The sequence below is a fragment of the Myxocyprinus asiaticus genome, chromosome 26 (assembly GCF_019703515.2).
Source record: "Myxocyprinus asiaticus isolate MX2 ecotype Aquarium Trade chromosome 26, UBuf_Myxa_2, whole genome shotgun sequence".
Classification (NCBI taxonomy): Eukaryota; Metazoa; Chordata; class Actinopteri; order Cypriniformes; family Catostomidae; genus Myxocyprinus; species Myxocyprinus asiaticus.
The window spans coordinates 26,717,435-26,789,523 of NC_059369.1; the positions used below are offsets into that span (position 1 = coordinate 26,717,435).

The following is a 72,089-nucleotide window of genomic DNA, read 5'->3' on the forward strand; positions in this document are numbered from 1 at the left end:
TGCAATCTCAATTTATTAATACAGGTGCTCAAAAGGAGTATTTGAGGAGTGGTCATGTGAAATGTATCTTAACATTATAAATGTTTGTTTTATTCCGTTTTCCCACTAATCACTAGAATGGTCATAACTTTTAAACAATAGATTATATTTCTAATCTGTCTGCTATTCTACATTGTCTAATCTGTCTGCTTTTCTACATTTCCCACAAAATTATGTATATTTCATACACTCTAAGTTTCCCTCTAGCTTGTAATTAAAATGGTTGAAAATTGTTGCAGTTGTCTGATGAAGTATGGTGGCCAGAGAAGATTTTTGTAAAACTTGCTATGTGAAATCTTATTGATAAAGGATGATTAGCCTTAAATAATCATACATATATTCACATCATTTGAAAGCCCTAGTGCTTCTCTTCAATATTGTATATACAGTTCAGGTGTGTGATGTTATATGAATATGAATGTAATATGAATATGGATATGAATATCATATTCCGGCACAGAATGGAATTTTCGGAATTTTGGACTCAGGCTTTAAAGGGTTAATAATAACAGTGATCTCACAGTGTTTTTAATTCGTTACAGTGGTGTGTAGTAATATACCCAGCCAGAAGTGCTATTCAGCTGAACTCATTGGTGAAGCAGCTCAGACTATGAGCCCAGGGGCTGTTCAAAAAATGGAGCACAAAAGAATGGAAGAGAACACGAGGATCTCGAGACATATTTCCAAATTGAACTCCTTTCCTGACAAAGCATTTTAAAAACCCATTGCTTCATCTGATATGAGAGCAAAACGATACGGCCAAAGACCTCTACTCAATGTCTTTTGTTTCGCCGCATTTTGTTGTTTATTCAGCGTCTCGTGCAGGAGCGCTGTTTTTTAGATGCCGTGTCAAGTTAAAAAGAACTTCTTCAACCTTTAAAATGTGTCTCAAGACACCTGTTAAACTGTATTTGTGGTGCTGCATCTAGCCTTTTTTAGCACACGAATGTGATCGGTCTTAAGTCCTTGTCAATGCTTGCTTTCTTAAATTCGACGAATATTCAAATTTTTATTCGACTACCATGCTGCTTGTCCAATGAAATTAGAGAGGAACAAACTGTTGTATAAGTTGTTTTGTACATTTGTTTCATGGTCTATTTGAATACTTTATTCTGATTGGCTGCAGTGCATACGTTAAAATCGTTTAATGCACAGGTATTCAGTTTTATTCACTCTTCGATATTAATGTGACTGCTTTGCTGTCCTCCGTAATGAGACATAGCGAGAGTTTTATGCCTCATAACAAACTACCCCCTGACGCAAATATAGTGTAGCAAGTCTGATGAGTCTCAGTTGTGGCATTAACCGTCACATCACAAAACACTACACCATCAAGTCATGTCTATCAACTGTAAAGCACTACAGAAAAGAAAAAAAAAAGCAGAAAAGACAGCAGTGTTCATCAGCCAAAAGAGTCTGACCTGGAGATATATAGGAATGCACCAGCAATTTCAAGCATTGCTGACTGAAGCGCTGAATGCAGTGTGTTTTATAAAACACAGCCTTTTGCAGTTTAGTAATCACACATGGCCATATCGCTTCCTCCACTTCGCATAGGGGTCCTGATCATCCTGTCTGGTTTATTTTGCGATAATAGCCAGCTGACTGTACATTATCCCTTATTTATTTTTTCTTGTTACAGCAAGATAACTTGTCTGTGACCCCTGTCTCAAGTTTAAATGCACAAGGATTACAAAGATTCGACCTTCAGTTATTATCAAAGTAGTACTATCCTTTTGTAGGCTACTACATTTTGAAGTCTAGATTCCTGTGTTTTTCTGTTTCCATGGATACGGACAACAGATAGTTAAAAAGCAATTATTAGGGAAGAGGGAGATAAATTTACCTCTTTGTCAGGATTTCATAACAGATGTAGATGTACTTTAATAACACAGTCCACCACGCTAATGTGAAAATTTTGAATGAATCTGCTTCATGCGATGGCATGTGTATCTGCTCTGCCTCTCTGAGGACAATATACTCTCAAGGGTCTATTATAATTTTTCTCAGTTAAAATGCACTTCCCTTGCTCTAATATTATTCCAAAGTTATAAACAGCCTGCTATTATTTTATGTTAAGTAGAAAATACAGCATACCCAATTGCTCCCAACTGATCCCATCAAATCTAATGTGCATCCAAACTGAAGCAAACTAGGAGAGCACTTCACTCTCCCTCTGTAAAGTAAACCCACCCCCAAAACAACCATCCAACCAGGCCCAGTTCCAGATCAAAATCACTGAGGGTGCTTCTGAAAATAGTGGGGGTGCTCTGTATAAAGTGGAGATGTATCATAATTAAAAAAAAACAATTAATAGATTAAATCATGTTTAAATGCTATTTAAACAACATAAAGAAAAGTTTTTTTTTTTTTTTTTTTTTTTTTTTAAATGTTCAAAACATTTATTGCTTCTGGGTTTTTTTCCCCCATGATCTGGTGCTGAAAATGACAGCAAAATTCTGTGCCTGCAGATTAGGACATACTGATTTGCAAAATCATACACGTTTATAAGTTTTGATGCAGCATTTTGTGCATTCACAAAATGCAAGGATTTTTGTGTGTTTGCTGGTATTCAAGAAAATCTGCTTGCCAATTTACAGTATTAGTTTACATATTCAATCGAGCAGGGGTGTGCAATTATTTTGGTATAGGGGCCACATCAGCCGTAAAGTAGAACATGGAACAGAGAAGATAAAAATTTCTGCATAGTTTTATCTTTTAAGCCCAGATATTCACTCAATGAATGATGCACAATTTTCTGAAGTGTATACTGATTGGACCATTCTGCGATTGCTTGAAGTTTTGCTGCTATACATTCTATCATGTGTTAGTAAAACTGAATAAAGGCTGAATAAAATTATTAACTGATTATATTACCATTTTATTCAATGCAATGTTAATTTAGCATTCAATATAACACTCTATATCAGGAGTCTGGTTTAAAAGTAAAATAAAATATTCGGGAAAGAGATTCTAAAAGCTTATTTTAATGTTGGCCGCAAAGTGGACCCGTTTACTTGTTTTATTCTCAGAACAGTATCAACCAGTTTACACGCTCATGGGTCATGATGTGGGTCTTGTCAATGTTTGGCACCCCATTCAGCACACCACTGAATAAAACAGGCTGCATGACACTGATAAATGATTACTGCCAGAGTAACATTCACATACATGTGTGAGGGACTTCAGCATTTTACAAATAACACAAAGAATAAATATATTCCTCTCTCACATGGTTTTACTCACGTGTCCCCTCCGTGCACTATTGAGCACTAAGTTGTTGTTTGTTTGTTTGTTTTTTTGCGGCGAGAAAGCGCGTGCACTCGCATGTATGGTTGCCAGATTGCATAAATTAAGTATGACATAAGGCAAAATATTTCCAATTTGTGCAAGTATAAATCTCTGATTGGGGTGTTGCATATATTATCTGGCAACCCTTAGCATATTAAAAGCTTGTGGATGTGCGATAGGTCCAAAAGCCAGAAAAATGAAAGATCTAATAAAAAAACGTTCATGATAAATTGACCCGCGGGCAGTAGTTTGCCCTGGTCTGCAATTGAGGGCGCTCTAAGTTTCGTTTGAGGGTGCTTAGAACCATCAAGCACCCCCGTAGAACCGGGACTGCATCCAAACCTCCAAAATTCTCTCTAAATGACAATTTTTTGGGGTGAGGAGGGTCATTTTTGTTATAAACAACCTTTTGAGCTCTATTTTGGTAAATTAATATGTTTGTTTTGTTAATATTCTAAGGGTAAAGCAGACTTTTACAAATATGCTGGTTAAGCTAAGGCACCTAAACTTCATAAATTATAATGTTTACTAGTGCTGCCGATTTAACGTGTTAATTCAGTGCAATAAATTATATTTAAAAAATAACGCGTTAAAAACAATAACACAATTAATCATGTCCTGGGACCGTAATATGGAATATTCCTTCCATCTAAGTAATTCAATCTTGAAGTACCATCTGTTTTCGGCAGGGGGCAGAAGGTGAAACTTCAGTTGTATAGGCCAGTGGTTCTGTAGTCCTGGAGGTCCCCCAGCACTGCACATTTTTCATGTCGCTCTTTTCTGACACACCCAATTTAAGTCTTGGAGTCTCCACTAACGAGCTGATCAGTTGAATCAGGTGTGTTTGATTGAGGAGATATCCAAAATGTGTAGTGTTGAGGGGCCTCCAGGACAGGTTTCAGAACCACTGGTATAGGCATTGCACAGCTGTACCAGAGATTCTTTTATACTGAGTTATCAACCTCCACAGCTTTACCATAGGAGGGAGAAAAAAGGTCAACTTGGAAGTCAATTATTTAATGGCCCTGACGTCAATGAACCGCATTCAGAGGGTTTCGACAGTAAATCACCGTTTGCGGATACCGTACTGTCACGTCATTCCTATGTTTTCCCCCAAGAGACTCTTAGTTTTAAGTTTTTCCTCTGTTATGCCCTTGTGTGTATATATGTCCTCTTGTTCCTTGGTCGGTTCTTGTTTGTATGTAGAGCATTGTAAGCTAGCATACTGCTGTTGAGTTTATGTTTACCTTCTTCATTGAGTTATCTCCTTCTCTTTGTTGATCATTAAAAGAGATGCATTTGGATCCTCTCTCTCGCCTCAACCCTACACAAACCCTAACACATACAAATGAAAGGGTTAAGCCGTAAACTGACACCTACCTGTCACAAAATCTTCCATGATTTTTCTTTAAAAACAGCAATTTTATTGTAGTAAACTTCAGATATAGTTCACTCCAAAAGGATTGTTTAGTGTAAAACATGTTGAAGATTAGCAGATTGCAATTAAAGCAGTATACTTTATTTTCCACTTCCTAAAACTTCACTTTCTGTGTAATAATTAATTAAAAAATAAATTTCCAGGAGGTACAATCTCGACTCGACTGCACAGAAACTAATTGTATGAAGCAGTGCTCGCTTATTCATTACCCATGATGCATGTCCCGGGGATAATAAACACGGGAGCGGATTTACTGTACAGAGAATGGAGACTTGAGCTCAACTTGTTTTGAATCTGGAATATTCCATTAAAGACCATTAGGCTCATTATCAATAAAAACAATATCCCCCCCCCCCCCCTCAACAAACTGTTTTAAACATTAGAATTAGAGGAAAAAAAAAAAAAAACACACATGGAAAATGTCTAAATAAATTGCTATTTGTTTGTTTGTTTTTATGTTTGTGCATAACACCAGGGGACACTGCAAAAATGGCAACAACCACTCCAACCAAAATAGTGACACTTGAATTAAAATTCACTCATAAGTTCACTTAACTGCGCGTTTCCATCTTTAAAACTGTGTACTGTATAGTAGAAATGACCCAGCTGAGGTACTGTTGCCTGTTTGTTGAGCAGTACGCAGGCCTTTGCAGTGGGTCTACCCTCCTCCAGCTCTTTTAAAGACCGCATCTGAATGCTGTGAACCCTACCTCAGAGTGGCAGTCACATTAAAATGTTATTAAAGTGTGAAATAGGAACAAGGCGTGAAGGAAGTTTTAACCCCAAGCCACTTCTGAGCTCCCTCGGCTTATTTGGAGAAGAACATAAGGTATTCTTGTTGTTGCTTTTCTTCTTCTTCTTTTTTACAGGTTTCTTTTGTTCTGTTTGCACAAGGCCAGTGGAAATATTTGTGTTCGGGGTGGGTTTTGTGGGGGCTGATGAAAGAGTGGCAGGGTTAGGGTGTGAGTGCATTAAACGGGCATGTCTACTTCTATTCTGAAATTACTCTATTTTCTATCTGTCTTTTAGCAAGTTCACCTCTCACTCCACACAGGCATGTCTAAGCAATGGGGGATGACACCGACGTGCACGTGAGCACGCTGTAAAAATACACAGTGTGCGTACGTGCCAGTGTCTACAGTACAAAAGAGCCAGAACAAAGACGGTGATATCTAGAATTGTCCTCTGCTCATGGCAACAACAATAGTGATCAGTCATAGATAACAACAATAAAATGACCTTTAGTCTGCCGTATCTAGCTAAAACACTCATTCTTAAAAATGTACTCTTATTTATATATTTAGTTTTGATGTATTGATTGCATTTCAGCACTAAAAAGCACTGTTGGTTTAGCTAAGGGTCCCAAGCTGTGCTCTTTCAAGGGGGAAAGGCACAGTGAACTAGAGTGAGGCCATGGCTTGTGTCAAGTCAATGAGACTGAACACATTAAAACTGATGAGAGCGTACTTAGACAGGTTAGGGCTCACCAAGCATTTACTGCCTGGATGCACTAAATCAATCAATACAGCTGCACAAATTTACAAAAACAAACAAGCCTGAAACTCATATTTACTGGAATAATTTATATTGAACACATAATGCAACAAAAGTGCAATAGTAAAAGACCACAAAATAATAGCTTTTACCACACTAAATGAAAGAGTGAAAGGTTTAAACATTTAAATATATATATTTTATTTGTGTGTTTCTTCAACTTCAGGCATGTTTAGGCAAATTCTATCACATTTCAAATTCTGTATTGTTTTATAGACTTCTGTTGTGGAAATGACCATGATGGAAATTACATTTTTCTGACTCCTTTGTCTGGATATAGTTAATTTCATAATAAACATATCCTAAATACAAATAATTAAATAATATTTTTACAAAATTTTGTATAATTTGGCAAAATATCAGCATGACTAGAAATGACACACAATGTAAATATTCTTTTCACAAATGATACTTAGCTTAATTTCTCTTTGTTTTCTTCAAACTTCACTTGTCTCATATTTCATCTCAAGCATGCTCTTCACTGACACTTTGTCAACTTGATTAACAAGTAGCTTACACTAACTTTTAAAAGAACTTCATTAGGGGCTAAATTATTTGGTGTAGTGGAAATGACACCACAATTGTGGGACAGTCGTAATTTTGGAAAATTGATAGAAATCATTTTCACACAAATAGTATTGAAGTAGTTTATGTTTATTTCACTTTTTGTTTAGATTATCGTAATTTTAAACATTTAATAATTTTTATTTTTATAATGGATTTTCATTGTGAAAGTCTGGGACAAGACTAAAACAATCAAATCTATAGACAAAAGGCATTCGAAAAGTACCAAAAATAAATGCTTTTATCATCTGGTAAAAAAAAAGTCTCTAAGACAGTTTTACTGTGACCTTCATATAACAAAAAGAAAAATAGTTTAAATTAACTTGGGACTTGATGGGACATGAAATTGCCAGAAGTTGAAGAAACACCCATATATTAAACTATGGGCTAATAATATTTCCTGAAAAAGCCAGCTGGAAAATTGAACTTGTAGATTTATGTCAATGAAATTGCCCACAATGTAAGAATTAATTAACTTGAAATGTACAATCCAAATCCAAAATCAAAAGGTAAAATCCAAAGAAAAACAGAAAAGCCAAGTATTTCCAATGGGGTGAGCAAACATCTTGACTAAAGTGTTCTAGGTTTGAGAATCAGTACTGCATGTTAGTTATTTCTTGCTTGTTTGGTAAATTAAGCTGTACTCTTCTTGCAGTGTTTTTGAACAGATTGTGGATTGAAAGTCTGGACAACAAAACACATGCTAAGACACGTAAATGTTACTTTAATTTTGTTCACTTTTACATTTTAATTTATTCTGTGATAGATTAAAATAAAAGCTTTCCAGACACTTTCTCTAAAACATTCACTTTAATGTGGAGAGGACGTTGATACCAAACCATTTAAACACCCCCCTCTACCCTCCTCAACCACCCAAGTAAGTTAGATTTTGTGTGTGTGTGTGTGTGTGTGTGTGTGTGTGTGTGTGTGTGTGTGTGTGTCAGTCTGTCTATGGGGGGGATATAAGAATTTCCTAATTAATTCCTCTGCCCCATGTAACCCTCAGACTATTCGTAATCCAGAAGAGAACATCTTTATTGATCTTGGGAATGCTTGAGTAGACTCCCAATGCTTATCTCAGCATAAAAAGCATCTCTTGTGATGAGCCACAATTTAATTAGATGACAATCACTGTTAACAATGCACTGCCAACATCAAGAAATTTGCACACTGGCGCTGGCAGTGATAAATTTCAGCTGCTCGGACAGGGACAAATCACATCCTTGAATTAACTCTTTCCATATGAACAGGAATTTCAAAAAGCACTGCAGAAATTACTAACAACAAAATGAACACACAATTGTGTTCTGTACACAATCTGTCAAAGCATTGTGGAAGCTGTTATTAAAGTTTACACAGCTGTTGATCGCAGGCTAGACCCTGTTTACTGTATTAATGTGGGCTGCACATATCCAAAGTATAAAGGGGCACTATATTGATATTTTCTGCAATTTGAGAACACATCCACAAGAGGGCAGTTCACATGATTTTCTCTAACAAAGATATCTGAAAAAAAAAAGGTATTTTCAAAAATACATTTATAAACAAAATGACTAAAAATGACACAATTTTTTGTCTAAATATGTATATTCAGATACTGTATGTACATCTTGTATTTCTGTCAGCAAACACTGCACTGAGGTTTTAACTATCTCTGATGTTAGAAACAAACTGATAATTAAAACATTTTTAACTTTAAAATGTTGCTTCCGGCCAGCTCTGGATTGCTGTTTGAAATGACCTAACTCTCTCGTGACGTTCGTTCCTCTGTTGTAAACAAAGCGCGCGCTTCTGACTTCTCGCGTGAAAACGCCATTGCCCTTCCGTCACATGGCGGTGACGTGATGCGTCAACTGCTGGCAGGAAGCAATTTTTAAAAGTTAATAAAGTTTTAATTATCAATTTATTTTTACACAAATGCATCGATTTGGTTCAGAAGACATTAATTGATCGATTGGAGTCATGTGGATTACTTGTATGCTGCCTAAATATGCCTTTTGGACCGTCAAACAGCCAGCAGCCTAATGGCACCTGTTTACTTGCATTGTATGGACAGTATAAACAGAGCTGAAATGGGTTTATAAAAATCTTCATATCGGTTCTGCTGAAGAAGGAAAGTCATACACATCCGGGATGGCTTAAAGGTAAGTAAATCATGACAGGATTTTGATTTTTTGCGAACTAACCCTTTTAGGTGAATTTTAGATGGAGATTTTAGATGAAGTAAAACGTACCTCCCTACCTAACCAATAGTGTCCAAAAAGATAAAGGAAAGTTTAACAAAACAGAATTCCTTACCCTTAACCAACACCTAACCCTAACCGATAGTGTTTTAAAATGCAAATTCGAAATAAAAGAAAAGAAAACACTCATTAACTGAAGCAACCACATCTTTTTGTGTCGCTTCTATGCCACTTTCACTTTTATGCGTCTTTGGCTGGACTCTATCAGGTGAGTTACCAAGCAAGCTAATGACATAGGAATACGTGTGTATATGTAGGTGGGTCTGTAATACAAGTGTTAAAATATTTATTTTTTCAAATTATGCATTAAATTAAAAGTGTTTTGATATCATAACATGGGGGGGGGGGGGGGGGGGGTGAGTAATAGAGTAAAAAAATACATTTATATAAAATCAAAATCAGCTATTTTACTTGTGATTTCTGTGACACTGAATAAAACACACAGTTATTGTGGTGCCTCTAGTGTTGCCTCTAGCATCGTAAGCCTAAGTAGACTGTAGAAACCATTAGTGCCAATGGTCAACTTAAGCTTGCAATGCTTTTGGGAAGCACAGCCCAGGTGGATTTAACCACTGGAGTCGTATGGTTTACTTTTATGCTGCATTTATGTGCTTTTTGGAACTTCAAAGTTCTTGCTATCATTCACTTGCACTGTATGGATCTACAGAGCTGAAATATTCTTCTAAAAATCTTTGTGTTCAGCAGAAGAAAGAGAGTCACATGTCTGGGATTACATGAGAGTGAAAAAATTATAAGAACTTCATATTTGGATGAAATATTTCCTTGTTTTATTTTTTTATTTAGTACCGTTCTTCCTTCTTTTTATCTTTATTTCCCTGAATGGCTAATAATGTCTTTGGGCGGAAATGCCATAACTGCAATAATTTCAACAATGTTAGGTGTTTACATTTTCACTTTTATAATTGTTAATCACCCTGAACACATTGTAAAGTTAAACATAGTAGGAGACAAAATTGTCGAGTACAAGGACACTTAGCCTATTAAATATAATAAACATAATGATAACAATAGTTGTTATAAACAACCTCCCAACACCTCATATTATTAACTCATGCAAATGTGGGCACACAATCTTTTATCTGTAGTGAAAGAACATTTTGGGAAAAGTGATTCATATTCTTCTGAACACACATTACAAATTCATAGCCCCCAATGGCTGTCACTAAACAAGCCACTTTCAAAAAACAAAAACAAAAAAATTGTCGAACCATGGTACAGTATTTTTATTTTTATTTTATTTTTTTGGAAAGGGGGGCATAGGTGAAGGCCAGGGGCTAATGGCAATGAGGGATTTGTCAGTCATCCTAACATTTAATAATCCCTGGATCTCCATTTTCTGCTGTTTGTTTATATTAACCTCTGGTTGAACCCACTTTAGAGGCAGCCTCTGTGCCAGAAAGTTCACTGAACATTCAGCATGGAAGCGGAGAACATGTCATCTCGAATCTATTAGCCCACAGGGGAGACTGCAGCAGTCCATGCACCACACACACACAACTCGCATACACTAGGTAAGCTGCAAACCCTCACATTTTCTGTTCTGATGGCGTCTGTAACTGAGATTATTGCATGCAATAACCACATTCTCACCTTGCTTTTTTTGCTCATGCCGAATAATCCTATCAAACAATGCAGTACATCTTACCGTAACTGCTTTCTACCACATTCTGTATAGCACTCCTGTCACTGTGCCCTCACCAGTGATGGTGATGACAGTTATGCTTTCTTTGCATTTGTTGCCTTTAATTATACAATCTCAAATACACATAAGAACACGTTTTGATTTAGACCTGGAAACAAACATTTGGATATGTAGCTGGAAATATGTTTTCCAGTCTGCATTAGATGATTTATGAAAGGATGGTTTTTATTATGCTTGGCTGTATTTCTAAGATTAGAGAGAAATTCTAAGAGTTTGTGTGTATTGACCATCACCGGTTAAACATTTTATTTTTAGAGAGTATATTGCTTTATTAAGTTATACATTATTGAAACTAAAATGCACCAAACATAGTGTCCTGTTGGTTTGCATACTAACCATTGGGTGGTGACAAAGAGAGGTCACATCGGCAGGGTGGGATGTTCACTGATCCATTATACAGTAAACATGATTGGTGAGATGGTCTTCAGAGATTCTAAAACAAACACCTTATCCTATCAATACATAAATGAGTGTTATTTAACAGTTATGCATCTCTATTTGCAAGCTTTTTAGCCATTTCTGTCCTGCTTTGCGGTACATTTTAATGGCTCCATTTTTTATGTCTTAAAGATGCACTCAGTAACTTTTGTCTTTGTGTCATCTTGGACTTACACTGACACCTAGAGGCTTGGATGCAGCATCATTTAAAATCAATAGTTTTCAGTTTCAGATGCCATTGTGGAAATTTAGCATTCACAGTCTGCCATGACTAATTTAATCATTGAGTGTCAAATAACAGGACGGTTATTGAGATTAAGTGAGTAGTATTCTGCTGGTCACGTGATTCTAACATGGCAGCCCCCATGTGCAGACCCTCTCCATGTAGAATAAAACAGCTTTTAAAAGGTTACTGATATGACTGGAGTCTTCATTTGAATGTGAGTGCTCATGATTTCCTACAAATATTGCAAAATTACAATTCATGTTTTTAGAAGTTAAACTTTTTTGATGAGGAAAAAATTACTGAGTGTACCTTTAATATTGACCTGTTTCAGTGATGTCACTTTTCCCCACAGCCGCCATATTTGTGACCATCAGCGGGAGGAAACAGTCTTGGTGAAAAAAGAAACACCCGTGAAACGAGATCAATAAAAACATCAAAAATTACTTTTGGTCCATGCCCAGTCCCAAGAAGTGTTCATACAGATCTGAAGACAGCACAAATATTGGCAAATTGAACTTTCATGGACATTTAAAAATATTTTATCCACGATTAATCTCTGTACACTGGTAAGTCTAATGTGTGACCGTTTTGTGTTATAATTTGTGTTATTTTCTGGTCTGATTTAGTAACAGTATTTAAAATCATCTGTGATGATCCCGACTGTATGAATGTAGGAGCTGCTTTTAACTCCTGAAGAAGGTTTTTGTCGCATCCCACAGCGCAGCACATTGAAGGTATATGGAATACTGGTCACAAACATGGCGGCGATATGGGTTACAGTGAGGCAATGGAGCCAATGGGGCCAATCCTTAAACAGTAAAATGCTCACTGTTTCAAAAGTATAGCCATAAGTCATAAACAAAATGCGTGTAAACATGATTTTAGCGTGATAAAATCGCTTACTAATCTTTTCTGTGTAAAGTTATATCCAAATTTACAACTTTGTTGCCATGACGATATAACACTGTAAACCCAAAAATTTCTGTAAAAACAAATATTTAAACAACTTAACAGCTCAAATAATACACATTTTTTAACAGAAGAATTAATGCAAGTGCTTTTATAAAATTATAAGCTTCACATTTCTGACTTTGTACTCTCCAAAAACTGGCCCCATTCACTTCCACTGTAAACTGAAACCTCTTTTTTTATTTTAAAGTAAGGGAGGAACTGGTAGAAATGCATTTTTGTGGTATTCAAAAATATGCCACAATAGCAGTTGATTGAGTTTAACTATTGATCCCGGAATATACCTTTAAATAATTTCTCTACTTTGGTTTGAGCAGATTTTTTAGCCATATTTGCCATGTCCTTGGGGGATATGCATAACTGAATAACTTATATAAAAAAATAAAAAAATAAAAATAAAATAAAAAAATAAATTGTATTTATTTTCTTTTTTTCTTTCCTCTAAGTCTAATTGAAAACTCTGATTAGAAATATTTGCTTACTGTGGTAAAGAATCAAGTTATAATTAACAAAGTGCCTGGGCTTGACCAGAGCATATTTGTAATACTGCAGTCTGGTATTAAGCCTCCCCTTTAATAGAAATACTTAAAAATACAACATGCAAATTACAAGCAACAAGCACATTCATTTAAAAAATAAAAATAAATAAATATATATTATATATATATATATATATATATATATATATATATATATATATATATATATATATATATATATATATATATATAAAAAAATAATAATTGCAGCATAACAGAAATGTCCCATTTAATTAATAGCCAGTGTCACTAAAGACTAACTTTGTCCAATTGTTCACTTGTGTGCATCAATGTTAAACAGTAGCTGGCAACTCTTAATTTATTTTAGTTTATGTGTAACTAGAAAAAAAGTAAACCAGTGCACTTATATCTAGAAATGGCAAGCCAGTGCACAGAAATACTTGCATAACAACAAGATATCTGTTCATATGTGATGAAAGCCTATTTAGCAAGTGCCGCATATCAGTAAAACGTTATACAGTTTAGTGTTCATGTAGACACTGAACAATGTAACAAAATTAATACCTTCCTGACTCTCATTTTTTGATATGGGACAAGTGGAAGCACATTGACCTCTCTTCAATTCTTTGAATTGTGTTTCTAGAAACCTCTTTTAAATCAATATAACAGATGTTCCTTCAGGGATAGACGAGACGAGGTAGCGGCTTCACGTACGCTAAAAGCAGGCGAAGATATGATAGGCCAAGAGTCACAGGTCGACCAATCACAACACTGTACACGCGGTGTTGCTGGCGTTCTATAGTCCTTTTTCACTCTCTGGGTTTTGGAACGCGGAAGTAAAAGTTTGCAGGATAAACTTCGACAGCGGATTCACCGGGAGTGAATATTTTCACTTACCTTGCTCTAAGACCAAAAGAAAAAATCCACTATTACGTTTGAATTACTTTCCAGAAAAGGAAAAAAAAAAAATAAAGAGCGGTGAATTAAGACAATCAGATGGGAGAAGATGCCAAATTTACTGTCGCTCTCTCAGCAGCTGTAACAGAAACCCCCTCGCAGCTGTGGTAACTCGTTTTTTAAAATTAATTCCAGGGTAATATAACACAAATCAAAATGTTATAAATGTACACTCAATATTAAAAAAATATATAATATAAAAAAAATGCGAGATTTACGCTGATAAATAAGGCGGAAACGCGTCGTCACAGTCTGTGAAAAAGATCTATTGGTTAACAGCGGCAGGCACATTAGTAATTAGTTCATTTCATATGCATATGCTCGAGCTAGAAGTACAAGGGGACAGTACCTGACATACATGTACATAAGCCAATCAGCGCCTGAAAATTAACACTGGGCGTGGTTTTGAAGCCAGAGACTGTGCATGAAGAGCGTTAAATTCAACTGTAAAATGAGTAGTTCTTCAAAAGTTAATGCAATGTTGCGTCTATTTACTTATTTACCGCCTTTTAAACATTGCTAGAATTGTTCATGTATCTCGATAAACATGCGTAGATATTGACAAACATAGTAATTTAGTGTCACATTTGTTTCAACCGATGTATGAACTATCAGAATCAGAATGAGCTTTACTGCCAAGTATGCTGCCACATACAAGGATTTTTTCTTGGTGACAGAACCTTCCAGTGCACAAACAATACAACAAAAAGAAAAATCTATCTGTTCTGATAAACAACAACAGGTAAGAGGTAACAAAATATTGGACACGCGTTTAGATAAGACTTTCTATAAGCGATAAGCGTTTCATTGTTTACAGCAGTGTCAAAATATTGGGGCAAAGTTAAAATATTAGCCAACACGTAAGGATTACCTGACAGAGCAATATCCACGATTGCAACAAAATCTAAATGTTTTTTTTTTTTTGGTTTTTTTTTTTTTTGATGAAATTTGCTCCATATTTACTTTACAGAAACCAAGATGGCACATGGTGAACTGAAAAAAATGGCTGTGATTTATGACAACGAACAGAGGAACGGTTACTGCTCTGGTGAAGTTGTGTCTGGACAAGTTTTACTTCAACTCTCAGAATCCACCAAAGTCAAAGATATACACATATTAGTCAAAGGATATGCTCAGGTGTGTTGGAATGATAGACTGTCTAACTGCTCAGAAGAGAGGAAACATCTGTCCTTATCCAAGACACTTTTAGCGGCAACAGGTAGGCCAACGAGACATTAAACATGTTTTTCTCTTAAGGAATAGTTCACTCAAAAATGACAATTCCCTCATCATTTACTCACCTTCATGCCATCCCAGATGTGTATGACTTTTTATTTTTACTGCTGAACACAAATGAAGATTTTTTTATAAGAATAGCTCCGCTCTGTAGGTTCATTTAATGCAACTGAATGGTGGCCAGAACTTTGAAGCTCAAGACCTTCAAGCTTCTGGCCACCATTCACTAGCTTTGAATAGACCTGCAGGGTGGAGGTATTCTTCTAAAAAAAACTGTGAGAAGAAAGAAAGTCACACACATCTGGCATGACATGAGGGTGAGTAAATTATGGTAAATTATCATTTCTGGGTGAACTATACCTCTACAGTTTGAGACATTAATCATGAATATTTCTGATGATAAAAGTGTTGCATTGTCTGTTAAATCACTAATGTGGTATAGTTAAATGTAATAACATCTGATTAGGTACTCAAGACCTCATCCTTGATTGTGGTACCCATGTGATCCCTTTTCAACTGGAGCTACCTCAAAGGTAAGTGCAAAGTGTTTCATTTTTGTTGTGTTAAGGAAATCTATTACTTTTGGAATAGACAGAAATCTGTTCTATTACAACATCAGTTGCAACAAAGGTTTCGGATTGAGAATGAGATTGTGTTTTCAAACATATAGAGCGAATGCAATATACAGCAAAGAAAACCCATCCATCAGACAGAACTGATTCTACAAATTTCACTTTGTCTTCTAGTCCCTTGGTTTCCTCTTTTACTGGAAAATATGGGAGAGTTTACTATATGGTGAAGGCTGTTCTAAAAAGGCCATTCCATGAGAAACAGCATGCTTGCAGAGAACTTTCTATTATCAGTCATATTGATATCAATATGCCATCACTGATAGTGAGTATGTCAAAACTGCCTCAAAACTCCACATATTTTACCAAGACAAACCCAATCCAAACTGGTTGTCTACACCTTTTTTTAGGCACTAATAGCATGTAAATTAGATATCTACATGCACTTTATATTCTGCGTTGTTTTCTGAGTCAAGTCTGTGAAACGTTTCAAATGCATTCGAAAATGTTTTTCAACACCTGTTTATTATTGTGCCATAATTTGTTTCTGATAATGCCACCCCTAAACAGCACATAAAAACAAAATACTGTGGTTTAGCTCTTAAGGAAAATGTTACACAGGCTGCTGTTCAGGACTAGTTGACTCATTCTCCATGGAACATAGGGATTTGATGGATAGGGACATGCAAATCAGTTTTAATCTCTGTGATTGTACTAAAAAAGTGGAAAATATTTGGAATATGCCATTTTCATTTGTACTTTAATTTGAATAACATCACTGACACCAAATATAGGTACTTAGAGCATGACAGCATGTGATCATTACAACTTGTATTTATGTTTGTATCTTATTTGTTCTTCATAAGAACATGATGTTGTGATTAGAGAATCCTCTGTAGCAAACCCTTGACTCAGAGTTGTTGTTACAGTTTCCAATGTCACAAACCTGTGAGAAGATGATTGGATGCTGGATCTTTACTTCAGGTCTCGTCTCTCTGACTGTCAATGTGGACCGAATGGGTTATTGCAGTGGTAAGAGAAAATAAGCATACAGTGCTGTCCAGTGGTGAAAATGCTTATATTTAGCTTTTTTCTAAATTAATATATATATATATATATATATATATATTTAAACAAATTATATTATCAGCATAACAATTTGAGGGAAAAGTTGAAAAATAAACATGAACATTAATGAACATTCTGAAATTCTTAGTGTTTGGTATGTTCCCCATTTGTTCCCCACATGCACTTGAGCTGGCATGGACTTCATAAGTTTTGGGATCCATGTTATCCCAAAATGAGTTGAGAATGTTCCAAGCATTTTGTGTGCTTCAATGGAAGCATGGAAATCTGACCATTCATACAAAGGTGTTGTCATGATCAGTAGCCACTTTCATACAATACATGAAACTTAAAATGTTAAAATGCATTGAAATTGCCAAATTACCTGTTCTATTAATTGTTTCACATCAACTATTCACACATGCAATGGCTTTCCTTCTTTTATCCTTATTTCTACTACACATCTGCACCAAAATTCCGTTAAAACTCTAAAAGCATTTGCCAGAATGCTCCACTTCAATGGAGAGAAGCTCTATTGTTTCAGCCTCTGTCCGATTTAACAACATTTCTTTCCAGACTTTTTAACAGGAGACTTTTGACTTCAACGAGTCCTAAACTCATATGCATTGTTGGGCAAGCTACTCAAAAAATGTAGCAAGCTAAGCTACCAACTACTCAACAGAAAAATTAGTTAAGCTAAGCTAAAAGCTACACTTCAGAGAAAGTAGCAAGTTACACTACAAGCTACACACCAAAAGTAGCTTGCTAAATTTAAGCTACTTCAACCAGATGCACAGAGCATACTGTCATAGACAAAGCATCTTAAAGACTTATTCAAATGATGATTATCAAAGCCATGGTACAGCATAGTACAGTATAGTTCAATACAGTATACACGTATGCAGTGTGATGCAATATAATATGTAAAAAAAACAAAAACATGTAAATTCATATTTATGCATGCTACCTATACAAACCCATGTGTTCAAAATAAAAAAAAAATCACTTTTTACATTTTATTTTTCATATTTAATCTACTACCTCTACAAATACCCATTTGAACAATTTATTTAGCACATTCCTGTATAACAACTCTGTGTACATATACTATTCATCTTATACTGTAATTCAGTGTCTTGATGTTGTATTTCTGTATGTACTAGATACTTCTGATCAGAGGCCAAATTTCTTATGCTTGTGTGAGCACATCTGGGCAATAACAATGTGATATCTGGTGGTATCAGATGGTATATCCATGGTACTTTGAGATACAATTACCATATTTACAGTATGTACTATTCTGTATTTACATGATGCTTCAAAGTACTTCAAAGAATACCATTATACTACTATGGTACTTCATTATATGATTACCTTATTCGTATACCACTCTATTAACATGGTGCTCTCAGGTAATGGTATATGTCCAAAAAACATGGTAATGCCATGGTACTTTTTATGTGTTTTTGTGTAGTGTTATTCTGATACTCTTTTAGTGGTAAAAGCTTTACCTGCAGTGCCATTCAAGCTGTACACGTTGAACTTAATAAAGACCTTCATCACTGGCAAACGATAGGACGCATTTGCAGGTTTGGTTTCCATTGATTGTAGATCCACTGTAACCAGCATTATCTTTATTTTACGTATTTAAAAATATTTTGTGAGCACGTTGTATGGGATCAAAATCCCATCAAAAGTATTGCGGTCACGGATCCAAAAATAATAAGCGTGAATCAAAAAATAATAAGCACAGATAAAAAATAAAAAAAATAAGCACAAAAATATATAAAAAGCACAAATCAAAATAATTAGCGCAGATCAAAAAAGAACAAGCATGAATCAAAAATATGTAAACATTTAAAATATGCTGCAAAAAACAACAGAAAACAATGTGTTGTCCGAGTAGGCCATTATCATAGTCCGTTAACACATGTATCGAGTCAGCTGAATTTAGTTAGCAGTCTTTAGTTTAGGCATTATTTAAGACTTCCTTGTTTGTAGGTTATTGGCTGCATATCTAAAAAAACAAACAAAAAACAAGGCTGGGTTGGTGTGGATGTTGGATTTTATTTAGTAGAAAAGCAGATCAAGTTGGGTTCTGAATTCATGACTACATTGGTACAGCTAGTAAAAACATGCATCAAACATCCACACCAACCCAGCCTTGTTTTTTTTGTTATTCTTTTAGATATGCAGCCAATAACCTACAAAAAAAGTCTTGAATAATGCCTAAACTAAAGACTCTGCTAACTAAATTCAGCTGACTCGATACATGTTAACGGACTATGATAATGGCCTAGGAACAACACATTGTTTCCTAGAGCTGGCAGAAAATACTCAAAACAGACACAAGCAGCGTATCTATCAATCATAAATAATATAATATTGAGCAGCAGCCATCGGAGTTGCATTGGAGTGATGTCACCCCCCCTCTTCGAATGATTGGCTAGAGGAGGAGCTGTCGATTAAGAACTTATAGACCAACTGAGATGCAAAACGGCCCCTGATTTACATGAAACTCTACTCAAGTTTTGGAAAACCAAGCGCAGAACTTGGAAACAAAAGCAAAGAAAAATACAGCGTAAGCGTACCAAAAAAAAAAAAAAAAAAAAATGAAAATATGAGCAAAATTGTCAGAGAGCACAAAAAACATTAATATACAGGTGCATCTCAATAAATTAGAATGTCGTGGAAAAGTTCATTTATTTCAGTAATTCAACTCAAATTGTGAAACTCGTGTATTAAATAAATTCAATGCACACAGACTGAAATAGTTTAAGTCTTTGGTTCTTTTAATTGTGACGATTTTGGCTCACATTTAACAAAAACCCACCAATTCACTATCTCAAAAAATTAGAATACATCATAAGACCAATAAAAAAAAAAAAACATTTTTAGTGAATTGTTGGCCTTCTGGAAAGTATGTTCATTTACTGTATATGTACTCAATACTTGGTAGGGGCTCCTTTTGCTTTAATTACTGCCTCAATTCGGTGTGGCATGGAGGTGATCAATTTGTGGCACTGCTGAGGTGGTATGGAAGCCCAGGTTTCTTTGACAGTGGCCTTCAGCTCATCTGCATTTTTTGGTCTCTTGTTTCTCATTTTCCTCTTGACAATACCCCATAGATTCTCTATGGGGTTCAGGTCTGGTGAGTTTGCTGGCCAGTCAAGCACACCAACACCATGGTCATTTAACCAACTTTTGGTGCTTTTGGCAGTGTGGGCAGGTGCCAAATCCTGCTGGAAAATGAAATCAGCATCTTTAAAAAGCTGGTCAGCAGAAGGAAGCATGAAGTGCTCCAAAATTTCTTGGTAAACGGGTGCAGTGACTTTGGTTTTCAAAAAACACAATGGACCAACACCAGCAGATGACATTGCACCCCAAATCATCACAGACCGTGGAAACTTAACACTGGACTTCAAGCAACTTGGGCTATGAGCTTCTCCACCTTTCCTCCAGACTCTAGGACCTTGGTTTCCAAATGAAATACAAAACTTGCTCTCATCTGAAAAGAGGACTTTGGACCACTGGGCAACAGTCCAGTTCTTCTTCTCCTTAGCCCAGGTAAGACGCCTCTGACATTGTCTGTGGTTCAGGAGTGGCTTAACAAGAGGAATACGACAACTGTAGCCAAATTCCTTGACATGTCTGTGTGTGGTGGCTCTTGATGCCTTGACCCCAGCCTCAGTCCATTGTAGCAAATTAGCTTAAAAGGGAATTATTTATAACTAATTATAACTGGTTATAATTAATAATAAATATTTAGATTAGATCTTAGAATTAACTGTAGCAGAATCGATATTACAATTACTTGATCTGTCCGTCCAGCGAGCAGACAATATAATTATTTATCAATTCTAGGAAGATTACTTTCCTGGCCAAGGAACAATAGTCTTCCTACTTATACAGTGCTAGCAGTAGTTTAGCATGTAGCAAGGAGCAACATTCAGTGACTTTGAATTATGAGAGGAACACAGAGACAATCAATCGTGAATATAAGGGATTTAATAAATGAAACTATAACTAACATACAAACAAACTAAGCAAAACATACATATATAGAATGAAGAAAAGTAAGGAAAAGAGAGAGAGAGAGAGAGAGAGAGAGAGAGAGAGAGAGAGAAAAGAATGGCAGTATTTCAAGGGTTTTAAAACTCTCAGTTAACCACAACCTAAATGAGAATCATCAGAGGCACAATTCACCTTAAAAGGGGTTCAAACTTAAACGCGCATCTAATCAGTTGTAAATGGTTACTTGCATTGGTTTGTTGCTGAATAAGAGTCTTGATGCGGTAGACGAGGTTCTCGATGATTTCTTTAGGAGTGAGTTGAAGAAGTCCACAGGAAATCCACAAAGTTACTTGAAGGTAAACACTGCCAGAAGGTTAAACTCAAGAGAGAGTTTTGGAGTGGGTTGGTCTCAAGAAGAAGAGTTTTTGAGCCATGATTAGTCTGCGCTCTGGAGTTTTGATAGTTCATTGCCGCACCCATTTTGTGGGTGGAGTGGCCAATCAGAGGCACGCATTTTGAGCGGGAGAAACATCCTTTGTCTCCGTTTATGGCCCATTCGCATTTTATTGCTGATCTGGACCGCTAGTGCAGCTTTTAATTCAAAACATAGTAAGAATTGTTCGATGCATTTCACGATCACATGGTGTACATTATTGTGTAAGAAATAAAGGGAAGATCATTTTGATACCAAGAAGGTAACCTCCAGACGATATTAAAGCAGAGAAACACTCATACACTTGAATATAGGCATTTAACGTCTAACTAATACAAGTAAAGGGTTTTAACTAAGTTAATATGATAGGGGAATATACATACAACACATGCATATAGCAGATACATTTATAACTGCTTACTATGGCCTAAAATAGAGAAAATGTCTTTAGGTGTGTGTGTGACGTGTATTGGAATTACTGGAGACAGACAACTGCTCTGGTGCCTGGCACGGGGGGGGGGTCACCCTCCTCTCTGTGGTATGTGTTTGAAGCTTGATGGAGACACTTCAGAGGAGGCCTGTTTTAGCATCCTTTTGATAGTGATAAAGACCATCTGCAATTTAGCACCCATATAAATGTAAACGTGGAGACCAGGTCAGTAATTTATATGCAAATGTCAAAAGGCTAAAAGGTTTTTTTTCAAACAAAGTTTTTTTCAAACAAAGTGTAATTAGCCATCACTGATCTTACACAGACGTTACACCATTCCTTGTGAAGTTCACTCAAATTCTTGAATCGATTTTGCTTGACAATCATAAGGCTGCGGTTCTCTCGGTTGGTTGTGCATCTTTTTCTTCAACACTTTTTCCTTCCACTCAACTTTCTGTTAACATGCTTGGATACAGCACTCTGTGAACAGCCAGCTTCTTTGGCAATGAATGTTTGTGGCTTACCCTCCTTGTGAAGGGTGTCAATGATTGTCTTCTGGACAACTGTCAGATCAGCAGTCTTCCCCATGATTGTGTAGCCTAGTGAACCAAACTGAGAGACCATTTTGAAGGCTCAGGAAACCTTTGCAGGTGTTTTGAGTTGATTAGCTGATTGGCATGTCACCATATTCTAATTTTTTGAGATAGTGAATTGGTGGGTTTTTGTTAAATGTGAGCCAAAATCATCACAATTAAAAGAACCAAAGACTTAAACTACTTCAGTCTGTGTGCATTGAATTTATTTAATACACGAGTTTCACAATTTGAGTTGAATTACTGAAATAAATAAACTTTTCCACGACATTCTAATTTATTGAGATGCACCTGTAATCAAGGAAAACATGATTTTGTTTGCAATTCTGATGACTGCTTTATTCTGTTGTTTTTTTTTTTTGCAGTATATTTTAAATGTGTTTATATATTTTTGATTCATGCTTATGTTTTGATCTGCGCTAATTATTTTGATCTTCGCTTATTATTTATTTTTGCGCTTATTTTTTTTATCTGCGCTTATTATTTTTTATTCACTATTATTTTGATTCACGCTTATTATTTTTGGATCCGTGACCGCAATACTTTTGACGGGATTTTGATCCCATAGTGTTGGCAAGTGAGAGCACGTACAAATTCTTCAGCAGCGCGCACGTGAGCTTTTTGAGTCATTCAGACTGAATCGCGAACCGATTCAGACCACTTTGCTATAATGTGTTACCAATTCATTGTAAAGAACTGACTCAGATGAGCAATTAATTTAGTTCTGATTCAAATCTGACGATAGTAAACACCGGTATGATGTATGATGTAGCGGTGTAGCTTTTGTCAAAGCTATGCGCTACCTAATCAAAAATATAGCTTTGCTACTGAAAAGCAACTTGATTATGCTGTTTGTAGCGAAGCTACTGCCCATCACTGCTCATGTGCTTGGACCATTAACCTTATGGCTTTGTTAACACATAGCATCAATACAGAACTTTTTCAAAAATGTTAAAAACTTCTCATATTACCAAATAGCCTGAGCTAATTTGCCGACATTTCAACAATGGGTCCAGTTCACACACAACCTTTCAAAAGAAAAATATTGTCAATTTTATAGATAAGACCGTATTCGTGAAAGTGTCTATTATCACAAATCTGCTTATGTTTTTGTGACCTAGAAATAGTGCAGAAACAATATTTCTTATTCCTTTTCCCATCATAACAATTCTTGCACATGTTTAAAATTCTTACACTTCCTGTTTATTTTCAGGATTAAACTAGCTTTTTAATCTGATGTTAAATGTGAACTGTGACTTTTGATTGGCACTGTATATCTTTATGAATTTTAAAGTTTTTTGGTTGTGTAAGTATGACAAACATTGGCCTTTGAGATTTTTGCTAACCTATATCTGGGCGGATCACCATCACGGCTAGGTAAGCTTCTGACTGAGTTTATATTAAGGTAGATATGACTATTTATAGTTTGTGTCATCCTGTTGTAATTGCAGTGGCTTGTTAGAAACAGTTTTATTTTCATCTTGTGATACAGTACAGTCTGTTTTCATCTTTTCTCCAGGAGAATTAATCCCAATCTTCGCTCGGATTGAGAACCGCTCTTCTCGTCTTGTTGTGCCAAAAGCAGTGATATACCAGATTCAGACTTGTATGGCTAATGGGAAAATGAAAATCGTCAAACAGGTGGTTGCTAGTGTTAGAGGAAATGTTGTCCCGTCTGACAGCTCTCACAGATGGAATGGAAAAACATTGAAGATTCCTCCAGTTTCTCCCTCTATTCTCAATTCGGACATCCTGAGAGTAGAATACATCCTTGAAGTGAGTAATAATTAAATGTTGTTAAAACAGTCAGGTGTAAGGATTTATTTAATTACCACTCATAATGCTACCAGACTTTTTAGGTAAGCATAGTATAGTTGCAAAGACTGGAAAATATGCTGATTTGCTGGCCAAATTTACACAGCAACTAAGGTTGTCTAATGAAACCATATGTAAATGCTAATCAATATTAAGTTCATATAGCCTCTGCTTGCTAACACAAAACAGTTATTGAATTATTTTTGTACGTTTAAAATATCGATGTAAAAATGTTACTTATTGTGTATATGAATGGTTGAGCTATCTTTGTTTTTCTGCTACTATTGCTTTTGTCAAGGTAATTGTTCAGATACCTGGTGCTAAAAATCTTAAAGTGAAGTTTCCAGTGGTAATTGGTACCATTCCATACAATGGTCTTGGCAGACACACCTTTAGCATGAGCAGTCATTCCAGTGCGGACATGAGAGCATTAACGCTTACCCTCCCTGGTGTACCTGAAGGTATGGTACAAATTTAATGATGAGGGAATGTTAGGTTTTTATTTCACACCTCATTGTTTGGTCAGATACATTAGCTCAGGAAGACTTGGTTATAATTTGCAGAGGCCCAAAAATTAGTTTTTTAGTAGATGACAGTTGAGCTCTATAATCTGTAAATCCACACTTTAATCAGAAAGGAGCATGGACCATGCTAGAAATCTTCAAACATTGTAACAGGCTTAAAAATTACAATAAAACTGATTCTAATTAAAAGTAAAATTCAAATTTAATATGGGTTAGTTAATTAATGATAAATTATGATGATGCAATTATGTAGTATTACCAAAGTCCCTTTCAAGGCAAGTCAGTCCATTTGGCGGCCATCAATGGAACACTCTCGGGCAGGCTGGGCAGCTATTTTCCATGTAAACAAGCGGTGTACAAGTACAGCTCCTAGCTACTTGAATAGGGAATAACCGAAATCTCCAAAACGGTTCATCAAGATTAAGATCAAAGAAGATATTTCAAATCAGCAGTAAAATCTGACAACACAGGTGTCATAAATTTTATTTTTCCTCAGATTACGCTACAAAAACACTATTTTCTCTGCCTGTCTAGCTAATGCACATGTGCGTTCTCCAGTTGACAGGTGATGTTTGTATCTAAAAGGTGACTGGCTCTCCTTTTCTACATCCGTTGGCCGCTGGATGTTCCAATTTCTTCCATTCATTTTAAAAGAATTGGCCCGTCTCTGGTATTACCAGGCAGTGGTTGTGTTGTGGTTTGCGAGTCAGTCAAAATGACATTCACGACCTATTTTATTTCCGTATTGTGACATTTCTGAGCAAAATAGTTTGAGAACTAAGCTAGATAGGCTTTTTAATTATTATTTATTTATTTTCCATAGGGAGTTGATTGGAGTATTAAAAGAGAGCATTTCCTACCACAATGCAGACTTGAATCTTAGTTTGCTAAAACAATTAACTTTTATGCATTTAGCAGACTTTTTATTCCAAAACCACTTACAGTGACTTCAAGGTATATTATTTTTATTAATTCATGTCCTCTCTTGGAAACATACTAATGCCCTTGGGGTTGGTAGCGCATTGCTCTACCAGTTGAGCTACAGAAATGACAAATCAATGGCTAAATAGATGTTTGGCAAGTAGTTAACAATGTCATATAGCCATGCGGCCTAGGTGACGTTCAGCTGAAAAGTTGTTGCAGATGTCTAGCAAGTATAGGGATATAGTTGTTGCATGCAAACATGTTGGACAGACAAACACTGCAACAAAAATACAGTTTTGAATAGAAGAAAACATTTCCAATCCAAGAATAGCCATTAACCTCTGACTGTGAAAAAAGGAACACGAAAGCAATCAGCATATTACCTTCCATAAAAAGTAACAATGCAACACGATTAATTATTGTGATTAGGAGTACTACAATAATGTAACATGAAACAGTACTTTTTAAAAAGTTGAAACATTCCTCAACACTGATTTCCAGACACTTGACTCTGTTTATAAAAATCATTGCCATAATAGCTCCTCCCAGCTATGCAGATGTTGTGACAGAGGAAGAGTTTGAAGAGCACAGGACTTCAATCCAACTGTCGCAACCGGACTGGCTGCTGAATGGTCCAGCATACGCTTGCATTCAGCAGTTCCGCTTCCAGCCTCCTCCCATTTACTCAGAGGTCGGTCATTACTTCATACACATTAGTCTTTTTACATCATAATTTTTTCATTGCTGTTGTTTTATTGTGCCTTTTTCACACTGCAGGTTAACCCACACCCAATCGAACATTGAGCTGTTTGCAGACTTGCTGAATATGTGAAAGAGGATTTTGGTGCCTTAATTACACTGTAGCATTTTTTTCTTTCTCATCCTTTTTTATTAAATGGATTTATTTGTTCTCGTGTGTATTGTTTATGGATTATGGATTGGTTTTGTAGTAATGGACAAAAGTTTATTTCTGCTGTTTTCACCAAGAGCACCACTCAGAGTTTTCAAAATTTTATTCCCGCTTAGCCAGACTTTTTAATATCAGCATAAAGTCTGGTCCACTTGGCAACTTATTCTGACCAAGAAACACCAACTTAGTATAAGTGCAAACAATTATACTGTCAAATAATTGCACAGCAGTTTCGTTCTGCATCTGGCTGCACAGAAAAAAGCATGTCAAAACAAAACAATGGTGACAAGTTCCTCTCTAAGTGGGCAGTTACTGGCCAGAATAAGTTGCAATGTGGACAAGACTTTATGCTGTCAGTCAAAAGTTTGGCTATGCTAGTCTACTATTATATACTATAGCTTCAAAAAATGTTATTGGAATTAGTAAATAAATCTATTGTCAAAAGAGTGTGATTGTAAATTTTGTGGCAGGGATGTACTAACTTGCATATTATGAGGTGCAGGTTGAGATATCACAAACATACTGTAGGTGCACTTGTTCGTGTAAAACTATTAACATTTACTATTTGGCAGACACTTTTATCCAAAGGGAATTACAGTGCATTCAGTGTATATGTTTTATCAGTTTGTGGGTTCCCTGGGAATTGAACCAATGATCTTGGCGTTGCTAGCGCCATGCTATACCAGTTGAGTTCATGAACACTGGCCTGAACATAAGACTATTTATTATGTTCAGCTAGTAAATTATCACTGCTGGCTATCCCAACTTTATCCCATTAAATTATATAACTGAAAAAAAAAAAAATTGTACTCTTTTTGTACTAAAACAAAACACTCAATAAAATATGATTTTTTGCTCAACTGAAGAGATTTTGACTTTTCTGAAAATGGCATTAGTTCATTATTCCATACAAATGTATATTGTAAGTAGTACAATGAGTCTCCCATGAGAGCATGCAAATCAACATTTATCCAAAGAACTACATTAGCACAAACCTTAATAACTCTTTATAACTCAATTATTGCATCTAATTTCATTCAATGTCAGCTACACATGCTGACTGTACTATGATATTGATATTAAAATTATTTTCAAAAGTGTTAAAATTGTAAAGTTTTTCTAAAACTGTTTTTTTACTTTAACAGAAATCCAAGTATCAGTTGCCAAAGTTTACACCCAGAATATTACAGTCATGGTAAGTCATAGCAAAACTACTCATTTTGTTTTCAATCTGTGCTTTAAGTCATTTACAAAATGCCATGTTACTCTGTACATAAATAAGCATATTAGTTGGATAAAAAAAAAAAAAAATGTATCACTGAAATACACCAGGAATAAGTAGATTAAACATACTGGCTTATTTTGCTCATACTGAAACCAAATTAACATAAAAAAGACATGATGGAGATGTACCTCACAGTATTCAATATATGTGTATTTAACTTGCTGTGTCTCTGTAGTCCCATAAAGTATATTATCGGACCAGTGGAGTCGCCTGAACTCTGAGCGCCCTGAATCCAAAGAGATATCTCGGGTGAGATTTTATTCGAGTGTAAATGTGCAATATTTATAAGAAGTTTGAATTATTTAGGATGGAGCCATCACACAGCCAGCTGTTCTCTCCAAAATGCATCACTGAAAAAAAGAAGAGGATAAAATGAAAGATGTTGTAGTGTAAACCTCTCTGTGATACAGCAACATTCAATTCTCACTGTGCTGTAGGCAAAGCATGTTAAACATAGAAAGTAACCTCCCTCGCTACATATTAAAAACGTTAAACACAGTAAACATCTCTGGAACCCTTTTTTATATTCATAGAAGATCATCAGATAAAGAATATGCCTTTTTCAGTGGGTTAAATGTGTTTATAATATGACCTCACATTGTGTGATTCACTGAATAAATCAGACAGTTCTTACCTCTATCACCTCTTATTCAGACTGGACACATGGTTACACAGGGAGACAAGTCCCAGTTACAGCACATCTCAAGGCCCAATGTAAATAGATCATCCATTGTGTTGCTTATTATTTGCTCAATGTTCCAAATCTTTCTTAGTATCCTGTGTAGTCAACAAAAGGCATTCTTCGTTCAGCACAGCCATGTATCTTATTGACACCTCTGGGGTGGATATAGACTTGTTGTGGTTGTTTTTAATATTTAAGGCAAAAACAAATAATGCTCATAGTGACTTTGTTTTTGAAGATCAAAGTATTACAACTGTTCAAATTTTTTATGGGATGTTTATGAATGTGGCAGGTTATTATTAGATCAAATATTTCATGCCTGGTCCATCAGTTACAGAGTAATTAATCTGAATGTCACAAAACAATGCAAATTTTAAACTAAAAACAGAAGCAGTGTTTGCTATAGATAGTTTTGAGCTTTTTGAAGCATGCAATATGTTTGTCTTGAACCTGATTAATATTATAAATATATTTATAAATAAAACATTTAAAAACTTGAAAATTCCAATGACAGTGTCATTTGGGACAGTATTTCTGTAACTGCTGATCTCCTGGTATTTTCACACACAACATTCTCTACAGTTTACTCAGAATGGTGCCAAAAGCAAAAAACAACAAGTGAGCAGCAGTTCTACAGATGGAAATGCCTTGTTGATGACAGAGGTCAACGGAGAATGGCCACTCTGTACAATTGTAGTGAGCAGAATAGCATCTCAGAATGCACAACGTCAAACCTTTAGGCGGATGGGCTACAACAGCAGAAGACCGTGTCGGGTTCCACTTCTGTCAGCCAAGAACAGAAAGCTGAGGCTGCAGTGGGCCTACCATTTGTGTACCTCAGCAGAAATCGAGATTCATCAGACCAGGCTATGTTTTTCCAGTCTTTAACTGTCCAGGTTTGGTGAGCCTGTGCCCACTACATCCTCAGATTTCTGTGTACCAAAAATCACACCACAGTCAAAATCACTGAGATCACTTTTTTCACCATTGTGATGGTTGATGTGAACATTAATTGAAGCTACTGACACATGATTAATTGCTGCCACATGATTGGCTGATTAGGTAATCACAATTACCAATGCTCAGGTTTAAACATGATCCTGCAGGCATCGCTTTTTTTATCTGTTGTGATACTCTAGTAAGATCATATACTTACGAAAGAGCATATTGCTTGTGAGCAGCTTTTTACCTACACTTAAACATGCAAATGAAAGCTACCAGAGGATGCATATGGATTGGCTGCAGCTCATCCTACACTAGGGCTTTAATCTCCTTTTATTTACATTCCTGTCATTTGTTTTGTCCACTCTCAAGTGTGATATGAAAAGTCTGTTGGCACCATTGACGGGCTTAGCAGAAAACAACAAAGCAATCCAGCTGACTAAAGACAGAGTAAACATTATGTTGAGGCATTACAATGCTGATAAATGCTGCAAGCCCAGTTCATGACAGATAAGAAAATTAGTTGACTGTCAACTGTCAAACATGAGGTCCCAAAAACACCTCCATCTCCAAAGCTTTGTTTGTTTCCAGGGGCTTAGAGAAAACAAGTAAGGTGATGGAATCAAGGACATAAGGTTGAAGAGTTGTGTATCCAACAGTAGGAAAGTGGGTGATGCTACGTGCTGTGATGCCTGAATTTCCACTGTTCTTTTATGAGGGGTTAAGTGAAGTCACTGAAGGTTTATCTGCCTTTATATTGCTCCATGCCATCATCAATAAAATGCAACAATGTATCTTGAAAATTCAGCTTATAAAAGTTTCAGGAAACTCTTGAGAGCTTAAGTGAGCTTCCCCCTGCTCTGCAGCTGCAGCGTTGCCCTGCAGCATCCAGGATGTCTGCTTATATTAATTTCATGGAATTTAAGAGGTCAGCAAACACATTTGGAGATTTTTATTAATTTATGAACTCAGCAAACCCCCTGTTCTGCACTGATCTAAGCTACAGGGCTTCAGATGCTTCAGTTTACATGGAATATTATATAGGTGTGTGAAAAGTATGGTGCTCTTTTTCAAGCAGGCAGATTAGGGCTAAGCAATGCAATCTGAGATGACAGTTACCCACATTTTAATAAAAAGGCAGGTGGATGAACCTGTGTTTTATCTGCTCTGTTTTCCAGAGCTTTTGGATCGTTGCTTCATCTAAAATTCAGAAGATTCTAATGAGACAATGAGTCTGAGAGAAAGCAGCTTAGCAAGAGACCTGAGGGGAACAGACAGTGAAACAGAGTAAATGAGCTCCAAAGCTGCTCTGTCTTCCTCAGGAGAGTGCAACTGAAAGGAATGTTCCAGGTTCAATACAAATTAAGCTCAATTGATAGCATTTGTAGCAGAATGTTTATTGTCACAAGTTCAACTCGTCCCATTTATATATATATATATATATATATAAGCAACAGTAACTACTCCTTGTTCTTCTATTCTAATCTTTTCTATTTGCAAAAGAAATGTTTGGGAGTCTAAAATGTATATTTTGTATTAACACTAAAACTGAAAATATATATAACCATCTTAAGACAAATGTTTTTGTGAAGCATCTTATGTGACTAAGACTTTTGCACAGTTCTGTATATATATATATATATATATATATATATATACAGTATATATATATATATATATATATATATATATATATATATATATATAATATTATTATTATTATTATTATTATTTTTGTATTTTTATTTTTTCTCCCAATTTGGAATGCCCAATTCCCAATGCGCTCTAAGTCCTCACGGTGGCGTAGTGACTTGCCTCAGTCCAGGTGGCGGAGAACGAATCTCAGTTGCCTCCGTGTCTGAGACCGTCAATCCGTGCATCTTATCACGTGGCTTGTTAAGCGCTTTATCGCGGAGACATAGTGCGTGTGGAGGCCCACGCTATTCTCCATGGCATCCACGCACAACTCAACACGTGCCCCACCGAGAGCGAGAACCACATGTTATACCAACCACGAGGAGGTTACCTCATGTGACTCTACCCTCCCTAGCAACCGGGCCAATTTGATTGCTTAGGAGACCTGGCTGGAGTCACTCAGCACGCCCTGGATTCGAACTCGCGACTCCAGGGGTGGTAGTCAGCGTCAATACTCGCTGAGCTACCCAGGCCCCTTGTGGATATATTTTTGAAACAATGTTAATGTTTATACCACTGGTCTGTTAAATGCTTGATTCTGATTGGTTCATGGATGTTCTAAGGTGTGCAATTATTTTTCAAGGAAACTATAAAGTAGTTCTAGGTCTTCACCGCATAACGGTTCCATACCACTACACCAAATTATTTCAGTTATTTTAAAGAGCCCAACAGGCTACCACAACAAAATAACCAGTTAAAACAAAGACATTGTTTAAAGTAAATCGGTTAAGAACGTAAAACAATGTCTAAAATATCCTACATTTATTACAATTTCAGTTAAAAAAAAAAAGCCCTCGCTCTCCCTCGTCTCCCCCGCACTTACACATGCTCACTCACACACACACACACATACGCGCACACACACACTAAGGCTGTGTCTCGTTTGGAAGTATGCGTCCCCCGGAGGTCACATTTCTCGGCCGCATACATCATCGAGGCTGTTTCTTTTCAGAAAAGCGAGTAGGACACTTCGAATGCAGCCTTTGAATGCGACCTTCTTTCACAGGAATTCGGAGGATGCATGAGGTGTATCCTTCGTGGGCACTCACAACCCACAATTCTTTGCTTCAACGGAAAAGTCTAAAAAAAAATAACGCCAATTTGCCTGTAAATATGATGTTCAAACGCAAGGAATGTTAATTCCCAAGTTGAAGTACCTCAGTAGATGGGTGCAGAGTATATAATATATATAATTATATTAATATATAATTAAAATAAAGTATTAGACTAAAAGTACACCTGTAAAATCTATTTTCTTTTCTCTTTACATCATTTTAACTCTCTTAAAATGTACCTCATACATTCCCTTCTAAAGGGAATTTGTTCCCTAGAGTCACTCGAAGCGCTTGCGCTTGTTAAAGAGTGGCATGCTGTCATATCAACCATGATACGTTCCATTTCCGTTGGTCCTGCGAAGGCCGTCTGATTAAACGAGACTTGTTTAAAGGAGGACGCTCGGTATACTGCAGCCGTAAAAGGACGCGTCCTACCTAGCACGCAGCCTTCGAAACAAGACACAGCCTGAGACTCCAGTCACGACCAACAAATAGAGCCGCAAATAATCATACAACAATTTCTATTATCCAAAGTAGCTTTTAATGTTTCAATGTATTTCACCCTAATCAGCCTCACATAGCTATAGTGGAAAGCACCACGCTAACACCACCTCCCCCATGTGTCGATTTCACACACACACAGAGAGAGAGAGAAAAGCAGCGCATCCTCTGTTGCTAGTTCTAAAATTATGTTTTCGAATTAGCAACGAAGGCTTGAGCTGTATCAAAGCTAGATACACTTGATCAATACAACAGTTTCTATATTATCTGAAATATCTGTGGAAAACACCCTTGCACTCCCCCTCTCACACACACACTTCCACACTCGTGGACACACATTATACATGTAACGCACACACTTAAAGGAATAGTTCACCCAAAAATTAAAATTTGCTGATAATTTACTCACCCTCAGGCCATCCAAGATGTATCTGAGTTTCTTTCTTCATCAAAAAGGCTTCCTCCTTTAAACAATGCAAGTGAATGTACTCACTTTTTTCAAGTAAACGCATGGTTATGAAGTAGTTCCAGGTCTTGACCGCATAATGGTTCCATATCACTTTGGCAAATTTTTTCAGTTATTTCAAAGAGCCCAATAGGCTACCACAACAAAATAACCAGTTAAAACAAAGACATTGGTTAAAATAAATCAGTTAAGAACGTCAAACGATGTCTAAAATATATTACATTTATTTCAATTTCGGTTAAAAAGAGCCCTCGCTCTCCTTCGTCTCCCCCGCACTTACACACACACACACACATACGCATGCGCTCACGCACACACACACACGCTAACACGCACACACACACACGCTAACACACATACGCACACTCACACACACATGTTGGTGCAGCTATAATTATGAGGACTCTCCATAGACATAATGATTTTTATACTGTACAAACTATAGATTCTATCCCCTAACCCTAACCCTACCCCTAAACCTAACCCTCACAAAAAACGTTCTGAATTTTTACATTTTCAATAAAACATCGTTTAATATGTTTTATAAGTGATTTGAATTATGGGGACACTAGAAATGTCCTCATAAACCACATTTAGAGCATAATACCCTTGTAATTACCAGTTTATAACCTAAAAAAAGTACTCGTAAATCACTTAAACCTGCCCACACACACACACACACACACACACACACACACCGAGACTCGAGTCACGACTAGGGTTGCCACCCGTCCCGTAAAATATGGGACCATCCCGTATTTAAAGATAAAATTATGCGTCCCGTATTTAAGCTGGTCAGATGGCGTCACGGTGAAATCATTCCAGATCGCCAATTTAACATTGATATAAGTTGGAAAATTTGCCTAAAGTGGGTAAGGGACAGTCTGGAAAGTCCACACAATGTGCTAAAACATGCTAATACTGTGGAGGGTGTGGTAAGTCCACAAAGTCCACAAATGGTGGTAAAACTGTGGAGTTTTTTCTATATAAATGTTCAATAAGATCAAACAATGTATGAATACAATCATAAATACAAGTATTGAAGGACAAAAATAAACAAATAAAAAATTATAAAACAATTAAAAAAAAATGTGTACATAAAAAATACATAAATAAGATAAAGAAGAAAAATAATCAAAAAAATTAAAATAAATATATTTTTAACATACAAAATTATGTATTTTTATAAATAAGTCATGGGTCAGGAAAGTACTCATTTTAGCATATAAGAAAGGATATACATTTTTTATTAATAACGCATATTAACAATGCAAAACTGTGGAGGATGTGGTTAGCGGCTGTCATAAACCCCCCCACCCCCACCACCACCAATTTAGTGTCCCTTATTTTAAAACTTCAAAAGTGGCAACCCTAGTCGCGACCAACAAATAGAGCCGCACCCCCGCGACTTGATCAGTACAACAATTTCTATTATCTGAAATTACTTTTAATGTTTCAGTGTATTTCACCCTAATCAGCTATTCACTCACTCACTCATGCTCCGCTGCGTGTCATGACCGCATTACCACTCGGCTGTGCATTATTTTTCAACAATTCAACGGTCCGTCGTCAATTATTCCTTACATGCTGAATCTGTGGTGGAAGAAAGTAGTTCCACTCACAAGAGCGTTTTAGGGATGAAAACCAGAAAATGTCTGGAGATAAAACCCTGAATGATGTCTTAAGGTGGGGTAACCCTGGTATAAGCAGAATAATTGACTCCAGCCCGTTGAATTGTTGAAAAATAATGCACACCTGAGGAGGAGATTTAACCAGGAGATTTAGTCCATGAAAAGATTTAGTCCTAAAAAGAAATAAACATCACAATGTCACATTAAAAAAGCTTAGCATAATCTTATTATACTCATATTATAATCTATTCAGATTATATAGAGAGGTTTACTTACCATACATTCCATAAAATAATATTTCCATCTTGCTAAGTATGTCAAGAAAGTATAAATAATCATACTGGACACACCTTAATATTTACATTTTACTTATCCATGCAATTACAATGTGATTATGGTGCATTAATAGAATTACTACAGTAGAAATGACCCTACAACAACAAAGTCTCTACAAACAATATTGAAATATTGAACATTGTACATTGTAAATATCATTAAAATAATTTCAATTCATATATTTATACTGTATATCTAATATTGCGCAGTCACGAATGGGTAGTGTAGTTTACTGTATATTTCATGCCTATGTGTGTGTTTGAAGAGCGTGTCAAGATTTCTCAGAGGGCACTGGGAATCTCATTGTCTTGTAGGTTTTCTAGTGGGAGTTCAGTTCCATCCATCTGAAATGTTATTTAGTCCTCTTGTCCTGACTAGGTTCTTTCTGAACTGAAATCAGTCTGCCTCCCTCCCTGGGGATGACAGTAATGTCACATACCAGTTTGCCTCTCATATTTCACAAACAGGCTTCTACCTATTAAGGATGACTACTTACCATGGAAAATGTGTGTCCTTCACACCTGCAACCTTCTCATATTTTCCTGCATAGACATTTATGATTACGCGCACACACACACACACACATGTTGGTGAAGCTATCCTTATGAGGACTCCCCAAAGACATAATGATGTTTATACTGTCCGAACTATAGATTCTATCCCCTAACCCTACCCCTAAACCTAACCCTCACATTTAAAAAAAAATATCGTTTAGTATATTTTTTAAGCGATTTGAATTATGGGGACACTAGAAATGTCCTCACAAACCACATTTACAGCATAATACCCTTGTAATTACCAGTTTGTAACCTAAAAAAATGACCTTGTAAACCACCCAAACCCGCACACACACACACACACACCTGAAGAAATACCCCAAAAGCAAATACCAAATACATTGTGAACACATGCATAAACACAAAGCAAATGATACAGTGGTGATACACTTAGTTATTTGCACTTTATATGTCTGCCAAGACTGTATACAGTGTTGTCTAGTAGTGAAATTGTGGCCTCAAATTGCAGTACTCATGTTTATACTGTAGTATACAAAGTCAATCTTCTATTTTGCAAGATGTATTTATATTGAGAGCAGCAATAAATAAAAAAATATTGAAAAGCAAAATACATCTCTTAATAATAAACCCACGCCTAGGGACAGCAGTGATTTTGACTTTCCTGCACACAGTAGTTTATCTGCCTCCCTGCCACTTTAATAATTCACCTCCACTGACCTGCTCATCCTTCAAAGGCTGTCCACTCTGGTCACGCATCCTATAACTCTCTCTGAACTCTCTCACCAGCCAAAATTTGAGATTTTCAATAAATCCCTGAGATATGCAATATTCATATGTATGCATTCTCTATAGTTATAAACACAATGTCTTATGTTATAGATGTTTTTGTTTGTTTGTTTCTGAAGCAAGTTTGTGGAATCTGATTTGATGGATGGATGGACCATTTATTTTTGCATTTTCTGCTATGAATCTGCAGCACTTTTGTAGGTGAAGATAATTGGAGGTCCTGATGTAACCAACCTCCTCTCATAGAATGAATGTGTTTTGCTGCAGTTTCCTGGTAAAATGAACACTAGAGGCGCTACAACAACTGTGTGGTTTAATCATTGTCACACAAATCTAGGGTGACCAGATTCCTGCTTGTGGAAAACAGGACAGCCCCCTCCCAGCAAAAATGAAATTGACGTATCCTTACCTAGGCGCAGATCAATGCAAAGTAGAGGGTGCATCTGCATCTGTAACTGTTGTCACCTTATACTTTTCGTGGGCAGTAATTTTTCTCAGTGTGCGCTTGTCTTTCAAGAGTTTATTGTCAAATGTAGAGCAGTCCAGTCAAAAATTAAGACGTATGAAAAGCATTGCCTTCATGACTGTTACACTGAGTCGAGATTTATTTGGCGTCCATGCTGTGTTCATTAATGAGAACATACGCTCCACAGATGCAGATGTCCCAGGCAGGCATAAAACAAACTCCATGACCTTGGCTAAGACTCCAAAGTTGATGGTCTTGCTCTCTAGCTCACGAAAACATCTGTCCATCTCTCAGACATGGCCAACTTGTTCATGTTCCACTCAGTGATGCGACGAGTGACAATGTTTTTCACGCAAACCCACTCATCAAGAGCGTGGTTTCGTCAATCAAACTGAGAGCGGGAATTCTGGAGTAGAAGTGTTCGAGGATGCGCTGAATGTCTTTCCACTCTGGGATGTCTCTCAGTAGGGCCCACTCAAGTTTTTCTGTGTTCTCCAATGAGCGGCTCCAGTTTTGGAGGTAATCCACCGATGCTGAATAAAAGTTTCTCACTGCACAAAAGAAATCATCTGCTCGCATGTCACCAGCTTCAACCAGGTCATCCAACTGCTTTTTAATGTCAGAGGGTATGAATGATTCCTCCAGTCTGGCCTGCAAGACTTTTCTTAGGTCAAGAATGTGCAAAGCTATGGCCATGAACAACAGAATGATAAGCAAAAAGTCCTTCACTTGCGTGCACCTTGTCAGATTCTGAACTTTGCTTCACAAAAAAAAAAAAACTAACACTTGGTGTGGCACACTTACTTTTAGCAGCATCCACATGCTTTTTTGTATGAACATGCTGTGCGATGTTGGTGCGGCCTCCATGGGCGATGGAAAAGCGAGCTCCACAAATCTCACATTTCACTTTACTAGGCTCTGTCTGTGACTCCTTTTTTAGAAATGTAAACTCTTTTTGAAGATCCTCTTTAAATGTACATGCACACTTCCTTGACATTTTTCCAGCCACAATTTAATCTGTGTGCTCTTTCAAACTGACTCTTCAATCAGTTCACTTACTGGACATCTATAGATAGGGGATTGTGATTGGATAGTTTAATCTAATCATGTACTTCAAATAACACGGTGTGATTTTATTGGTTTTACAAGCAGTATCCTTGGCTACCTTTGATTAGAATACTTACGTGCCTGAGAAAGCCACAGAGGCGATAGAGAAATGTTAGGAGAGGGGAAATATGGGACAAAACAAATTTTTTTTAGAATAAGTTGGGACACTAGAAAAAGTGCTTAAATACGGGACTGTCCTGGGAAAACTGGAAATCTGGCCACCCTACACAAATCACAAGTACCATTGCTGATATCGATCATATAAAAACGTATTTTTCACTTACTCATTACTCTTCCCCGCTATGTTATGATATCAAAACACTTTTAATTTAATGCATGATTTGAAAAACAAAACATTTTAACACTTGTATTACAGACCCACCTACATATACACACTTATTTCTTTGAGACTTATTCCATTGGACTTTGAGCTTGACAGCTACGGTTCGAGTCCAGCCAGGTCCGAGTTCTTTTTTTTTATTATTATTTCAAATTTGCATTTTAAAACACTATCGGTTAGGGTTAGGTGTTGGTTAAGAATAAGGTTGTCTGTTTTGTTAAACTCTCATTTATCTTTTCGGATACTCTTGGTTAGGTTTAGGGTAAAGTTTTAGGTTTGGGAGGTTCGTTTAATTCATTAAAACCTTCAAAACCTTAAATTCACCTTTAAAACCTTGTCTAATTACAACCTCATTTTGCGCTCACCGCTGGACATTTCACTTGAAAATTGCAGCCAAACATGTAATGAAGCCTGTAAAATCAGTTTTGCAAAAACTTTGCAATGCTCACGTAAATTTCAAGAAACCAGGCTGGATGTAACTCTGAGAAACACCATTGCCTTGATACAGTATGTAAAGACTAAAAAATAATCAAATAATCAATATGTGTAATGTTATTTCTAAATTGGCTTTTCAGGTGCCATGCCACCATCATTTCCCTTTTAAGGGTACGCTTACATGAATTTAAATCATGTGTTTTAAAGCTGAAATGTATAATTTTTGTGCCACTAGCAGCTTTGAAAGGAATTGCAAAAAAATAAATAAATAAAATAATTAAAACAGTATTATGAATACACCCCCATCTGCCATTGAGCAAACAAACAGATAGTCCCACCCCCAACTCATGCCATTGGTTGTTTCAATGTTGTTGAGTCAGCCTGGACAGGTCACTCAAAAAAAAGAGGAATTTTTAAAGCGTCACAGAGACAGTGTTTACAGTTTTCGAGAAAATTAACCTAAAAATGGCTTACTTATACAGTAAATCTCTCTGCATATTAAGATGGAATAGGAGAGAGTAAAAGTTACACACTTAAGCTTTAAAGACTTAAAGTTTAATATGATACTATACAAAAGCTTTTTCTTTTAAGACATATCAAGTAAACTTATAAAATATATGTGAGCAGCTGATGTGAGAATTTTTTCACTGTCACTTCATAAAAAAAATGTAAAAATGTAAAAAAATCAGGAATTTCATGATTAATAATCATGTGTTTTTGTAATTATCAGCTTTCTCTGTATGTTACAATTTTTACATTATAGAGATTTATTTACACATGTCTAAATATAATTCAATATGAAAAAATATGGTAGCTCATTTTTTGGAGCACAACTACCAAATATGACTTTTTAAATTTAAATTTGAAGGGGTCATTTTTGATGTCCTGTTGTGAGACTCTTAATTTATTGATTCTAACAGTTGTATTCTTTAGTGCTTTAAATGTATGTAGATAATACAAATTACAGAAGAGAATTAAAGGTCAAATGCTAATTGTTAGCTTTAAAGCTATAAAATGGCCACTCAAACTGTCCTGTCATGTGACGTGTTAAACTCCATCTAAAACTATTTTAAACAGCATTTTGAAAGTGTGTATATATATATATATATATATATATATATATATATATATATATATATATATACATACATACATACACACACACACACACACAGTACTGTGCAAACGTTTTAGGCACTTAAGATGTTTCACAAAAACATTTGTCTTAAAATGGTTATTTATATCTTCAGCTTTAGTGTGTCAATTGGAAAAATACATTTTAGACTCCTAAACATTACTTTTGCAAATAGAAAAGATTAGAAGAATAGGGCACTTTGCAACAGATGGCATAGACCCCACAGAGCCCCCCGAACATCGAGTCAGTCTGGGATTACATGAAGAGACAGAAGCAACTGAGACAGCCTAAATAGATAGAAGAACTGTGGTGAATTCTCCAAGAAGCTTGGTACATCCTATCTGCCAACAACCAAGAAAAACTGTGTCCAGGTGTACCTAGGATAATTGGGGCTGTTTTAAAGGCAAAGGTGGCCACACCAAATATTGATTTAGCTTTTTTTATGTTTACTGGACTTTGTATGTTGTTAATTGATAAATTAAAACTATTTATGGCATTATTTTTGAAGACATCCTCTGCTAACACATTTTGTGCTCCTGGTCAAAAATGATCAGCTAACTAAAATTGTTTATAAATCTCTCTTATTGCATATATTATCTCAAGATATTGCATTAGATAGTTTTATCAACTTCATTTTTAGAACTTATGACAGGATTTGTACTCCTTTTTTGAACATAGCTTATACCAGGCTAGTGGGGGGCACTCCCAGTGGAAAATAATAATAATAATAATAATTACATAATAAATTAATAATCACTTTCTTGATCTAAACAAAATAGGTGTAATTTTAAAGCTTAGAATCTGGATTTACAATGCATATAGCTGATCCTACCAGTTCTTAAATAATTATTTTTAATTTGCTGACAAATAAGATCTGTTTTGTTCTCATCATTTGTAAATTTGTTGGTAAAACCATAAAAAAAGATGAGATAGCCATGTGTTATATATCATTGGAAAGGTCTCAATTAGTAGAATGCAATGAGCAAATGTTTCACTCAGAGGCCAAACTGCAGTGAGTAATAGTGTATGAAATTCCCACTGACATGCATAAATATAATAAACAGGAATGGCTTTTTGTAACGTTTTTCTTTATTACTTTCTGAAAAATACTTATAATATAGACAATGACATATTGTGACTTACAGCAGACTATCCCATTTCAAACGAGCCGAAACACAGGCAAAGGTGGCCACACCAAATACTGATTTAGCTTTTTTATGTTTACTGGGCTTTGTATGATGTTAATTGATAAATGAAAACTATTTATGGCATTATTTTTGAAGACAAGTGCCTAAAACTTTTGCACAGTACTGTATATATATATATATATATATATATATATATATATATATATATATATATATATATATATATATATATAGTGTGTGTGTGTGTGTGTGTGTGTGTGTGTGTGTGTGTGTGTGTGTGTGTGTGCGTGTTTGTGTGTATGTATGTATGTATTATGCCGTTTTCATAACTTCATATTAATTGAGAGACTAAATAGAATATTTGTACTTTAAAAAAAAATTGCCACACCACAGGACCAACATCCCCCCCACACACACACACACACTTTACCCTATACATTATTTTAACCGAATATCTTGATGCTGAATGCATGCTGAGTGCATGTGTGTGTAAACTCACTCTTTATAAACTTGATTGGTCTTATGAAAAAAGTTTTACAAAGAAATAACTTCAACACAAACCATAAACATTGTTAGAATTAGAAAGACACTAGAGAATCCTACCCATCTATATTCCACAGTAAAAAAAAAAAAAAAGAGAGAGAGAGAGAGAGCAAGTGCATGATTAATGATCTTACCTCTCTTTATTTCTCTTGAACCATACATAGTAACAGCTCCACCTTGACCGCTCTATTAAATTGAAGAGCCAAAGTTATCAATCGAGATGTGGATGGAAGGAAAGTCAGTCTTATCAGAGCACCATGGCTTCTCTCGGCCCTAATGGCTCTCAATACACTGCAAAACCAGAGAGAGAGAGATGTTGCGTCTACATTTTTGACTGATTATGCATTTTTTTCTTCCCCTTTCTCTCTCTCTCTCCTTAAGCTATTCATAGAAGATAGATTCATCATTCCAATTTGTCAAGCGGGCGAAGTTTTCAATTAATTATGTTGCTGGGGTAGAGACAGTGTGTGTATTAGGGCTCCCTGTCAGGACTCGTCTGAGGCCCCATTTACAGGACTCAAAATAAAGAGGTATCAGAGAGGTTGTTGGGCACAGCAGTAATTAATTTGATGAATGCCTTAGCAGCACAAATAGTGGCAGCCGTGTGTCTCTTCATCAGCCAGTGTTGCGGCAGTCACTCTGCTCAGTGCTAATTTGAGAGGGGCGGTCTCATCTGTGTAGTGTATGTCCTCACGAGCAGGCCTATTCTTCACACGGAGCTGCCCATTCCCTCCCGCTGTCTGGGCTGCATGTGGGGGCCTTATGTTTCCTGTCAGTTTTGTCCTTGGTGCCAAGCAACTTGCTCCACTTAATGCCCAGTTCTTTGACTTTGTGGCCTGAACTGGGTAATCGGGAGCTGGTGGGATTTATGGGGCCCAGGGGTGTCACGTCCTTTGCCGGCTCCTGTTGCCGTTCTCCCCGAAGACAGATTAGTAAGACGAGCAGTCTCAGTCTGGCAGGTGGAACCAATGAGGAGGAGAAACCTGTGCACCCCTATGCCAGAGATGAGAGTGAATGCACAAAACATCTTTAACACAGCAGTGATGAAGAAATACTGTCCTGTTTGAAGTGAGCAATGACGGAGTCTGTGTGCTCTGCACTGTTGTAAGTGAGAGAGGAGAGATGGTTCTATTCTAAAATGATGGATCTTATTATTGTGGTAAGGCAAAAGCTGGTAGGCAGCTATTTGAGAATGCATGTCATCAATGTCAACAGCCACCAAAACCTCACAGAGAAATATTTGGACTTGTGCCATATAATTCTGGTTCAGATTTTCACAAGTGGGGGGGATCCCATAATAAATCAGGTCAGGCTCTGATGCAACACCATAAATCAAAGACAGACATGGTTCAAACAATTAGATAATTACCACTGCCCCATGTCACTACTGTTTTAGTGAACCACTTTGGAGGTATGGGATTGCGGGCAGTAAAAATGCTCCATAAACTCCACCATAATTAGTCTGGAGCAAATTGGAGAAAGAGACAAGGATAAAGGGAGGTGAGAAAAGAGTAACAAGAGAAATGCCTATTGGTTTGCGACAGGCATGTGAAAGAAATGATGTTGCTTAGTGCTTTACATTGCCATTTAGAACAATAGTACTGTATTACAGACAGTAATGTCTTCAGACATTATGAAACAGAAGAATGTCTACAATAATAATGTTAAAGATTATGGTGATTGAAGTAAAAATTATGACGATGATGACTGATAATAGTGATAATATAGGAATGAGGTTTTTATATTTTCTGAAGAATATGTAGTGATGCTTGCCAATACTAAAGTTTCTGACTACCGTTGCTACTGTTTGCAGTTGCTAGGGTGTTTTGGGTGGTTGATAGTGTGTTGATTACGCAAATCTATGTAATATTCAGGTCCATAGATATGGCTTTGGTCCCTCTTTCCAGTCTATAGGATATAAATCTGATCACACTTATTGTAATATTGACTAAATGTGATGTAGCAGGAATGGACATGGTGCAGAAGTTAAACCTTATTTAAAGGAATAGTTCACCCAAAAATAAAAAGTATGTCACTATTTACTCACCATCCCAGATGTGTATGACTTTCTTTCATCTGCTGAACTCAAATTAAGATTTTTAGAAGAATTTCTCAGATCTTGGTCCATACAATGCAAGTTAATTTTTTGAAGCTCCAAAAATCACATAAGTCAGCAAAAAGTAATCCATAAGACTCCAGTGGTTAAATCAATATCTTCAGAAATTATATGATGGGTGTGGGTGAGAAACAGATCACTTTTACATTGTTCTTCTTTTGTTTTTGGTGATTCACATTCTTCATGCATACCACCCCCTACTGGGCAGGGAGAAGAATTTCAAGCAAAAAGGTACTTAAACATTGATCTGTTTCTCATAACACTTCTGAAAATATGGATTAAAACACTGGAGTCGTATGGATTACTTTTATGATGCCTTTATGTGCTTTTTGGAGCGTAAAAATTTTGGCACCCATTCACTTGCATTGTATGGACCTACAGCTGAGATATTTATCTGTGTTCTGCAGAAGAAAGAAAGACACACATCTGGGAAGACATTAGGGTAAGTAAATGATGTGAGAATTTTCATTTTTGCGTGAACTATCCCTTTAACACATTTCATAATGTTCTCACAATTCTTACACACATCTATCTACTACATCCATAATGCATCAGTAGACCATCACATCAGCTTGCAGTTCTACTGTATGAGTTTTTTTTTTTTTGTTTTTTTTTTTTTGGGGTTGATACTTGGAATGGTTTTGTGGACTTCCACTGACCCCTAGTGTTTCACAGCCCTTTCTCCTACCTCCATTGCCTAGTCTGACTGTTCCTCCAGAAAGACAATTATTTCCTCATCCTGAGATTACCTCTCATCATGGCTGCCATCTCAAATCCAGAGGCAGGGGTCCAATTGACCCCAATTGAAAGTGTCATTTTTCAGCACTGCCAAACAGCAGAGATGTTCATCCCACACTAGACAGGGGGGCAGAGAGAGCACCCCTATCCTGCACCAACTGCAATGCTTTGCAGGCAGCTCCCTCTCCATACACACACACAACCTTTCAAAGGTGGTGCGGCAGTGAGAAGGGCAGTCCTGTGCTTGTGTCAAGCCTGAGTGCAAGGAGCCTCTCAACAGCAGTCCAGAAATCGAGGTCACAGCATTGCAGTGAACCAAGCAGAACAGATTGTTTTAGAACCTCTAGGCTTTTGCAGACACGTGTTGAACCCAGCACAGTGTGTCCTGCTTTTTTAAATCACCCTTTCCCACTGTCTTTCTTTCACGCACTACACACACACACACACACACACACACACACACACACACACACACACACACACACACACACGCATACGCACACGCATACACTTCTGCCATTCCACGTCTCCTCAGTCAACTCCCCTGGCTCTGGCTTTATAGAATATGAGGAAAATCTAAACTTCTCAACCGTAGCAGTGCCCCTTAAATATTTGCTCTACAAGCACTCAACACCGCCCTCCTTGGAGGCTGCAAGAAGGATCTGCCAAAGAACACTGTGCTGGCTCTTAGTCTACATAATCAGTCTTCATGCTAACTTTAAAAAAAACTCACTCCATTAATGTCGATGATGCTCAGAGGTCTCTGAAATCTAAAGATGCCACAATTTTTTCTGACAAACCTGTATATTATATGAGACACACTTTTTTTTTTTTCTTCACCCAATTTGGAATGCCCAATTCCCAGTGCGCTTTTTTTAAAGTCCTCATTGGCGCGTAGTGATTCGCCTCAATCCGGGTGGCGGAGGACGAATCCCAGTTGCCTCCGCATATGAGACCATCAATCTGTATATCTTATCACGTGGCTTGCTGAGCGCATTGCCACGGAGACATAGCACGTGTGGAGGCTTCACGCCATCCACCGCGGCATCTGCTCTCAACTCACCACGCCCGACCGAGAACGAACCACATTATAGCGACCTTGAGGAGGTTACCCCTTGTGACTCTACCGTCCCTAGGTTGCTTAGGAGTCACTCAGCACGCCCTGGGATTCGAACTAGCGAACTCCAGGGGTGGTAGCCAGCATCTTTATATGAGACACACTTGAACTAATTGGTTAAACCCATTTCTCCTGTATACTTGCAAAAGTATACTGACTCTTAAAGGAATATTCAGGCTCTAATACAAGTTAAGGTCATTCGACAGCATATGTGTCACAATGTTGATTACCATGAAAATTTATTTTGACTTATCCCAACTTTTCCCAACAAAAACCTGGGTTACAGTAAGGGGTAAATGAATGGGGCCAATCCGTAAACGATAAAATACCCACTCAAATTTATAGCTACAAGACATAAACAATATGTGTGTAAACATGATTTTAGTGTGATAAAATCACTTGCTAACCTTTTCTGTAAAGTTATACCCATTTTTACAACTTCATTGCCATGACATGACACCGTAAACTCTAAAACCCTAAAACAACCGTAAAAAATTATTTAAATAACTTTACAGCTCAAATTAGAGTTTTAACAGAATAATTAAAATTTAATTATAATTTAATTAATAAATAATTTGAATGTCTGCCTTTAAATCCTCCAAATTATTTGCCCCATTCACTTCCATTGTAAATCTGTGACCTCGATTTTTGCTTTTTTTAAAGAAAAGGAGGGATGAGTCAAAATAATTTTTTGCTGTAATCAACATTATGCCACAAATGCTGTCAATTGAGCTTAACTTTTCTTGAACCCGGAATAGTCCTTTAACCATATTGAACTACTAACTCTTCACTGATATTTACTTATGCATGACATTTTTCTTAACAGTAAAAATAATACTCTGTTATATTTGAATATTAATTCCTAATTAAACTGTGATAATTTTATCCATTATCCATGTGGTAGTCTTTGTACTGTAGGGAAATTGTTTTACATCAGGGTAAATGTTTTACACCATTTTTTGCAAACAACAAATTTCTTATATATATATATATATATATATATATACTTTTGAGCACAACTATATATATATATATATATATATATATATATATATATATATAGTTGTGCTCAAAAGTATATATATATAGTTGTGCTCAAAAGTTTGCATACCCTGGCAGAAATTGTGAAATTTTGGCACTGATTTTGAAAATATGACTGATCATGCAAAAAAACTGTCTTTTATTTAAGGATAGTGATCATATGACGCCATTTATTATCACATAGTTGTTTGGCTCCTTTTTAAATCATAATGGTAACAGAAATCACCCAAATGGCCCTGATCAAAAGTTTACATACCCTTGAATGTTTGGCCTTGTTACAGACACACAAGGTGACACACACAGGTTTAAATCACAATTAAAGGTTAATTTCCCACACCTGTGGCTTTTTAAATTGCAATTAGTGTTTGTGTATCAATATTCAATGAGTTTGTTAGCTCTCACGTGGATGCACTGAGCAGGCACAATACTGGTTGACCCCTCTCCAAACATTGCGCTTATGGTTGTGAGCATAAAGCTCTATTTTGGTCTCGTCACTCCACATTACAGTGTGCCAGAAGCTGTGAGGTGTGTCAACGTGTTGTCAGGCATATTGTAACCAGACTTTTTTGTGGCATTGGCTTCTTTCTGGCAACTCGACCATGCTGCTCATTTTTGTTCAAGTATCGTTGTATTGTGCTCTTTGAAACAACCACACCATCTTTTTCCAGAGCAGCCTGTATTTCTCCTGAGGTTACCTCTGGGTTTTTCTTTGTATCCCACACAATACTTCTGGCAGTTGTGGCTGAAATCTTTCTTGGTCTACCTGACCTTGGCTAGGTATCAAGAGATCCCCGAATTTTCCACTTCTTAATAAGTGATTGAACAGTACTGACTGGCATTTTCTAGGTTTTGGATATCTTTTTATATCCTTTTCCATCTTTATAAAGTTCCATTACCTTGTTATGCAGGTCTTTTGACAGTTCTTTTCTGCTCCACATGGCTCAGTATCTAGCCTGCTCAGTTCATCCACGTGAGAGCTAACAAACTAATTGACTATTTATACACAGACAATAATTGCAATTTAAAAAGCCACAGGTGTGGGAAATGAACCTTTAATTGCCATTTAAACCTGTGTGTGTCACCTTGTGGGTCTGTAATAAGGCCAAACATTCAAGGGTATGTAAACTTTTGATCAGGGCCATTTGGGTGATTTCTGTTATCATTATGATTTTAAAAAGAGCCAAACAACTATGTGATAATAAATGGCTTCATATGATCAATATCCTTAAATAAAAGACAGTTTTTTTTGCATGATCAGTCATATTTTCTAAATCAATGCCAAAATTTCACAATTTCTGCCAGGGTATGCAAACTTTTGAGCACAACTGTATATATATATATATATATGAGATTTGTTGTTTGCATTAGTGTACATATATATATGAGATGTGTTGTTTGCATTAGTGTACTCCTTTGTTTTTCTGTGGTGTGAAATATTTACTATTCATACATGTATATATTTACTAACATGAAACATTCCCACAATATTAAATAGATTTTTTTTTTTTTGTTTGTTTGTTTTTTTGTTGTTTTTTTCAGTAGGATTTTTAATTCAGATTATACAAATCTGAGAATTGGTCTGAATACTTTTACATGGCACTGCAACATACTGTATACATATCAGGTCAGGGTTTTGTTAAAGCCACAGCTTTCGAATGTGTTTGTCTCACTAGATCATTGTCAGTACAATGTCTTTAAATAGATATTAAATTAATGTCTACAGAAGTCCTATCTGGCACAGTCACAGCACTAAAGTGAATAGGCTATGTTTTGTGGCACAACTGATCTTTTAATAATGTCATGGCCATCGTATGACCTGTAGCAGGGGTTGTGTTTGTCCGAAGGTGACTTCGGGTCAGGTGCTGAGAGATGGAGAAGTGGACACAAGTTCTCCTCTGCTTTCTCTTATTTACCTATAAAAAAGTTATTCGATTTGATATCACTTGTGGCATTCTGTCATTATTGTCATTTTGCATGAGTGCCATAGTGGTGAGTTTCAAACGCTCTGACAGGAAATTGACCCTGGCTGCTGTTCACTTGATTGATATCTGTGCAGACAATGATCGTTTGGAGCTTTTTTATCACCCCCCCCCCCCCCCCGCGCGCTGTGGTAGTTAGTCAGATAGGGAATCGTGCATATGGGGAGGGCAGATATGGGGGGAAATGTCACACCAGGAAAGCCAGCGAGGCGTAAAGCCCTGCATGGGCAAGCGGGGGTCAGTGGCTTCTTTTTGCCTTCTCTGCGCCCTAGGTAAAATGATCTAAGTGATTCTGGAGCTCTGCCACTAAGCTGCTGAGCGAGAGACAAGCAGAGTGTGAGAGTGAACGGATGGCGAGAGAGCGATTAGTATGGATAACAAACTACTTCCTGTAAGACTGTAACAATACCATAATGTGGAATTCAATGACCACTTTGTCACCAACAGCAACAGTTTAAATGTATACATCCATAAGGAACCGCTTTCAAACAAAGCTTTCCATAGCAATCTGAAGATGATTAACATTTAGCTCACGCGACACTGCAAGCACAGTTGGGATTAATTCAGAGAGAGAGAATCCTTTTAACTGAGCCGTTTGGCTTTTATGGTGTGTCCTCTGCCGTAAAAGACACAGATGTGTTTCTTCATTTCCAGTGAAATTACTTAAAGTCCCTGATGATGAGGGAGGGGGAAAGGTCAAAATTACATTGTTCTGGTAAATTACACTCTGAGAAATGGCCGCGAGGCAAGAGATATATCAGAGAATGGAGCCAAATGCAGATGGCGGTCCTGTGTGGTTTAGCCAGGCTGTTGGATGTGTTTGAGCTGCGTGTTTGATGATTGCGATCTGCCTTAATTAAATGTGCTAATATTGCCCTCTCTCTATGTTTGTCTCCTCTCATTTAGAGCAAGAGGGGTAGAAAAATGCTTCTTTTCTTTGCTGTATCCCGCCCACCAGTCGTCAAGGCATATAAAACAATTTAGTCAATACAGAAATGTGTATGTTCTTTGTTTGATATTTTAATTGTTATTTCTTATGTCTGAAGCATTGGAAATTCTCTTAACCCTTGTGTTGTGTTTGTTTTGTGCTAACACATTTTGTGTTCCCGGCCAAAAATGATCGTCTCACTAAAATTGTTTATAAAATAATTATAATAATAATAATTACATAATAAATTAATAACCACTTTCTTGATCTGAACAAAATAGGTGTAATTTTAAAGCTTAGAATCTGGATTTACAATGCATATAGTTGATCCTACCAGTTCTTAAATAATTATTTTTAATTTGCTGACAAATAAGAACTATTTTGTTCTCATCATTTGTAAATTTGTTATCGCAACAATTATATTCAGAGTTGGTAAAACCATAAAAAAAGATGAGATAGCCATGTGTTATATATCGCTGGAAAGGTCTCAATTAGTAGAATGCAATGAGCAAAAATTGTTTCACTCAGAGGCCAAACTGCAGTGAGTAATAGTGTATGAAATTCCCACTGACACACATAAATATAATAAACAGGAATGGCGTTTTGTAACGTTTTTCTTTATTACTTTCTGAAAAATACATATAACATAGACAATGACATATTGTGACTCACAGCAGACTATCCCGTTTCAAATGAGCCAAAACACAACATAATATGACAAGTAGATCTTGAAATATTCCTCAAAGAGTGTACATGGAAAGACGATGCACAAAAGGGCGCTCAAGTCAACACACATTGTGTGTGTGTTAGGGCTGCAACTAACGATTATTTTGATAATAGATTAATCTAACAATTATTAGAACGATTGAAATAAAAGTATGTTTTCAAATACCATCTGTGAATTGTATTCCAACTTAAGAAAAATAAATAAATAAATAAAGAGTTGTGTGGGACAAAATGACCGAAACACAACATAAAGGGTAAGGTAGAGAGATGGAGAAAGAAGCTGAGAGAGTGAGAAAGAGAGAGAGAGAGAGAGAAAGAGATAGCAAGTTCTGTGGTAAGCTCGTCACAGTGCAGGGTAATAAGGTCAATGCGAAAAACAACCCAGGGGTACATTTCCCAGTGAATGTGTGGAGCAAGCACACACACACGCAAACGCACACACATACACAAAACCGTACCAGCCTTATGCTGCAGAATCCAAACCCATCGAGTCAATTGCCAGAAAACATGACATGACCTTTCAGATTCACTGAGCATCAAGCGTGAGCGGGACTGTCGTGCTTTCCATCTCACCGCACCCCATGCCTCCTCAACCCACCCTGCAACCCCCAGGGCCCTTGACTCACCACAAATAATTACTCTCCTTCCAGTCCACTTTCTGCAAGGCGTGGCCAAAAAAACTTGACTCTACACTTGACCTGGCCATGTGTGCATACACTATGGACAAACTAGACCACATCCAACATGTACATACATATAATTCAAGACAAGCATTTTTGTCTTGTTTTCCTCTAAAATTATCTAAACATTCTTAAAACACGATTTATTTACTTGTCAAGCAAAATGTCATAAGATATTAAGTCTTGATTTAAGAGAAATCTGACCAAATTTAGTGAACTTTAGACTTAAAACAAAACAACAACAAAAATCTGCCAATGGGGCAAGAAAAATAAAATTGTTTTCCCTTTGAATTAAGTTTATTTTTCTTACCCCATTGGCAAACAGTTTGTTCTTTTTTTTAAGCATAAATCTCACTAAACTCAGTTAGATTTCTCTCAAAACAAGACAAGTTTGCTTGTCAAGTAAATAAATCACGTTTGAAAAATGTTTAGATATTTTTACAGGAAAACAAGACAAAAGTACTTGTCTTGAAAATATTTTTTTGAACACACTCTCTATTGTTGAGAGCTGTATTTCCTAAGGGCATTTTAGTTTTAAACCATAAAAGCCAAAAGCCTTAAGTGTAAGTGATTGTACCATAACAACATACCAAATTAATCTACAGTAACATATAAAATTGTATCTCTCGGTTGAAATATTTCTACTAATATTTGTAATAGTTTTCCTCTTTACATTATTGTATTTCTCTGAAATGATGTTACAGACAGAATTACTGTATGGTTATAAATGAACTCTCAGAAAAACAAAACAAAAAAACAATGGTATTGATTAAGGTACAATGGCATCAGTGGAGTTGTACCCTTGCTGTGGGTACATATTTGTACCTTTAAAGTTACAAAATAGGGTTTAGGTTAAAAATATGTTTTTAAAAACTAGAGGTACAGAAAAGGTCCCATTTAGGGTACCACCCCAGGTGAAGTCCATTGTACCTTAAACAGTACCATTTTCCTGAGAGTGATGGACTTATGTTTAGTTAAAATTCATTTAAATGGTTTAAATAGTTTGATGGACATATGCCACATTATCACATATGCCATATCCATTCGACTAACTTCCAACTAGGAAAAGTGCAATACCACTTAAAGTTGGACTTCCAACTTGAAAACTTGTGCAGAAATATTCAAATTCGACTTTGCCCTGATCCAGGTGCAAGATGTCACACAAACATGTAAGCACTCAGCACCCAAGGAGATTTACAGTGTAAATGATAAACATTCACTTTTATTAAATAATATCCATTAATGAGTCAAAGTTCCATCATTATATGATAATAAAACATGTTTAGAAATGTTTGCAGAGACAGAAGGTAAATTGCACTCTCTTACTACAATCGTACACCTGTACAACAAATGCTAACATTGCAGCATCATTTAAAAATGTGGTTGCTATAAGATGTCTCTGCTAACAATAGAATAGCTGCTAAGCTAACAGGAACATTGCATATTTGTTTGCTTATACGTCATCTTCTGAGCATCTGGCAATGAAATGCCTTTATGGAGATTTACATTAATCAGAGATATCAAGTTGGAATAGCCCACATCCGACTTGAATGGAACACAACATTAAAGCCCCTAAGGAACTCAAAACAATGATTTCCCAATAAAACAGATAAAACATAACATGTCAGGATAAAATATATATATATATATACATATATGGCCATTTAAGAGCCTAAAAATAAACCAGTGCCTTATTTGTAAATTAGAATTTTGGATGCATCTCCTCTTTGTATTGTCAAAAAGTGTAGGTTCACAAACTGCATTTATCCTGAGTTTAACTCAAAAGCTGATCACTTTCAGGAAGAGAATGGAAGGGACCTTCAGGATAATCCATATAAGGAGAACGAATTTTTCTCTGAGCAATGACAGACCTCATGCTCTGATGCAATGTGACTACCACCTACTGGCGGAAAAACAATTCCCCAATGCCACTGTCCCCGTATTTGCATGCTTCTGTGAGCTGCAGCACTAATTGTGTGAGACACAATTGTCACAGTTGGCTCTTAAAGCGACCAGTTACAAAGCTAGAGAACACTTCTTTGTTTGTTTCGCCTTTCTAGCCTAAGCAAAGTTGAAAGCAGCTATGGTAGCATGAACCTTTATCGTACCATCCTGCTATGATATCAAGTGCCAACACGTTGTGCTATTGCTTTCTGTTAATTACAAAAGCCAATCATGCTCACCTCAGTGGTCATTAGATTAAAGGATTTTAAATGTAAAAAGGTTTGTGTAAAGGCAAAAGCTCTCAGTCAGTATGGTAGTATTTTTAGTGTAATTTTCTGTATGAAGTCTGGAAGCAGACGTTAAGCTCTTTAGAGGACTGACCCAAGTTGTCAATCTAATGAGGTAGGGAAACGCAGTCAAGCAGCTTCAAAGGCTATGGTAGCAATGCATGGAACATGGATCACTGGCTCTCAGCCCTGCTTGTATATCGCAATGTGAGAGTTTACCAATGTCTACTTTCACTGTTGTAGACAAAGAGAGGTTGCCTTGGGGATTTTGAAACGTGGTTCAATGACTCGCAAAGTAACAAGTGATTCTGCTGTAGCCTGCTTAGGGAAAGCTTCTGAAAGCAGGGATCAGTGAGCACCCTGTGTTTTGCTGTTGGAGGTTCCTGGTCTTGATGAGAGGGCACTGAACTCAAGCATGGCCGAGAGCTGGATTCTTGACCCCAGAGTTCCTATGTCTGAGCCGTGCACTACTGCGTTGCCTCGCCAGACTGACAGAGATCCCCCCAGCAACGTTCAGCAGGCTTGACCACACATTAGCCCTCATTACATGCTTCAGAATGGAGGCAGGTGAATTCAACAGGCAACTGCATTCCGAATGCAGTCATAATGTTTGCCCTAAACTGAGGGCTGGCTACATGTTATTTATCAGGACCTGTCTTGTGCCTTTTGTTGTTGCTGTGTATATTGTTTTAATACATATCATTTTAAAACCTGTATAGAGTCATTATGTAGACCAACCTGGCAGACTGCTATCACTGTGAATTTGTCAACAGTAGGTTGAAAGTTCTTCAGTTGAAATCAGTCTGTGCTAACCAAACTTCAAAGCACAGCTGGAAGGTTTGCTGAACATATGGGCAAATGTGAGCTCCAGTTTCCAGTTGAAATGTCCACAGAGTGGCACCAAAAGCAATATTTTAGTTTTAAATTATGTAATATAGTCAACGGGAATGCATATTTTAATGAACTCTAACCCCTAACCCAGACCCTAAACCTAGCTGTCAGTAGAGTAAAAATCTAATCTTAGAGTGAAAATGCAACCTCCAAATTATGCTCATCATTGATAAGGTGATTAGATGATTACTTCCTGGTTTCCATGGGACCTGAACCCATTTCTCTAAAGCTGCTCATGCAATACGCTGAGTAGTGCCAATCAGTTGCAACAGGAAAATGTAAACATGTTTAAATTGATGCAAAAATATCTGATGGGAGATGGATCCTGTCAGTAACTTGTCAGAATGGGGTTGATGTCAGAGGACTTGATTTTTTGGTGGCAACATGTCAACTTCCAGTGTTGTAATGAACGATAGTGAGACAAACAGACCCAAGAGCAGAGGAACAGTTAAAAGGATTTATTAACAGTAATAATGAGCAGTCACTGGGTTGAGGAATGTAGAAAATCCCGACACCGGCTGCAGCAGCGCAAAGCTATCTCCAATGGCGTGTGCATCGCAGTCGCGCAAGGGGCAATCCGTGAAGAGTGTGTTCGTAGGATGAGTGTGTGCATTACGGAAGTCAGGAACAGATTCGTAGAATCCTCTGTTGAAGTTTCGTGAGATGCAGAACAATGGCCAGCAGAGATGAGCGAACTTAACTCCCAACACGCGGGCAGAGACGAGGTATCCTTCGTGGAAGACCAACTGACATGCAGCAATACTGGAAGGCAACCACACACCCGACACGCGGGCAACCAACAGTCAACATCAAACAACAATCTAGATACTGAGAACATGACGGGCTGAATAAGGGAGTGAATTAGGGGAGAACAGATGTTGCTCAGCATGCTAATCAGTGGCATGATCAGCGTTCCCCCGGGAACAATCAGTGTTCCCATGGAAACACCGATCATGCATGCCGGCCATGCCTGGGAGACATGAGGGAGAGAAAATTACAAAACATACAAAACAAACCGACAAACTCACCAGAGCCGTGACAAGTGTGATCATGTTGAGCCCGGAGGATGACTTTTCCAGGTTCCCCCACGAATTTCTAACAGGTTGTCAAAATAGCGGATCTGTTGTACGTATTCCGAGTAAAATAAGGTATGTGGTTGAAATTACTTTACGAGACTTTCCTGTTTTGTCCCATAATATAAATTACACACAGTCATACCTCAAACATACTGTTTTAAAAACAGTTGTGTTCCTTAAAAACATAAGTTAAAAATGTCATTCGTCAGCACATTTGTGAGTTAACATGCTTGTAAAATGTAAGCTAACATGTTGCTACATTAGGACTACAACAGTTGTCCCATTATTTACACATCATTCGTTCGCAATTTTAAATGTACATAAACTCACAAATGTGCATGACGTAGCAACTTTTTGGCAACGTACATTTTTACAGCAGACAACAATTACTGAATTCACATTTGAAGCATTTTAAGTTTTTATGTTGAAGAACAGTATGGGAAAGTCGTTTCAAGTACTGTTACCCATAGACCTTTTTTTACTCATATATCAAAAACTGCTATTCTTTCAAAATTCCAGAGGGAGTCTATGGCTTGAAAATGCTCATTCTCTTTCAGGATTTAGCACTACAAACTCAGCGGTTTTATTGATCATTTTAGGTAGGTGGCCATTAATAAGGGCAATAAAAGGAATAAAACATTTTTCTTTCAACATACAGTATAGTCTAATTATTCTACTAAGCATATGGATTCAGATTGTGGCCAACAGATCACCTGCAGGGTAGAACCAGGTTAGCTTATGCAATTATTAAGAGACGATTTAACATAGAATAGGAGTTAAAAGGGAACAAATGCAGACAGGAGCAGCCAGACATGTTTATGCATATTTCTGATACACATTATTCTATTTTGATGAGATTGTTGAAAACACTACTGTTTTTGTAATCTTCCATTGCTTTGCTCAACTTTTATCTTTTCCTGATGGCATGACCTCTGAAAACCCCTGGATTTTATATGACCCAACCAACCATGTCAAGTACATTTATTCTACTATTCATCCTGTTTAGTCTATCCTGACATTTATCCACCACCCTTTCTTTAATCCTAAAGTCAGAATGCCACATAATGTTTCAAAACTGGGTGCCACAAAATAATGTCTCAAAACTCTTTGCCACTCAGCATGGAGGCTTAAACAAGTTTTTTTTTTATTTTATTTTTTTTTAGCAAATAAAATAATTGGACCTTGTGGGGGAAAGCTTCAAACCATGTCAATCCTATTTCATGGAGGAACATTTTCCCCCTATCCTCCTGTAAAGTTGATTTGAAGTCATAGTGAAGATCATTCTCTTTGAGTCTGGGTCAGACCAATTTGCCACCTGGAGAGGAGGGTAAGGTTGGGGGTGTCCATTTTTAATTGGGGGGTTCACTTGGGCACTATGTCTGTCTTTGTGCTGGGCTCCAGCCACAGGAAATCCCTCACCTAATTAAAGGAGAAGAAAGATTAATTGACCAGTTCACTAACTTCCAGCCTCAGGACTTGATCAACTTTGTAAAGGAACTCACCAATTAGACCTTAGCTCAGCATGATCCCTTCTTTAGACCAGGAGTAATCCTTTTTATTATTATTATTCCGGGCAATCATCTAAGGGGATGAGGATTTGTTCTCCCTCATTTGAAGACACCAAAGAGACCTTGAATTACAGCCAAGTTTTTTTTTTTGTTTTGTTTTTTTTCTAATCTCAAAGAATGTCTGATACCACTCTAAAATTAAATGTAAACACAGGGGAATGCCATCACATTAGCAAAAACAAGTTGATGCAATCAATTCAAAATAGAAAGCAATAGAGACCACCAACCTCTTTGTTTGGGTACTATTCAAAACATTGCTGGCACAGAGACATTTGTCTTTACCTGAAAACATGTGAGTTCTCTCCTATGTCCACATCTTCATGTGAACAAACAGAAGGGCATGATGTGCAAGCAACTTCATACAGAAGAGTTGTTACCGCACACCAGGAGGCCTAAAATATGAATTTAATACAAGTTGTGGAGGCATCTGGGTCCTGCCTGTACCACCGAGAGTTATACATCAGACCAGACCAGGTCAGCAACACAGTAAGCCCATTACAAATTTAACAACCCAGTGTCTATTGAAAAACCCCATGTGGTGATTGCCGCCATTTCTCAACAAAAGACCAGGCCAATTTCCTCTGGTAAACTGCTAGATTGATGTGACACTTTTGGCTCCAATTAACCTTAAAAGTGAACATTCCCCTCCAGCCCCCTTGCTTTCGAAATTTGCTTTATTTATTTATTTCCAAAAGCAACTTCCATTCACAGCATAACAAAAAAGTATGGAGAAAGCCATTTTCTTACTTTACCTCGAGAAGTCCCAGTCCTCAGGAAAACACATTCTAGTGTGTGAAAATAATATCCAACTTTAAAATGAAACACATCCCATTAAAGTACAGCACATATGAAAATGTACAGTTCATAATTATATCCATAATACACAAACAGCAACCCCCAGCATTAGTGTTACCACAGCTGACACTATAATGCTTTCTGTGGTTATTAATGTTTTATAAAATGGACAGTGCAGACACTAAATTCTGATTGGATGAGCTGTGTTTGGAGTCATGGTATAGCCGATATGCACATAGATATGAACTCTATTTTAGTACACCAAATCGCAAAACACTAAGTATGTGTTTGTCTTGTTTTCCAGTAAAAATTTCAAAAATAACATTTACTCGAGATGCACAATGTCATAAGATTTATTTTAATTAAAATTTAAGCCTTATTTTATCCAAAAATTAACATAATATAGAGTGGTTATGCTTAAAACTATTTGCCAATGGAAAACAAGACAAATATAGTTAGAAAATAATTTTTTGTTGTTTACCATACATAAAAAGTCTACAGTTAGACTAACAAGTTAGACCTATTAAACACTGGTCTTTTATCATATTGCTGTAGCATTTTATAAAAACAATAAGCCAATCAAGACTTGTGTTACAGTGAATTTACCACAGTTAAGGGAGTTTTAGCGTCCTGCCTAACAACACCCCTTACATACAGTAGGCTATGGTAAATCAACTCACAGCCCCTCATGGGTTAGCTTTAACACATACTGAGCTGTGTACTTCAGTCATAGTTCCACAATTCTAAAACATCTTGCACAGATCAATTACAGCCACGTTTGGTGCTGCAGAAAGAGGCCTTTGTCATTTAGCAATGTGTGATTGCTTTTTAATTCGGGGCAATGGAGATGTCACATGCAGCAAGGTGCCAGGAATATGGTGCTGCCAACACCTGTCGTTTCTGAAGAAGGTTATATTGCTAATAGCAGCTCCGCTTCTAATAGACCTCATCTGCAGCACACGCAAAACACCTAAACATGTGTATGCACCTGACACGTGCATTTTGTCCTTTTAGGAGAATAGAAGGGTGCATATGTTATCTTTACTCACTTCAGTAGTTTATGCAGACCCCATTATGAAAATACTCCTAAGGATGCTGTATCTTGCCCCTTCCTCTTACCTTTGCTAGACCCTCAAAGGTGAACTAGCACAACTGGCTAATGTTTATGGCTCCAAAAAACCTTCTATCTGACCCCCAGCAAAAAAAAAAAAAAAAATAAAAATAATAATTGTATATTTAAAAGTAAAGTGTATCATTTTTTATGTCAAAATAATTTCTTTTCGCCTGCTTTCTCACATTAAAAACAGCTAGAGGGAGCACAACAGAACTGACACTCCATATACTCGAAATGCTTCTCCCACCTCCAGATGTATCTGCTTGGTCTATTATTTTTAAACTGACATTGGTCCATTGTTCTGTTTTCTTGACACAGCATCTTAAAAACATGACGCAAGATGCTGAAAAAACTGCAAGACCAAAGACGTCTGGCTGCTGCATGTGTACAAAGACCATTAATTAAAAAATACCACAGATGGCACACAAGAATGCTTCCTTTGACCCCTGTATAAGCCATTCATAGGTTGACTTCCCATAGACTGACCACTGTGGCACTGTGGTGCTTTCAACATTGCTCTGTTTGTTTGAGAGGTCAACATGTCATTTTCTGGGTGAAACATTTGGGTGGGACTACCTGTTATTTGAACAAAGACAGACATGTGGGGCAGAATAGGCAGTAGTAGTGTTTGGGAAAACTTTTTGGAAATAATCGTTATTTTTAAAATTCCGTTTGGTGCCGCCAGTTGCGCAGAAATTATTAAATTAATGTTTAGAGGTGAAGTGAGTAATTTCAGCACCACTAGTGGCATCAAATGAAAATAATAACAGGTTTCATGAACACTCCCCCTGTCTTCTACTTGTTGGACAAAAGGATACATTTCTATTTGTTTTTAGGCACAAACAGTACTGTTAAGCAGTCCTGTAAATACAATGTATGCGGTTATGACTGTTAGATTTTTCTGCACATGTTTTTAAGAATCAAATTGGACAAAAGTCAAAATGCTGCAGGGCATGCAGTGCAATTATGCAGAAATTATGAATATGATGTTTCTGTGAAAGCATTGCATGTGTTACAGTCACCCTGGTAGTTCAGATTATTTGATTTCTTGTCATTTTTAAATATTTTTTTCAATACATCAAATTCATGCAATAATCATGAGGTGATTCACCTTGCTGTTTGACTTTTTGCATGTATTCAGTGGTCTTGATGTTTTATTGTGGATTACATGGATTGCAATTGTCTATTCTAAAATAATTCCTCCTGTTTCATCACTCCCTCCCATTTTCCTTTGGTTCATTCAAAGGGCACCCGCGCCAGGTGTCTTCATGCAAGAATTTTCCTCATTTCAACCGATTCTGACAATCCAGAACTCTGGGCATTTGCCGTCTCTCTTTCTCTCACTCTGTCTTACTTCTCTTCCCTCACATCCCTTCCATCTACCCTGACCAGTTTTTCATCCTTTCCTGAAGAGTGTGAAAGGTCTTTTATCCATAACCTGCACTTTCATTTGAAGCTACACTAAAAGTGGCATGGCAGATGTTGAGGGTAGGGGTTTATATTGGGGAAGAGCAGAGGCTGTAAATATTTTGCCAGCCTTCTGTCTAAAATGTTGGCTAAACATGAAAGATGATGCCACAGGGCAGGGTTTGGGAAACATTTTCTTATCGGCTATTATAATATATGAAATTGCATATAGGATACACTTCCTATCATACTGTATGCAAGGTTGGACCACACAAGACATGTTTCTGAGTATTGTAAGGTTACGACTCAGAAGCAACAACAAGGATTATAGCCATATGTGTGTACATAATTATGTACATTATAGTAGTCGGCTCACATTGTAAGCATTCACAGATGCTTTAACAGAGAACGCCACCCAAAAGTCTGTTTGTTACTGGGTACTGCTACTGTGGTTGTCATATGGCAGTGACCGAATAAGGACCCTAGTAGAGAATAGATTAATATTTAAAGGTATATGTTTTCCTTGTCCTGAACTATAATGTACAGTTAGAAGTGCTGAGGTTATGCTGTGGTTAAACTGAGGCTGGAGCCTTCAGAGAACTTCTGTGTGATAGGTATACATTATTAAAATCCCCAGGTCAGAGCAAACTCACATCCTGTCAAATGAAGAAGGAAGCCAGTGATGCCTCTGACTCCGGTTTGAACTCTCGCAGAGGGTACAAACCATTACAGGTTCAATAGCTCTCGCCTTTGTATTTCACGTCATCAATTTTTCTCTTGCGATGGTGCGTTACAAGCAGCCTTTAAACTGCAAGGGTTTCAGCTGAACTCTGTGTGAATTAGTGCATTCAGAATGGAGGGAGAAGTCACTTCACCATGCATAATGCTCTATGTTTCATTATTAATCACCTAAACAAACATGGGAGGTTGAAACTGAGCACATTACCCCTGCTCTTAAGAGTTCGTATTTCTTGTTCATAAACTCAATCTGACATTCAATCTTTACCACTGAATGCATCTTATGTCCAGACACATAGATTTTACACATAAAGGTGTGATAAACTTAAAGGTGAAATGTTTCGTTTTTGCTATGTTTTAATACTTTCTCCTTTCCAAACTTAATGTGAATAGACAACTATAAGTACCCTTTTGTAGGTTGATACTGCGAGATGTGTAAACACTTTGTCTCAGAAGCAGTATAATTTTATTTTATCACATACAGTACTGTATGTTGAAATAGTAACAAGGGAACTTACTTTGCCATAATTTCCTGTTGTAGCAACTGCACAATTTACATAGAGGAGACTTGGACTAGTTGTCACACTCTGTATTCCAATTAATAGAACTTATGTATTTTAAGTCAGTTTTTATATAGGTACATACTTTGGCTCCAAAAAGGTATGAATAGTGATATCCGATTCTTGAACGTATCATTCTTTTGAGCCGAATATCAGCAAGTAACTGGTTGAGCCGGTTCACAAAATTAAACTGAATCAAACTTTAGTTCCGGGTTGATGACACACAGCTGAAGTACTTTTACTGGCTACACAGCATGTCGAATTGTCAGACTCCAAAAGAACCAAATGAGCAGGTCCCACTAAATGTCACAGTTTGCAGAGGATTAACATGGACTTGCTATGTGTTGAGATATTAATGGCAGTAGCTGAATAAAATATTTGGACTCTTACATGCTAGGTGGCTCTTATGAGTTGCTAGACCAGTAACCTACAGACAGAATCGAAAGTCAGCTTTTCGGTGGTGTCCGACTGAGAAAGAACCGATTGTGCCGGTCCAAAAAACTGTAGAAGTTTACAGAGGATTACCAAGGAGTTTGATGGGTGAGCAATGAGCATGCATGTACCGAGGACTTGAACGAGCCTGGGGCAAAGTCTACGTTTCTTTAATAACAAACAAAACGTACTGAAAATATGCTTATGACTAGTTTTATTAGTCGAGAGATGTAAATTAATTTTACTATTGTTTATTCTGCATGAAGCTATACATTTTAAATTGTTATGAGCTGAATTATAGTTTCTGGTGAGTTGATTAAGACTAGTTTACTCTCTTTATATGCATTAAACACATAGAACATATCCGAGTTTGTGCATCAGTGTCTGTATTGGGCACTTTAAGTGCAAAACTTTAAAGTAGGGAACTTATCTAAGATGTACATATTCAATATTTGGCAGTCGTAGGCTATTCAATACACAGGATTAAAGAATGAAATACTGACGAAAATAAACACCCTTATTATTGTAACTTAATCAAATAAAAGGTAATAATCAGCAATATGTGTTCACACATGTTTGAGCGTGAATAGCTTGACACCATGATGTTAGACGTCATTATGTGCTGATGTAAAAGAACCGCTGACGTTAATTTTTTATTTTTATTTTTTAACTGGTTCATTGAAACGAACCGTCCGAAAGAACCAGTTTGAGGAAATAAATCAGACTTCCCATCACTAGTAAGGAATTGGTTTGTTAGCTTCTTAGCACCTGTTGGTAGATTATTGAACTACACCTTCATGATGGCAAAAGGGATGCTTCCAATTTGAAGGTCGTTTAAAAAGAATTGTGTTTTGGGAGCCTCCAGATCGCATACTTTCTGGGGTACATGTGCCTGCTGACCAAATGCCATTGAGAAGAATGGAAATGTAATGGATAGCTCTCTCCAAGTATTATAGACCTCCTTGATGACCTAGGAAAAAAAGTTAGTTAATTTAACACGTTAACATTTTACATCAACATGCCTTAATTGTGGGGCATGCTGACAGTATACAGTATGTATTTAGTTGTAACAATGGGAACCTGTCTTTAAATAGCAAACTATGTTATTAAATAGCTTTTTACACACATTTAAACCAAAAGACAAAACAACTGCTAGAAAATACAATAATTTGTGCAAATGGGCCTTTTTAACCAATAAAATAGTAGATGAGAGATGTAGCCCACATGACAACTTCACTGTGTGTCCACTAGTTCCGTAAATTAACTCTGACTTCAGCAAAATGTAAATGACCAAATCTTCTTTGTTGCCAGTATTACTTGTACAAAAGTTGGATATCAGGTAAAGATGGACAAATAGGTTTCATGACGAATTGCCCTCTACATTTCAGGAGACAATCAAATGTAACATTCATTTTTACACGATTTTGCAATCATCTTAAACATAAGTCTCTATAAGAATAAAAATCAGCAATGCAAAACATTTATGGTGGTTTGACAAGACTGTGTTGCAATTCTTTTCTTTACAGTTCATTTTCTCTGGATATTCTCTGATAACCTAAAAGTATAACACAAAAACTAATTTACATATGGTATCTAGTTTTATTTGTTTTTAGCTAGAACAAGCTGGTAATTTATGGTCAACTTGGTTGTTCCAAGCTTATTTGGTTGATGGATCAGCTGGACTACCAGCTGGTGGGTCTGAGATTGACCTAATAGACCTCTGTCAAACTAGTTAAGGCTGGTAGACCACCTTGCACCAGTAACAATCTGGCCACCATGTTCAAGAAACCAGCTTGGCCTCCTTGATACGTTTTATTCCAGCAAGCACAAAGACCAAATACAAAAACAAAACAAACAAAAAAACAATCATACTTTTATTGCTTTGCATAGAAGAAAACTGCTCTAAATATTTTATAGTACAGTAATGGCATTAAAAATATGCTGTAAAATTAAAACTCTGATGATCTGTCCTGCATGTGGAAAAAAAAGCAGTGCCAAACTATGTTCAACAGTTTATAATTCATGAAATATCATGAAATACTGTTTCAATACATTTTCATTTTAGAGGGTTGTATTATCATAAAAAAAGCTTTTTTCTGTGCTTCATCAAACCTACCAAAAATGGTTCCAATTTTGCATTGTCCCCTCTGAAGATTATTGCAAAAATGATTTTGTTTGTTAAATCACCACAAGGTCCCCCAGCTCTGTCGTACCATTTACACTTGCGCACAAGACAATGCATGGTGTTCCCATCCTCCTCTATACATAATTTTTAATGCACTGTCAGTCAGTACACCTTATGTGCTAGCAAGATCAGTGTCACAACAGAACTTTAAACCTATTGAGAGTCTATATTTTAAAGAGAGCATTTAATTTAGAGCATGAACTTTGTGATCCAAAGAAACACTTTGGCAGTGTGCTATAAAAGCGCAATGAATCCCCATAGGAAAGAGGAGGGGCATGTAGCACATTAAAAGGATGCTCTTAGTGCACTGGCAGCCCAGTGCACCCAGCACAGCACACAACATTAACTTAGGAACTTAATGTTCATGATATCATTTTTGTATGCAGTACGGGTCATTGCACATTTTAATGGCAGACAGACTTGGATAGCATTGGAAATGACATTTTTCTTCTCTCTGCTGTCATCCATGTATAATTATCTTCTTCCTTGTGTTACCAAGCAATCTTACTTGTTAGGAATTTATTTTGAAGCTTCGTACAAGACTTTGAAAGCTAGCAAAATGTTGTAAACAAGTAGTGATCTAAGGTATTCTATGATCTGCTTGGTAAATCTGAGAAATTGTTGGAAATTACTTTAATAAGGACACTGTCTATGATGTGCATTTAATCCAACTTGTTATATTTTGCTCTTATAAAAGTTGGCAGTAAATTTTTTGCTCAGTAAGGAGTCAAATGGGCTAAATAAAAGTTACATTAAAGTAGAACAGCAGACAAAGAACTACCGTCAACCTGGAGAGCAAGAAGGTAAGAAACATTGCCAAACTCTATGACTTTAAACTCTCTGAATCAGATGCCATGTCAGTTCACATTTCATTTCATCAGCAGGAGAAAAAAAAACAAAAAAAACACACATAAACAAAGCAGACTTAAAAAAAAAAAAAAAAAAAAGCAGACAACAAACAAAACATTGCTACGCTCATGCAATATGGTAATGTGTATGCCCAAAAAATCTACAAATCAAAGCAGGCATTTGTAATTCTTATAACACCACAGAACCGCTTGCCCTTGTTTCAGAGTAGGACACAGCTGAGGATGCCCTGCTTCCAATGTCCTCGGTCCTGGTGAACAGTCAGGGCGAGGTTACGTATAGTGCCGCTAAACCCTCAGAGCCTGAGTGGCGGGTCAACGTCAGTCAGTCTAATATCAGCTGACACACTGGTGAGGGATGGTGACAGGGCAAGGTTATATGTCACACAGTGCTCCGAGCTACCACAGAGTCCAGTATGGCCTGTGAACTTATCCCTAAGGTACAGAGACTGTCCAACTGGGGCTTTATGGGTGCTGTGGGCCTAAATACGACTTTGCTATTCCTTGTGGCAGATCCTCTGGCCAGTTGGAGTCAGTGGATAACTTCCCCATGACCCTGAGGAGGCCCATACTGCCAGCAGCTCTACTCCACATATTCAGAGGGGACCAAATTCAGAGAGTTTAATTTGACAATGAGAACACGATCTTCAGAACTCTTATCCTAGCCCTTAACCCTTTGAATGGTTTCCATGTCAACAACATTAACCCTGGGCCTTGAAGTACACTTGTCAATCAAATTGTTGGATAATACCCCATGTACCTTTCTGGAGGGAACGGGTGACTGTCCGTAGAATTAAATCTTGTGACATTACTGACTTCGGTTTTTTAAACCGCTAAATAACTATAAAAACCCTGTCTATTTATTTGTTAAAGGGATAGTACATCCAGTTTTTTTTTTTTTTTTGGTCATCATTTCCTCACTCTCATGGTGTTCCAAACCCATATGACTTTCTTTCTCCTGTGGAACACAAAAAGATGTTTTGCAGAATGTTAGCCTCAGTCACCATTCGATTTCATTACATAGAAAATGAAAGTGATACGTAATTATATGGATTTAATGTAATGAAAGTGAATGGTTACTGAAGCTAACATTTTGCTTAACATCTAATTTTGATCTAAGATGACTAAAGTGATGACACCATTTTCATTTTGGGGTAAACTATCCCTTTAACACGGGTGTTTCCTCAAACATTTTTACATATTAGTATCCCATATGCGTGTACACACATATATTACACATGCTATTTCTTACTCAAGACATCGCTGATATTTCAGTGATTGACTTGATTTACATTTCACTGCTATAGTTTACTTCCACATTGCTTCCTGTAAAATGTAAATCAAGTCAATCACTGAAATATCAGTGGCATGAGGTGGAATGAGGTCCGGGTCACTAAAGACCCGAGGTGGCATTAAAGGGTTCATTTGTTTCCCCTTATAATAGGTGGGTAGGTAGAAAGTTAGGTAGGTAGGTAGAAAGTGTTAGTGAAAGTGTCTGTTGTAGATACGTAGACTTTAATCTTCCTTTTGATATCATGTGATGGATTGTGTGGAAGGGCTTCCTCTGAGTTACGAATCACATTCACCTGAGTAGCTGACATTTAATCAATATACTCCTGACCTGTTGCCATAACCTAGAGCCATGAGGATTAATTTTGTTTCCCCACACTGGCTCTTCTGACCCCCTGCGGACATAACGACTGGCCTCACGCTGATCGCAAATCACCTGTACCAGCAACACACACAGGCATGCAGAGCATAAACAAACAACAACATAAGAATCATGATTTCCCTCTTAAATATAACAGAACTTCTATCAGAACACAGCTTGATTGTTTCTTTAAAATATTTTATCTTTCTTATAATATCTGAATATTTGAGATTCTGTAGGTTGGTTAAGATGAGGTTTATGGAGAATAGATTTAGTCATAGATGCCATATATGTTGATCATACAGTACTTAGATAAGTGTTATGCTCTGCAATATGTATGACAAATAAAATGGGATTGTTTTGTGTTTCATATATGTAGTCTATTTAAATTTTATTCCATTACAATGTTTTTAGAGAACATCCATCAAGATCTAATGTTTAAAAAAATCTTTTAAATTCAAAGTGCTATGCTGCCATCTTGAGTTGGAAACAGATTTTTTCAAATTTAAGAGGTGCATAATACACAAACACATACTAAGCTGAATCATAAAAGAGAACCACCACGTTTTTTCACTTGAAAGGGTTTTGATTTGCTTTGTGGTCATATAAAGCTTATTCTAAAATATTTATGTGCAATTAAAATTATGTAAATTTAAGTGAGACTAAGTATTGTCAGAGTATTGGATTTTCCTTGTCCAGATAGTTTTAATTATTATGCAATTATATAATCTCATAAATGTCATTTTTGTTCAAGTATTGTAATTAGTCTTACAGCATTATTTTAAATATCATTATAGCATTATTTTATTTTTTAATATATGCCTAAAGATAGAGTTGAAGTCAGTAGTTTACATACACCTTAGCCAAATACATTTAAACTCAATTTTTCACGGTTCCTGTCATTTTATCGTAGAAAACATTCAATGTCTTACATCAGTTAGGATCACTACTTTATTTTAAGAATGTGAAATGTCAGAATAATAGTAGAAAGAATTATTTATTTCAGCTTTTATTTCTTTCATCACATTCCCAGTGGGTCAGAAGTTTACATACACTTTGTTAGTATTTAGTAGCATTGCCTTTAAATTGTTTAACTTGGGACAAATGTTTTGGTTAGCCTTCCAAAAGCTTCTCACAATAAGTTGCTGGAATTTTGGCCCATTCCTCCAGACAGAACTGGTGTAATTAAGTCAAGTTTTTTTTAGGCCTCCTTGTTCGCACATGCTTTTTCAGTTCTGCCCACAAATTCTCTATCGGTTTGAGGTCAGGGCTTTGTGATGGACACTCCAATACCTTGACTTTGTTGTCCTTAAGCCATTTTGCCACAACTTTGGAGGTATGCTTGGGGTCATTGTCCATTTGGAAGACCCATTTGCGACCGAGCTTTAACTTCCTGGCTGATGTCTTGAGATGTTGCTTTAATATATCCACATAATTTTCCTTCCTCATGAAGCCATCTATTTTGTGAAGTGCACCACTCCCTCCTGCAGCACAGCACCCCCACAACATGATGCTGCCACCCCCATGCTTCACAGTTTGGATGGTATTCTTCAACTTGCAAGCCTCACCCTTTTTCCTCCAAATATAAAGATGGTCATTGTGGCCAAAAAGTTCCATTTTTGTTTCATCAGACCAGAGGAAATTTCTCCAAAAAGTAAGATCTTTGTCCCCATGTGCACTTGCAAACTGTTGTTCTGGGACTGATTTGCACTTTTGCACCAAACTACGTTCATCTCTTGGAGAAAGAATGCATCTCCTTCCTGAGCGGTATGATGGCTGCGTGGTCCCATGGGCTTTATACTTGCGTATTATTGTTTTTACATATGAACATGGTACCTTCAGGCATTTGGAAATTGCTCCCAAGGATGAACCACACTTGTGGGGGTCCACCATTGTTTTCTGAGGTCTTGGCTGATTTCTTTTGATTTTCCCATTATGTCAAGCAAAGAGGCACTGAGTTTGAAGGTAGGCCTTAAAATACATCCACAGGTACACCTCCTATCAGAAGCTAATTGGCTAATTGTCTAAAGGCTTGACATCAATTTCTGGAATTTTTCAAGCTGCTTAAATGCACAGTTAACTTAGTGTATGTAAACTTCTGACCCACTGGAATTGTGATATAGTCAATTAAAAGTGAAACAATCTGTCTGTAAACAATTGTTGGAAAAATTACTCATGTCATGCACAAAGTAGATGTCCTAAACGACTTGCCAAAACTATAGTTTGCTAATATTAAATCTGTGGAGTGGTTAAAAAATTAGTTTTAATGACTAAGTGTATGTAAACTTCTGACTTCAACTGTAGATGTGTATGTCTGTCTAGACAAGTAGGCAGATAAATAGATCACAGCTTATATCTATAATCATGATTCTGATTTTGTTGCTCTTTTGGCATACTAGCCACAAATTATCCATTGTTACACTGCATCTGACCTTCCTCTCCCTCTCTGCATCTCTATCCATCTTTTTGTTCTCTCTCTGTCAGTTTGACAAGCTGCTCAGTGGCCCAGAAACACAGCATGTTTGTTATGCCACTCTGTTGCACCATGTTCAGAGTTGCACACTGCATCTGAATGTGATGTAAATTATATGATGTGCTGCTCTGTGCTAATTTTTGTTTCGTCGAATTTGGTCCTGCTCCACCTTCAGGGAGGTTTATACAAACCATCAGATTTGATGGAAATATTGTCAAGAGTATTAAAAAATGTCCATCTGCTATCCATTGGCTTCAATCTGTGAAATAAAAAATCAATATAGATACAATACCTGAACATCTACATAACAAAGAATACTCTTGATAACCAAAAATAAATCAATAAAAAAAATTCAGGTCAGAAGGAAGTGTAAAAATTCACACTGAGCATTTATGTAAAAATAGGTCAGCTGTCATTAAGTGGCTCGCGTATGGTTTCTTTGCTGCAGTGTCCCATATGGGGGTTAACTTAAGGTCAGTGATTGCTCATTTTGGGAGGGCATTAGTTGTGTTAGGGGGGTAAAATACATGAGAGAGTACCTTTTTTTTTTCTTTTTGCTCATTTGTAAAATCTTAAGTGGTTTGCAAGTTTTCTTTGCAGCTAAATACGGTATAACATGGGGTCAGCTAAATGTCAACAGTTCATTCAAGTTAGGACTAAAATATGCAAAGCTTCAATTAGCTCAGGCTCCACTGAAGTCATCACACCATTAACACACAACACTTCAAAACACATGCTAAACATACATGCTAGGATATAGATGAGCTGAAATGTCAAAGGAATTTTGGTGACAGTTTGAGGGGAACAATACAGATATGATGGATCTTTCAGGGCGTGAAATTGGAGACTAGCGTTGACCCAGATAACAGCTTATACGCTCATCAGATCATGTCGTCTGTGTAATCTGCCACTGAGAATGCACATATGCCCAGTTCTTGGAAAGATTGCACTGGGAAGGTTAGCTGTTGTGCATGAACAGCATATCCTGTCGACATTGGCTTTCAGCAGTGATGGTGACGTCCAGTAGTTATATAATCATTAAAAGACCTAACCATATTAAAAAAGTTTCCCATTCCATTAAAAAAAGTGAATGACTTAACCCAAAGCACTGTTGTTCTAAAGAGACAAAAAAAAAAAAAAAAAGAAAACAACAACATATATATATATATATATATATATATATATATATATATATATATATATATATATATATATATAATAAAATACATATTTTATTTGTATTTATTTTTGCCTGTAAATTGAGAGTTAATGATCCAGTTTATAAGTAAAATCATTCACTTTGAATATTTTGCTGTTTCATCATTGAAGATGATCAATGATTAATACTACTAGCCTTTAGGGCAAGATATTTCAAAAAACATATTTGTATAATATCCTTCAGAAGATTGCTGTCAAGTTGCTAGGGGCACATACTGTAGCTGTCACCATAAGGGCAGGATAACTATTGGGAGAAAGAAAAAAAGAGATCAGTGTGAAATGGCATGATTTATTTTTTTCTTTCTCTTGAACCAAATCTACTTTATGATAACATAAAAAAGGCCTTATTGCTAACTTCTAATTGTTTTGTTCAGATCTGAAAATGAAAAATGTAATATTTTTTAGACAGCCTTTTAATAAATTGCGTATTGCAAGATATTTTACAGATTTACTCGCTTAATTACTTAATTGCAATTTATTCCTATAAATTCAGCTGAAGCTTTGCCCCAAATCAATTAAATATGCTATCTCATTTTCCTTGCATTTGTTTATTACTTTGTTACAACTGTATTTGTCTGGTAAGGCTCAATGGGCATTAAATGATGACAACTCTGATCATGCTCCTACAAACTAATGTATGAACTGAATTGTAATAGACTGAATTAAAAATAATAATAATAATTGGTGTCAGGTTTGGTGTCACATGTTGGCATAATACTGTATTCAGATTTTGTGCCACTTTCAATATGTAGTATGAACCATATTATGGTTATGGCTGTAATGGGGTTTAAACAGACTAAGAACAAACTGCCTGTATACACTCACCAATATAAATCTTAATCAATATTTTCATAATTGCAATAATTTCATATTTTCTCTAATTGCAAACTATAGAGAAAGGAACTGTAATCTACTCCTCAGGCCTTGCTACACTTCATATCCATTCTCTTTTGAGAAGCCTATGTCTAAGACTTTTTCTAATGACTTCATGAATTTCTTTCCTGATAAAATTGAAATAATCAGATATAAAATTGGAATTATGCAATTGTCTGTCACAGTACCTCAGAAAACAGTGTCTCATAATTTTCCTTACAAGTAACTTCAATCCTTCACTGTCATAGGTCATGAAGAGCTAACAAAACTTATCGAAACATCAAAAGCCACAACATGTATGTTAGGTCCAATACCAACTAAGCTCTTAAAAGAGGTATTCCCTCTTCTTAATATTATAAACTCCTTGCTATCCTTAGGACATGTCCCAAGAAACTTTAAAATGGCAGTTATCAAACCACTTATTAAGAAGCCACAGCTTGATCCTGGAGAATTGGCTAATTATAGACCGATTTCAAATCTCTCATCTATGTAAAAAATACTAGAAAAGGTAGTGTCCTCCCAATTATGTTCATTTCCACAGAGAAATAGTATATATGAACAATGTCAGTCCGGATTTAGGCCCCACCGCAGTACAGAGACTGTACTTATCAGAGTTACAAATGACTTGTTCTATCATCTGACTATGGCTGCATTTCTCTTGTAGTGCTTTTAGATCTTAGTGCTGCCTTCAACACCATAGATCATGACATCTCTTGAATAGGCTTGAGAATTATGTTGGCATTTGTGGACTTGCATTAGAATGGTTTAGGTCCTTTTTTAGCAGACCGCTACCACTTTGTTTATGTAAATGAGGAATTGTCAAATCAAACAAAAGTTAAATATGGAGTGCCACAGGGATCAGTTTTAGGGCCTCTGCTTTTCTCTTTATATACTGTATGCTTCCTCTGGGAGATATTATCAGGATGAATTATCAGTGGAATAAGTTTCCACTTTTATGCCGACGATACCCAACTTTACATTTCTTCGAAACCCGACGAAATTTCACAATTCTCCAAATTAGCAGAGTGTATCAATGAAATCAAAGATTGGAAGGCCAGAAATTTCCTTCTACTCAATTTTGACAAAACAGAGGTGCAAATTATTGGACCAAAAACCTCTAAAAATGAGCCGCTAAAATATAATTTGGCTCTTGATGGATG

The 72,089-nt window shown here is 36.7% G+C and overlaps 1 protein-coding gene across 2 annotated transcripts; it reads left to right on the forward strand.

Moving 5' to 3' along the window:
• Positions 1 to 10,619: 10,619 nt before the first annotated feature.
• LOC127417218 (arrestin domain-containing protein 4-like) lies at positions 10,620 to 27,279 on the forward strand. Of its 2 annotated transcripts, XM_051657073.1 has the most exons (11): positions 10,620 to 10,661; positions 11,592 to 11,730; positions 11,869 to 12,082; positions 14,913 to 15,161; positions 15,645 to 15,711; positions 15,925 to 16,072; positions 16,677 to 16,779; positions 23,802 to 24,058; positions 24,396 to 24,558; positions 26,085 to 26,236; positions 26,323 to 27,279. In XM_051657073.1, exons 4-11 carry the CDS (start codon positions 14,921 to 14,923, stop codon positions 26,347 to 26,349), a joined length of 1,158 nt encoding a protein of 385 aa, XP_051513033.1. In that variant the 5' UTR covers positions 10,620 to 10,661; positions 11,592 to 11,730; positions 11,869 to 12,082; positions 14,913 to 14,920; the 3' UTR covers positions 26,350 to 27,279. The 2 variants fall into 2 exon arrangements, with proteins under 2 accessions (XP_051513033.1, XP_051513035.1); XM_051657075.1 differs by lacking the exons at positions 10,620 to 10,661; positions 11,869 to 12,082 and having other exon boundaries at positions 11,700 to 11,730.
• Positions 27,280 to 72,089: the final 44,810 nt, after the last annotated feature.

Excerpts from the sequence above, each read along its gene's own strand:
- LOC127417218 (XM_051657073.1), top strand. The coding sequence starts at position 14,921 with ATGGCACATGGTGAACTGAAAAAAATGGCTGTGATTTATGACAACGAA. Across the intron at positions 15,712-15,924 it reads CAACTGGAGCTACCTCAAAG|TCCCTTGGTTTCCTCTTTTA; the intron begins GTAAGTGCAAAG and ends TTTGTCTTCTAG. Across the intron at positions 16,780-23,801 it reads CCGAATGGGTTATTGCAGTG|GAGAATTAATCCCAATCTTC; the intron begins GTAAGAGAAAAT and ends TCTTTTCTCCAG.